Raw genomic sequence first — 72,089 nt, 5'->3', positions numbered from 1 at the left:
AGACGTTTAGACTCACTATAGCAGGGGTCAGCAACCTTTTTAGTACCATATGTTTATATTTTCCAGATAGCAAGTGTGCCGTGTCAACATACATTTTAATGACACGCCATCCAACATTCTGACATATTTTAATTGTCAGGACATTATTATAACGATCATTAGACTCAGAGCCATAACCCACCTATCGCCTCAGCTTAATCTAATTGACCACGTTTAAAACAATATTTGGTTTTGAAAATAAAAATCCTCTCTCTCACACTTCTGCCAGTGTGCCAGTGATCACCCTCCCCTGTGCCAATGTGGGCACCCGTGCCTAAGGTTGCCTAGCCCTGCACTATAGACACAGGGTCTGACACGAATTTGGACCCGATATTCAATTCATACCTCGAGCAAGCAAGCAGGCAGGCTCTATTACAGGGCTGCCCACACTTTTTTGACTCAAGGGCTACTTTTAAAATGACCAGCTCGACATGATCTACCCACCCCAATAAAGATGTAGTACCTGAGGTGGCTTTGAATAGCGGCACTTGCGTTACATATAAGACAATCACACTTGAAATGTGAAATAGTGGGGAAAAAGGTCTTCTGTATGGAAGTGGTATGTTTTTGGGGTTCTTTGTAATGCTACTGACTCTTGAAAACAAAGCATTGCATTGGGTGGTTTGCTTACTTTAGAAGCCATGAAGGGAGCTGACAGGCCCCTTTTTATGTCAATCAATCAGTCACTTTAATTCAAGTGACAGATGTGACAGAACTGTTCATAAATAGTTTTCTTTATATTTTAATTATATATTTTTAGGGCATGTCATGTGATCTACCTGCACAGCCTTTGTGATCTACTGGTAGATCACAATCTACCTTTTGGGCACCCCTGCTCTATTAGATCAATGGTGAACAACATTTCAGCACTTAAACTTAGTTTTTTTTACAACAGGGTTCATATTTTAGATTGTCATTAGAGAAAAGAAATGATGAGCATTAACGTGTTTTCATTTAGGCTACTGCTTTCTATTATTTTAGCGATTTTAGTATTTTAATTTCAGTGGGTGGGGACAAAACTGTAGAAGTGGCAAAATATGTTTTGCCATAAATATCTTTAGACATAATAAGCTGACAATTGTTTTGTTACTATTTATTTCCACCAGCCCCCATAAGTAAAATCTACCAATGAAAGATTGCGGTGCATCTTGAGAATGGACTTATTGTGTCTAAAAATACATATTTAGCCACTTGCATGCCCCCAACCGAGGGATTGCATGCAAATCAAAAACGTTAAAATCACTAAAATGATAGAAAGAAGTAAATGAAAACATTTTAACACTCATCTTTTCTTTTCTCTAATGACTATCTAAAATATGAACCCTTGTTGTAAAAAAAAAAAAAAAATTGTCCTTTAAGCAGGACGGCAGGTTCAAATCCGGGGTAGAAGTGGAAGGTTACATGGCGCTGCATGCATACTGTATTTACAGCCCAGCTACACAAGAGAAACAGTCTAATTATGACTCTCGAAAGTGAACTCACCGCTTATGAGGCCATGAGATCATGCGGTTATGAGGTCATAAGGTCGTCCTCTCTGTGGACAACTTGACCTGGCTGTTTGGTCCAGGTGTTTAGACCGGGTGTTTGGTCCAGGTGTTTAGAACGGGTGTTTGGTCCAGGTGTTGGTGCAGGTGTTGGTCCAGGTGTTGGTCCAGGTGTTGGTGCAGGTGTTTAGACCGGGTGTTTGGTCCAGGTGTTTAGACCGGGTGTTTGGTCCAGGTGTTTGGTCCAGGTGTTTAGACCGGGTGTTTGGTCCAGGTGTTTAGACCGGGTGTTTGGTCCAGGTGTTTGGTCCAGGTGTTTAGACCGGGTGTTTGGTCCAGGTGTTTAGAACGGGTGTTTGGTCCAGGTGTTGGTGCAGGTGTTGGTCCAGGTGTTGGTGCAGGTGTTGGTCCAGGTGTTTAGACCGGGTGTTTGGTCCAGGTGTTTAGACCGGGTGTTTGGTCCAGGTGTTTGGTCCAGGTGTTTAGTCCAGGTGTTCAGACCAGGTGTTTTAGACCAGGTGTTTGGTCCAGGTGTTTAGACCAGGTGTTTGGTCCAGGTGTTTGGTCCAGGTGTTTGGTCCAGGTGTTTAGTCCAGGTGTTCAGACCAGGTGTTTTAGACCAGGTGTTTGGTCCAGGTGTTTAGTCCAGGTGTTTTAGACCAGGTGTTTGGTCCAGGTGTTTAGACCAGGTGTTTTAGACCAGGTGTTTGGTGCCAGGTGTTTGGTCCAGGTGTTTGGTCCAGTGATGGATGAGGCGTGTGTCGCAGGTTAGAATGTAGGGTTAGAGCATTTTTCCAGGTGTTTGGTCCAGGGTTATGAGTCATATAAACTGGAAGAAGAAGAGCGGACGCTCTTTAGCCGGAGAGACTTACAGGTAGAGCCAGGTTACCTTCTGCCAGCGTTGCTGCTTGTTGGGAATCAAGTTTGGAGCTTTTCAAAAGGTGAGTTGGCAGCCCTTCTTCAGCCTTCAGGGGTTATGAGTCATCCATGTTGGCTCCGGGCCAGGAAGGACAGACGACAACGTGAAGAAACTCTCAAAACATGCACTTCATAAACTATCAAGCATCGTCCCTGTCCAATATGCTTCTCTTCTCTTCTCTTCTCTTCTCTTCTCTTCTCTTCTCTTCTCTTCCTCTCTCTCTCTCTTCGTGTGTGTGTGTGTGTGTGTGTGTGTGTGTGTGTGTGTGTGTGTGTGTGTGTGTGTGTGTGTGTGTGTGTGTTATCTAGATGAATGGACGTCTGCTTGTTAAATCATTCAGTGTCCTTCGACCTGCAAGATCACATGACACACACACACACACACACACCCATGCACATGCACACGGACGGACGCGCACGCACACACACACACACACACACACACACACACACACACGCACACGCACACACACCTGCTGCTCGGTCACAACTTGACCTACTGAAGAAAGCAGAGGCACAACACAACAACACAGTGCTACACTAATGCACAACAACACCGTGCAACAACATAACAACACCACGATGCTACCAGACACAATACACAACAACACTATAACATAATACTACACAACAACATAAAACAACAACATAATACGACACGACAATGTTCAAGGTTAATTTAACACATCCTCTGCCTAACCCGGCCACAGATGTGTTTTCTCTGGTTGTTTAGCGGTAGCCTGGTTAATAAACCAGACTGCACAACACCACCCCCTGTTGGTAGTACGAAGTGTGTAATAGAGTCTGACGCTTGCAGTCAGGCTAGTTTAGCGGTGCTCTGCCACGGCTGAGTTACCTGCCGTAAGAGCTGGTTACCATTGTAACCAGGTGCTCCCACAGCCACTGATGAGCTAAGAAACTCCATATGAAACAGCTGTTTTCTCTCCTTTTTTTCAGCTCTCTCTCGGTGGAGCATGGAAATTACCGTATGGATTATGTTTTCCCCGCACGAAAGAACAGACGTAGCGCGGCCACAAAATGGGATGGCCGTGCACTCCGTGTGCACACGCTGCACGCACGGAGGCACTCCAGAACGGGTAATTATTATATTAAAAAAGCCTTGGCAGTGAATAGTGTATTGTTTTGGCGACGCAATGGCAAGCATTGTGTTAATTGACCTTCAAACTACACACAGGAGGACAAAATAATGCACAGTCAGTGCAGAACATGCAAGGCACCAACCTGCTCGTCGTGAGCAGTTTGGGGTTCAGTGTCTTGCTCAAGGACACCTCGACCCTGACCCGGGCGGAGCCGGGATCGAACCGAGAACATTTTGTTTTCCCAAGCGGCTGCTCTTGACCTCCTGAGCCACTGCGCCGCCCCGGCTCAGAATCCTCCTGGTCAAAGAAGAATGGTGAAACAGATAAATATCCATGAATTAATTTAAATACAATAGTTTATTACATAAGATAAAACACACCAGTGTGACCACACTGGCCTTCAACACAAGGAAAATAAAACAGCACCATCATTCCATGACTCCAGTGCTATGTAATGACTTTTAGCCTTGTAGATCAGGGGTGGGCAACTTTGATGATGGAGAGGGCCACTTTATTTTCACACTCACTCCAGAGGGCCACACTACATCAGCTAAAAATAAGCAAAAATATCAAATTATTTGTATCTATTTTTATCTATTTTTGATTTGGAATCCTGAAAAGTATTATCATTTCTGCATTTCAAATGCATTTATATGTTCTTATGTTGACTTTATGAACTTAAATACAAATACATGGACATAAAAAAGACTAGTACTAGTCATTAAGCTACTAATATAGACAGAAGTAATTAAAGCGTGTCATGTTTGCATGTTTGGAATTGTAACAGCCGACATCAGTAGTATATCAGTATTTCAATATTAAACAGCGGGCCGCATTAAGTGAAGGTGGGGGCCGCATGTGGCCCCCGGGCCGCCAGTTGCCCATGTATGTTGTAGATTATAAAAGCCTGGGTTCCCGAGGCTAGTTGTAGATAGACATAGATAGACTCATTGACCATGAATACATACTTTTGGCCTGACCACAAATATACAGTAAATATTTCGGGGTAGCAGTCTGTCATTGGAGGGCGGCTAGGGCAAGTCTTGCAAGGACCGGCCAGTAGGAGGACACACAGGGGTGGGCTTCAGACATAGCCTGGCTCCAGCCCATGTGCCCTGCCCGCTCTCTGAGCTTCAGGAAGCTTGGTCTGAAATCAGGCTACTTCAGACAGGTAGTTATTGAAGACTTTATTAGAAGAAGTTTGCATAGGAAAAAGTACAGTTTCATGACGGTACAGTTCACTGGTACATGGTCTACTAAAAGGAGATCCTAGAAAAAGACTAAGCTTATTTCCATAGGAAACCATTGAAGTATCTCATATAACATTGAATGACAGACGGATAGAACACAGTACTATGCAGTAGATATAGTCAGGGAAAAAAAGGGGAAAACAATTAAAAAAATTAAAAATTAAAACATACAGTAGGTAAATACAAAGAGGGGTCAGGGGAGGGAAGTCCTGGGCTATGTTTGTTTTTACCAGTTGCGAACGGCTGCTGCCTGTAAGTTATTTTTTCAGGTAAGGCGTTCCACATTTTTGTGGTTTAGTAGAAGAACGAGTTTGACCCTTTCTTTGAGGTGACTCTGGGTTGAACGTGATCTGTGGCACTGCCTCTGGTGTTGTAATTATGGACATCCTTAACCTTTATAAAGTATTTTGTTAGGTACATGGGTATCTTTGAGGTGTAGTGTATCTTGTACACCAGACCCATTGCAAGTTGCTGTACTCTGTCATCTATTCTGAGCCACCCCACTCTTAACTGGTGAGTAGCGGTGAGGTGAGACTGAGCATGTTACTGAGCATGCTACGCTACAGGAGAAGAGGTATCTTCTTTTGAGCGGTGGTTACACCGTCTCCTATACGTGGCCGTGTGTGTGGGTATGTATGCGTGCGTGTCTGTATGTAGCCTGTGTCTGTAGCCTGTGTCACGCAGCCTCCACCGCTCAGTTCACACAAGTGTGATTTTTTTCTTCTGCTTGAGTCTGAAGAGGTGAGTGCTAGGGGGAGGGGCTAAGGGCCGACGCATACTCCACTTTTAGAGCCGAATTTATTTCGGTTTGGTTTCGGAGAGTCACATTGTCATATTGTAGTGTAGACAGAGCCGAACCTAAATAAATTTGTCTCTAAAGGCCTGCCCATATTCTCTCCTAAACCGAACTTTTCGTCGGTTCAACCCCCGAACCCCTCGGTTTTGGAGAGAGTATGGAGAGCCCTTAAAGGTGGAGTATGGAATTGTGCATCGGCCCTGAGGCGGAGCGAGAAGAGGTGAGTGCTAGGAGGGTGAGGTGGAGTCTGAATAGGTGTAGATAATAATAGTCCATACAATAAGTAAGACATATAATAGAATAAAGATTAAAAGTTAATACAAAATAAATAAAATAAGAAAGGAAATCCTGGAACTAGTATTCAGTAACTTGTAACCATACACAGCTGATTTATAATAATATGTTATTTAAAGTGCTGAAGGTGCTCAGAGAGAGCTAGCCTTAAAGTGATCCCTGACTAATACGACAAATATGCCTTAATACATTATAATTGTCCTCTATAACTACAATGTAAAATTAAAAACACCTCAATTATTGTATTTATTCTAGAAATAGCTAATCTTTCACTCAATAGGGGAAATGCCCGTCGCAAGTTGATGATGTCATAAATGTCAAGTGTGATCTATCCCTATGGAATTTATGGCATGCATGTGAAAATAAAAACAAACTTAATACTTCCTATGGTTTATATGAGCATCAAATCAATATTTCAAATGTTTTTGTGTTTTGTTTTTTTGCACATGCATGCCATAAAAATTACACATGACATTTATGACATCATCAACTTGCGACAGGCATTTCCCCTACTGAGTGAAAGATTAGCTATTTCTAGAAGAAATACAATATTTAAGGTGTTTTTAATTTTACATTGTAGTTATAATGACTAATGACAATTATAATGTATTAAGACATATTTGTCGTATTAGTCAGGGATCACTTTAAAGATGCTGGGAGAAGGCTAATTAACCTATAAAGAGGTGTGTCTTCTCTTTAGTTGATGTTTAAAGCTTTCTGTGGAGTTTGCCTCTCTGATTTCCAGAGAAAAGCGTATTCCATAATTTAGTTGCACAGAGGAAAAAAGCTGCTTCTCTCTTTTCTTTTATGGGCTTTTTCTTCTAGTGGTGTCAAGTAGGCCTGTGCTGACTGTGGAGGTTCTCATTGTGCTGGATGGGGTGTATGGTGGTGGGAGAGTGTTTTCTGCTGGCGATTCAGTCCGAGTGTATCAAAGGGTGCGTTCGGAAATGCGCACCGGGTGTGGTTAGGGGTTAGGGTTAGGTTTAGGCATAGTTTTACTGAGGTTAAGGTTAGGGTTAGGGTTGAGTTTAGGCATAGTTTTACTGAGGTTAAGGTTAGGGTTAGGGTTAGGGTTAGGCATAGTTTTACTGAGGTTAGGATTAGGGTTGGGTTTAGGCACTCACTGCACTGAGCACACACCCGGTGCCAATTTCCGAACGCACCCTTTGATACACTCGTACTGAAACACCAGCAGAAAACACTCTCCCGTATGGTGGTGGATGGAGAGAGAGAGAGAGCCAGCTGTCCAAGACCAGCAGCTCCACAGTGACACCTACAGGTGACTGTAGCTACTACTCTACAGCATACATGGGCAACTGGAGGCCGGGGCCACATGCGGCCCCCACCTTCACTTAATGTGGCCCGCAAGTTCATATTGGAATACTGATATATTACTGATTTCAGCTGTTACAATTCCAACCATGACCTGCTTTAATTCCGTCAGTCAATATTAGTATAGCTTAATGACTAGTATAGTAGTATTAAAATGTATTTTTTATGTCCCATGTACTTGTATTTAGCTTCATAAAGTTAACATGATTATATAACGAAATGCATTTGAAATTAGATGAAAATGTTACGTTTCAGGATTCCGACTCAAAAACAACAAAAAATTATTCAGGATTCCAATTCAAAAGAAGCAAAAATAGCCGATCTACAAGCTCAAAACGCATCGCAGCGCGTTTTGAGCTTGTAGATCTGCTATTTTTGCTTCTTTTGTATGAGATACTAGAATGACAAAGTAGGACGTAGCAATATGCAATGTGGCCCTCTTAGTCGAGTCATTTTAGGCCAAAATTAGGCCAAACCTGGAACAAATTGCAATAGTAGCAAACTCAACTGATTTTGTATCCTCAATATGTCCTTAGTGAGGGAAAAAAAGTCCCAAGGAATCCCATCGGGGCAAAGTTTTGAAAACGACCTATCTACCTTCACTTACTATACACTACAATATAAAGGAAAAAATGACTGAAAAAAAATCTGCTTTAAGTGGGATGTGAGGGGTCAAACTAGGGGTTTTTAATTATTCTGAATCCATTGCAATCATTTGTTTTGCACGAAAAACATTCCTTGGGCCAGAAATGGCCACTCAAAACGTCAATTTTCATCAATTTTCATCAATTTTCAGTCTTTTGGGGTCCGTTTTTAGCCCAAGGAATGTTTTTCATGCAAAAACAAATGCTTGCAATGGATTCAGAATAATTAAAAACACCTAGTTTGACCCCTCATATCCCACTTAACTCATACCTCGCGATCCCCGTAGAGACCGTAGATTTCCCGCTGTACCGCGCTGCCATGCCCGTAGAGCCCGCAAAGTTTAATTAGCTTTAATCATTATGAAAGGATTAAAAGTATTAGCGCAGATTTTCGCTGATTCTGGCTCTTTAGGCCCGCCCCCCTAACTGTATCCGGTCATTTCCGGTCTGGACCGGATCCAGCTTTCCGTATCCAGTCTGAGCCTGGGCCATAGTCCCGCCTCCATTGGTTTACTGTGTAACAGAAGTGGAAGCTACTGGGCGATGGAACGCTCGTTTTTCAATCTGATTTTTGCGTTTGGAAACTTTGATCCAGTCTCTACACGCCTGGATTATGATCCCCACACATATCGTGCGTTTTGTGCGCGAACGTGTCCACGTGTTACCATAGCGCACAGTTGGCTTTTTTCAATGCTTTTTCATGTAAACACTGGCTGATAAGCAGAGATACAGCGTGGCAACGGATATGTCTTTTTCAATGGGGTTTTTTGTATTCGAAAGCTTGTCACCGAGTCTACACGTCTACTAGATGAGTCGCGCACAGATTGTGCACGATGCGTGCGCGTGCCCACGTTAAAAGGTAAGGACAATTTGGCAGCTGCTTACTACAGCTATGTTTAAAATGGCAGAGAAAAAGTTAAAGCAGATTTTTTTTCAGTCATTTTTTCCGTTATATTGTAGTGTATAGTAATTGAAGGTAGGTAGGTCGTTTTCAAAACTTTGCCCCGGTGGGATTCCTTGGGACTTTTTTTCCCTCACTAAGGACATAATGAGGATACAAAATCAGTAGAGTTTGCTACTATTGCAATTTGTCTGAGGTCTAACCCTAAAATGACTGGACTATCTGGAGTGAAGGTGGAAATATAGTGGCCCTCATCATAAAAGTTGCCCACCCCTGCTCTACAGTGATGGAAGAAGTAATCAAATTCTTTACTTAATGTAAAAGTATCAGTTTAGGGGCTATTGTACAAGAAGTCTGTTAAGTTCAATTCGGAATCAACATTTACTCGAGTAAAAGTATTGACATCAAAATGTACATAAAGTACCACAAGTAAAAGTACTCATTATGCAGAAGATCCCTTTTCACAATGTATACAAATCCTTTGAAAATATCCAATCTACAAGCTACAAAATAGCTAATCTAGAATTGCCAATATAGGTCTGAAGTGGTTTTGTTATAATCAGTGGTGTGTTCTCGACTTTTTTTTTGTGCATACTATAATCTATGAACCGTGGCTATTCGTGTGGCCAGGGCAGACGCCAGTGCAAAATACCTATCAAATACATTACTTTGAAAGGTTCACAAGGGCAGACGCTATTCATATTTTTATTTCCGACGGCAGACGCCGTATACATGCGTTACAGGTAGAACACAGCACTGGTTATAACCAGTAAGACTCCCTAATCGGGAGATAAGCGACCGTTGGTCGCTTATCTCCACAAATAGGCCAAAAGTTTGTTTTACCAATTATCAAGACATACGGGCAGTTGACAGTTTGCCATGGTTACTCATTGAAGTTGAATCTCCATATATGGAGATAACCTACGCATCACACTAAGTCTGACCTCACCAGCCCATATTTGGGCATGAGCAACTTATGTCTCCATATATGGAGATATGTTGACATCACACAGTCCTCAGCCGATGATGTGGCGTGATGTCATACAATACACAAACGAGCCCTACAGTATAAAGGGGCAATTCTTGCCAGGAAAGAAGCATTTCTTCGACTCAGACCTTATCGCCAGGGTTGGCTTATAGCAGCTGTCGGTAGGACCATATATGGATTCTGTTAGTGTGGATCTCCTAACAGGGCATCATCTGGGATACAATCCCTTTTATGCCCATATATGGAGATCCCTAACAGAATCCCTTTCATGCCCATATATGGAGATCCCTAACAGAATCCCTTTTATGCCCATATATGGAGATCCCTATAACAGCATCCCTTTTATGCCCATATATGGAGATCACTAACAGCTAACAGAATCCCTTTTATGCCAATATATGGAGATCCCTAACAGAATCCCTTTTATGCCCATATATGGAGATCCCTAACAGAATCCCTTTTATGCCCATATATGGAGATCCCTAACAGAATCCCTTTTATGCCCATATATGGAGATCCCTAACAGAATCCCTTTTATGCCCATATATGGAGATCCCTAACAGAATCCCTTGTATGCCCATATATGGAGATCCCTAACAGAATCCCTTTTATGCCCATATATATGGAGATCCCTAACAGAATCCCTTTTATGCCCATATATTATGGAGAAATCCCTGCTCTGAGTATCTGACATCAGTGTGATGTCACCTGTTTATGCCCATATATGGAGATCCCTGCTCTGCGTATCTGGTTGCTATGGTAAACAGTTGGTTGCTAGGGTAAAAAAACATGGTTGCTATGGTAAACAGTTGGTTGCTAGGGTAAACAGTTGGTTGCTAGGGTAAAACCATGGTTGCTAAGGTGGTTGCTAACGTACACTAACAGACCAGCAACAACAGACTGTTGCCACAGCAACGTACACAAAGGTTTGTGTACACATGTGGTGTGATGTCATACTGATGCGGAGATATGAGCAGGGCAAAGGTGTGACGTGTGACGTGTGACGGACGGACCTTACGGTCGCAATAATCATACTCTACAAAGTGACTTTGTAAGTTTCAAATAATCTTAATTATAGTGGACTAAACGTACAATAATTGCCTTGGAGATGTAGTGGAGTAGAAGTAAAAGTATTGAAAATCATAAGTAGTCATTTACTCTACTGTGTACTAGGGCATTCACGAATAGTGATTTTTAGTATTCGAATTATTCTACCTCAAATATTCGAATAGTCGAATATTCGACAGGACTGGATAAACTGTCAAATACCAGTAAGACTCCCTAATCGGGAGATAAGCGACCGTAGGTCACTTATCTCCACAAATAGAGCAAAAATGTGTTTTTCCAAAATCTTCCTGATCCATGTTGATGACATGAGTGTAGACATACTGTGTAGTGATTTTCGTGATTTTAGGGCAAAATCTGAATCGGCCTCATGGTGGCGCTAGAGGGCCATGTGAGAAATGAGGGGTGGGGTCTCCTCGCCGCCAAGGCGGACGAATAGGTACCGGCCCCGGCTCTCCCGGTCGCTCCTAGCCCGAGTTAAGGCATTTTATGTGAGCTGCAGTGGCAGGGGGTCCTCCACTGGGGGCGCCACCACTTTTGCATCCGTTCTGGAGCACCAGGAGTGGGTGGTCCCCGGGAATGCCCCGTGAGCAGCCCCGTTGGGGTGGTCATTTGGTAATTTTTGCACATGTGCTCATTTTTTACACTTGGGGGTCCCCGAGGGAGCTGGGGGTCCCTGGAGCTCCGGGGGTCCTTGGAGGTTGTAGTTTGGCAGGTAAGGAGTGTGTGTGCAAAATCTGGCATGGATCGGGGCAACGGTTGCGGAGATATGAGCAGGGCAAAAGTGTGACGTGTGACGTGTGTGACGGACGGACGGACGGACGGACGGACACCTCGAGCAGCTTTCTGTAGTAAGTGCGACCTACGGTCGCAATTAAGTAAGCAAGAGGCGGACATTGTGAAAATAGACGATCTACATGCTTGTTGTGAGCATGTAGATCTGCTATTTTCACAATATTTATCTGCGGAATAGAGTCACATTAAATGCAATACCTACAATTCCAAGTGCTTGTCAGGGTGGGGTCCCCAGTTCAAATGTGTTTATTTTGGGGGTCACAACCTAAAAAGTTCTGAGAACCCCTGGTATAGAGCATTAACAAATTCATCCACCTGGGGCATTGACAACTCATTCTTATTCTTATGACTTCCTATCTAGCCAAGCTTTATAAACTATATTATTTTTTAAAGAGAAAACAATAAAAATAAGCGAATATTCGAATATTTGGTGAATGCCCTACTGTGTAGAATAGGCCTACTTGAGTAAATGTACTTAATTTACTTTCCACCATTGCTATTGTAGTTTACAACCCAATGTCCTTCCAAAGTTAAACATCACTTTAAGTTTCATTTTAAAGGCTGGCATGTGAAAAAAGGACACATTCCCACTTTGTAGAATAAAGTGGTTGTGTACAGCATGGGTCTTCAACAGGGGGTCCGGGACCCCTAGGGGGTCCTCAGAGTTACTACAGGGGGTCCTCCAAATCTTTGAGTGATAGAAAGTTTTTTTTCTCCTTTTTTATATTAACCACTTGAACCCTATAGTGTCCATATTCTGAGAACTTTAGCCAAAAATAGCAGATCTACAAGCTCACAACGCCTCGCAGCGCGGGCTCAGCCTCACTGTAATGTTTGGAATGAGAGATGATTCATGTGAGAGATGTTGTCGGTTCATGATGTTCCTGAGGGGAAATGAATAGAGTCAATAATACAGAGAAGTGTACTCACAGTATTTGCTATCATGCATTCACTTGACATGAACACACACCTGAGGTGATGTGGAGACTAAAGTGGAGAGATGGTATCAGACAGTGTGTATCCAAGTCTTGTGGTCACACTGTGAATGAATTAATGTATTTGATGATTAAAATAATACATAATAATAACAATCCACTTCATACAATAACTGAAAGGGCAGATCTCCGCCAGGCTGGGTAGCCCACCAGGGCAGTGTTGATTGATTGATTGATTGAAGAATGTATTAGGAAAAGTTTCATGACAGTACAGTTCACAGGTACGGTAGCAGCCAAGCAGGACATGAGGACAAGTGTGTGTGTGTGTGTGTGTGTGTGTGTGTGTGTGTGTGTGTGTGTGTGTGTGTGTGTGTGTGTGTGTGCGGGTGGGTGTTTGCACAATCCAATAGTTAAAACGGTGTGTAGTTGGCAATCGATAATCTACTAATGCCGTAAGTTGGAACTTTACATTGTTGTTTTGAAGCACGCCCTGAGGCGTTTTACTAGTATATGTGTGTGTGTGTGTGTGTGTGTGTGTGTGTGTGTGTGTGTGTGCGTGCGTGTGTGCGTGCGTGTGGCGTGCGTGCGTGCGTGTGTGTAATTAGTGCAGTCACTCAAAGTGGGGTCCTTGGAGGGGTTCCCAGAAGAAAAGTGTAACCGTCGCCATTTAAAAATAGCAGATATACAAGCTTTCACATTGTGCTGCACCCTATATCATTACCTAACTGTAACTGTCCTGTTGAATCAAGATTGTAACGCCATGATCACTATTATTAGTTGTAAAGAGTGGGTGAAGGTTTTGTGTGTGTGTGTGCATGCGTGTGCGTGTGTGTGTGTGTGTGTGTGTGTGTGTGTGTGTGTGTGTGTGTGTGTGTGTGTGTATGTGTGCGTGTGTGTGTGTGCGTGTGCGTGTGCGTGCATGCGCCCCCAACATCAGTTGCAGGAAGAGATTGAATAGAGAGGAGAGGAAAAGAACACAAAACGTAACACAACAGGAAGGCACGGTCAAGTCAAATGGTCACGGTTGGAAACCTTACACTGTTAATAATGTATGTCCAAAACCAACATCTGAGGTGATATGGAGCCTAGTTTAATAGGACAAGTACTCTTGAATACTGGAGTATTTTTTTACAAAGCAAGTACTTTTGAATACTGGATCGGGATACAGTACATCGCCAATCGCCATGCTGGAATATTTTTTCGGACATAAAAAATGAGTAGACAACCACGTAAAGACATACTGTACTGTAGCTTAATGACCATTACAGGTTTGTAACTCTAAGGGTGTACTAATGGAACCAAATGGACATGTGCGTTGTAGAACCGCTGACCTAGTGGACTCCTGGTCTGAGATCACTTCACTTTTCGGGGTTGTATCCGGTCGGGAGCGGAAACCACAACACGTCATGTTGTAGTACTCAAAGACTACAATTTGGCCGGGTTCAGTTTTAAGCCAAAATAATTCCCCTGCGCTCAAGGACATACTTTTAGGGCCTACCTAATAAACACCTTGTTTTGCTTTTAAAAAAATCGTTTGTTATATGCATCTTTTAGTCCAACTCGTAGCGACTGGCAAGACTACACTAGGCTACTCGAGCATTTTAATAGGGATTGGGGAAACAAACGGGGGGAACCAAATCAAAGCGACGCCGCTTCTCCTAGTGGTTTCCGCTTTAGGCGGAAACCAAACGGCCTGTTGTGAACGAACACCAGTCTTCCCCCAGAAAGCCTGGTGAGGCGAGGTTAGTGGACTCCTAATGAACCATAGTGTCACGGTAAATCAGTGTCATACATAAAGAAAACCTGGATACTTGACATTCAGTAATTGGGTCCGATGATGAAAATGACAAAATGAGAATGTTATAATGGTGTGTAAAACAGATGAGGCTAAGTCTTTGCCAGGGACACATTTGCCTGTGTATGGACGTATTGATGTCATGACCCCTGCCCTATAGTCAAGGGTGTTTGTTCACAAAAGCCAGAGTAGACAATAAAATGACCCAACCTTTTTTGAAAGTGGCTTTAAAGGGGAGAACCACTCATTTTCAACTTTGAACTATGTCATTAACCCATTCAGACCTAGAATTATTGAATGCTTTAACCAGTGAATAATAGCAAATATACAAGCTCGCAAGCTTGTAGATCTGCTATTTTTGAAAAAGTCGCGAGAATTTGTGCAAATCTTTGAATATGTATTTTCAAAGCGAACGTTTCTAACTCAAATTTTGCTTCTGGGTGGTCCCTGGAACTAAATATTTTGAGATGGGGGTCCGTGGCCAAATACATATAAGTTTGAGGGTCCTTCACATGAAAAGGTTTGAGAACCACTGACATAGTAGTCTCTCAAGAACAGACTAACTGAGCTCCAGTTAAGTGAAAAGGACCTTTTCTTTGACGATGGCCGGCCAGATTGCTGACATAGAAACATAGGTTTTTTCAAAAAACCTTAGAAGGATTCAAAAGACACATAGAATCGGGTCAAAATTCTAATTTTCAATATTTTTCAAAAATAGCAGATCTACAAGCTTGCAGCGCGGCACTCGGTGCCGCGCTGTGAGCTTGTATATCTGCTATTTTTCAATATTTAAAGCATAAAATAATGATACACAATAATGTGTACCCGTTCTATTAATATACCTTAGAGTTGTTGATCACATGACCCCACAGTCAATCCTCCAGTTCTAGGCAACACAGAAGCGGGGCTTTTTTCTCTTATTTCCCCACAACAACTCTAAGGTGTATTAATGACATAGTTCAATGTTGGAAATGGGTGGCACTCCCCTTTAAGACCGTCACTCAACATTGTCACTGGACAATGGGGCGCCACACACAGGCCCCCCACAGGTGGCACACGCACAGGCTCAAGCATTGACCTTAGGGTGCTGACAGTTTGAGCTCAAACTGTGTTAGATAAGCAAAGGTAAACTGTGGTCAAGCGGGAACTACTGTATATACCAGCTTGGTTTGAAGCAGGAAAGTATATCAGTTGTTCCGAAGCTTTGATCCGTCCAACATGGCCAAGCTCCGCCTCCTGTGTGTCCTCGTAGGTAAGTATAGACACTCTCTCAAAGCCTATTTACCATAATCATAGGACTAGAGCATTTCGTTTTTATTTGTTTTTTGATATGTATGATATGTATTTTACTGCGGACCTCTATCTCAAAATATTTTGTTCCAGGGACCCCCCAGAAGCAAAGATTTTAGTTAAAAATGTCCACCTATGTATCATGGGTTGCATTTGTAGTCCTACTCCAGCCATGTTGAGGACAAACACAGGTGTACTGATTGGCGTAGAACATTAGTTATATGCCAATCAGACAAATAGAAAAACCTGTGTTGGTCCTCAACATGGCTGTTTAGGACTACAAATGCAACCCATGAATATTCAAAGATTTGCACAAATGTTCTTTTTTTTCTTTCTTTTTTTTTTTAGCAGATCTACAAGCTCAAAACGCGACAATTCTGTCCACAAATCAAACTTAGGCTAAAATGTTAGGGAGGGACAAGTGTAGAAGAGATCCAGTAGAAATAAAAGACAAGTCATTTTATTCTTGGTTGTGTGCGAGTGTTGCTGATCCACAAGCTCGTAGATTGCCTGTTTTCTGTCTACAAATTGGCGACACAATCAATGTTTGCCAAAATACAGTTTAGTCGATTAAAACAACTGGAGATTCAGTCGACTATAATCCTATGATATTTAGTCTACTAAAAATACTAGACCAAAACTAAAACAGTTCAGATGACTAGGCTATAGTGGTGCGCGGGCCGACCCGGTGCCCCCACCCGCCCGCCAACCCGCCCGCATGCGGGTGGGTGGGTCAAGGTTTTCAGACTCAATTGGCGGGCGGCGGGCGGGCGGGTTATCACCACTCTCATGTGCAAAAAATAAATAAGAATAATCACCTGTTCTTATTTGCCTTTTATTCTTAATAAGAGTAGGCCTATATAAGAATAAGAATACAACGTTTGAATAGCACGAGGGAGCGAGTTTTAAAATGCGCCAGAGAGGAGCGAGGTTTCTCCTCTGCTCCTTAGTGCGAGGACCGTCCCGCTCCTGTTGGGGCCGCGAACCACATTTCGCCAACATTTGACACAATGTGAGGCCGTGAGCACAGCAGAGAGAAGAAAGCGCAAACAATTCAACGCGTGTCGTTGATCAGGATTTCACGTATATGTCTCACATCCACACAAGTCCGTTTATAAATACTTTGTGTCGGTTAAGTTATATAACCAGCCAGTCAACAGATACGATTTGAAACACAACTTTAGCAAGTGAGAAGGATTTTTTGACTGAATGAACCAACCACGCTCACCTCGAGTCGAGTCGTTCCCCTCTCTCCAATCTGGTGATTAATCAATAACCAACAGGATTTAATATTGTCCGTCTTTTGCTGTCTGTTTAAAGTGCGAGCAGTGTTGCAGCGCTGATTCAATGTTTGGGGGGTCGCTCTTCTAGAGACGTCCCGCGAAGGTCGTTCAACACCTACTATACAGGTCTATTGATATGGATATACCGGTAGGCTCGTTTCTTTGTTAAAACACCCTGTTGCGAGACCTCAGCTCAGAAAAGGTATGGGTCGCCGCACGGCAACTCTGATGTGCGAGGCGCTGTATAAATATGATTGACATAAAACCTGAAACACCATTCTCACCCCGACGATGCCCCAGAGAGAATGAACGTCTTATTTGAACACCACGTTTGTTTATTTAGCCCATGACAATATTGTGCTACTGTAAACCTTTCTGTAAAGCGACTTTGGGTACTTAGAAGAGCCATATATAAAGATGAGCTATTGTGGAGATGATATACCATCTTTTTTTTAAATGCGGGTTGCGGGGCGGGCGGATTCGTTGATTTGTATATTGTTCTGCGGCGCGGGTGCGGGCGGGTTACGTTCCGTGCGGGCTGTGGGTCGTGCGGGTTATGAAAAAAACATGACCCGCGCAACACTACTAGGCTAAAATATGATGGAAACTAAATAGAAATGTATTCAAAAGACTATGACTTTGCAGTCAAAATTAACACTGGACTATATCTTTCTTTCAGCCCTTCTTTCAACACTCATCTTTTCTTTTCTCTAGACAAACTAAAATATGAACCCTTGTTGTAAAAAACAAAGTTATCCTTTAAAAAATATATAATAACATTGTCACATTCCTGAGCTAATCATTTGATTACTGGGTCATCTGTCTTTGAGTCCGCCAGTCATCAAACTATACGCTCAGGAATGCGATAAAAACTAAACAAAACATCTCCATGAATTCAAGGCTTCATGGGTGTGTGATTGATAGAAAATAAGTAATTTTTTGGGGTGAACTACTCCTTTAACCACTTGAACTCTGTTCTGGGGTGAGGCATATCAGAATAGGGCCGATATGGGCTTCATGTGGTTAATTTTATGTTTGTGTATTTCTTTTATTATTTTTTATTCAGTGCTGGCTGTTGTGTGCTGGGAGGCCAACGCGAGCGGTGAGTAGCAACAAACATGTCTTTAACAGTGTACACATTGATTTATGAATTACATTTAATCTATTTAATTTCACCTTAATTAAAAAGAAAAAAAAGAACAAGTGGACATTGAATGCCATGAAGTCACTTTCAACGGGAAAGGTCAATATGTGAATAGGCTATTCAGTTACAAATGTGTCCATCGTGGTAAAGGATTTCTGAATTCTGTGTGTGTGTGTGTGTGTGTGTGTGTGTGTGTGTGTGTGTGTGTGTGTGTGTGTGTGTGTGTGTGTGTGTGTGTGTGTGTGTGTGTTTGCGTGCGTGCGTGCGTGTTTCCACAATCCAATAGTTAAAACGGTGTGTCGCAAGAAAGCCTTTATCTACCAATGTCGTAAGTTGGAACTTTACATTGTTGTTTTGAAGCTAATTAAAGTGACTACAATAATTGTATATTTATTATTAATATATTATTATTATCTATTTGTAATAGGCTATATATATATATATATATATATATATATATATATATATATATATATATATATATATATATATATAATATATATATATATATATATGTGTGGCAGAGAGAGTCGCAGCCCCAGCCTGAAGCCTCAAAAGCCTAGTATCTGCTCTTGGAAACCTCGTATCTCCACGTTTCAAATGTGTACGTTTTTCCGCAAAGTAAAGCCCTGCTTCATCATACAAGGCCGTCGCACAAAAGTAGTGAAAACAGCAGATCTACAAGCACACAACGCCTCGCGGTGCGAGGCGTTGTGTGCTTGCAGATCGGCTATTTTCACTAGTTTAAATCATTTTTAAAATGATGAATACAAAACGAACGGTTTTGGACATACAAGGTTTTCACCCGACAACGACGATATATATATATATATATATATATATATATATATATATATATAGTATCCATGGTAGTGTGGACAGGACCTCTCAAGTATTTAACATGCTCTGATGTTTGTTTTACTAACTGGTTCTTTTTCTATGCAGCGTCAGGAGCCGTCTTCAAGGTGAAAAAAGTGTTGTATCAAAGGAAACAGGGCCTCAAATACTATGGCATTAAGAGTAGCTGTGTGCGATCCATATCCAAACAACTACACAAGAAGTAAGACTCACTCCCTCACTGACACTGACAGAATGTCACCAGATTCTGTTTTGTAAGCTACTCTCTCTCCTTTTCCTGTCAGGTGTGATGGGAAACAGAAGTGTCTCATCTCCGCGGACACGCTGGCTCGCAAGGGCAGATGCAAAGTGAACAGGAACTACTGCCTGCAGGTCACCACGCAATGCCACAGATAGTCTGATGCAGCCCATGCATGATGTAGGTACACATTCACCTGTGTTTGCAGAGAGAGAGAGAGAGAGAGAGAGAGAGAGAGAGATTCTTCAAATGCAATAGGGCTTTTAAGCCGTGACATCATTTTGTAGTCAGACCTCCAAGCAGATTTATTGTCAATATCTGTCCCTCGCTATTTCAACAGATCCGAGACAAAAATAACGACTAAAGTATAATTCTACCACTTTCCTTTCAACAACAAAGAGAAGAAAAATGTGTAAATAGTAAAAATTGTAAAAAGATTCGCTTTTTTGGGGGGAAAAAGTTCTCCTCTGCCTACAAAATGATGTCAGACTTAAAGGAGTAGTTCACCCCCAAAATGACTTTTTTTCTATTGATTAGTCATGCCATGGAGAGTAGAGTTCAATACTATTTTTAGGTTTTTGTCACATTCCTAAGACAAAAATTTGATAACAATAAATTTACCCCCATTCTTTCCGGATGGTGACCCGTTTCGAAACGGGTCACCATCCGGAATCAATGGGGGTAAATTTACTCAAATCAAATTTTTGTCTTAGGAATGTGACAAAAACCTAAAAATATTATTGAACTCTACTCTCCATGGCATGAGTAATCAATAGAAAAAAAGTCATTTTGGGGGTGAACTACTCCTTTAACAGCATTTGGCTCCCAGTTACTGCCCTAACGGAGTACTAAACAATGATGTTGTCCTACAAACTAAAGCAACCAAAGGCATGTCCCCCGCACATATCTTCCAAAGCCTGACGCAACCCTACACCCACTCCCACACCAGCTGACTCAGATCAGCTGACACAAGGGAAGCTGTTTTCAAATACATTCTTGAAAGGAACATTTAGTTGTAAATGACAAAGTGTTTGTTTACACGGCTGTCATTTTGGATACGGCATAAAATTAAAGCAGCGGCAGTGCAGCCAGGTGCTCTGAGCCTTTGATTATATTAGTCTAATGAGAGGCTCGAATTAGTCTGCTATTTCATCCGTCATTATCCAGAATGATACAACAGGTATAGGGTTGCCAACTCCCAGAGTTTCAAATACGGGACACTTTCTAAGGAAACATGCGCCGCCAAAGGCGGCGCCGAAAAATCGCATATTTTCGGTTATAAAGTTGGCTAAAACGGGCATTTTCCTATATTAAATCATATTTTTCCTTTCACAATATTAATTCGGGTGTCTTTGGGCCGAAAAATCTGATATTTTCGGTTATAAAGTTGGCTAAAATGGGTATTTTCCTCTATTAAATCATATGTTTCCTTTCACAATATTAATTCGGGTGTCTCTCAATTTTCCAAAACATATCGCCTAGGTCTACCTGGTCCTTATGTGCCCACTCTCTGGTACCCAACACTAGTTTAATCATATTGGCATACAGCAATAACCATTAGGTTTTAAAAACAAAATCAACGCATGCTTATGTTATTTCACATACCAGCCTGTCTGGGGTCGCTTTAGTTGGCAGACAAGATTACTGTAGTGTTCCCAGGAATACCAATATCCATGGCTTATTTTCTGTTGCTTGCCTGCTTTTTCACCTTTTTGTTTAGCCTATCACCTATCATGGATTCATGTCTAATATGTTTGTACACAATCTTCTGTCACACGTTTTTTTAAGACATTAAACAATGTTCTGAGCCGAGCACTGTCGTATGGTCGCTCGCACGCACTCGTTTCGTCTCTCGCAGGCAACTTGTGGAGTGAACCTACAGCCCATGCTTGGGAAGGGAGTGTGTAGGGGGCGGAGACTGTGTCTTAGCAACACTCAGAGCCGTATGTTAATAAGCCAATCAGCTGCTTACAAACAGCGCAGCGCCTCTCACAGCAATGGGATGCAGCACTTATCGTCTCAGAGGAGAGCAGAGTGGAAGTGGAAGCTCTCTGACAGGCAGAATCGCTGTCATTTCTCAATTAAATCATCCCGTCATTCATATTTATCCCCCAACCTTAAAATACGGGACAAAGAGCGTCCCGTTTCAGTTCAATACGGGACACGTCTTTTAGTTTCCAAAAAAGGGACGATCCCGTATTTTACGGGACGGTTGGTAACCCTAAACAGGTAGTTCCGACGAAGCGATCTGATTGGTTGAAATAGCTATCTACCCGTGATGATAATGAGCATTATGGAACAGGTCTCATCATCAGACAAAGAAATCAGCTGTGCCGGTAGCAAAATAGCTGCCGGCTAACTATTATTGTTCACATAGCCGATGCCTTGTAAGCGGCTAGACTAGCAGTTGTCATGTGAAGTTCAGGGACATAGTAGCGAGATATGGCATTAAAAATTACACTTTTCTATTTTCCATGCTTTTTAAAAAATATATATATTTTAAGCGAGAAATAGACGACGTAGTATTAGAAAATGGATTCTATTTGATCAGCACTTCCTTGTTTTCCAAGGCGACCGTGTTGCGCTGGGGAGGACACCCTGCGCAACACTTGTGGAATACTTTCAGCCGTCTGTAAACAAGGAAATACTTTGTTTTGTTTTTAGTTTTGAGTCAAATTATGAATTTGATTTAGTAGCCGGGTAATAAGCGGGATAATGAATGGCTCCTTGGTGATTGACGATACATAACATCCCTTCAGCCTGATAACTCATGAGTTATCAGGCTGTCGGTCTGTTATGTATCGCCTATCACCGCGGAGCCATTCATTATCCCTTACTTATGTGCTTCTTCCACAGCTCATGTTTGATGAAGACCCTGGCAGGAACAGCCTCCAACCCTCCTATCATTGTTGTCATTAATAATACAACACCTGTCTTCATCATTTGCTTGATTGAGGCCCAGCTGTGAGCCTCAAATAAAAGTCATGCAACCTGTAGTTTCTCTTTTTGTGTGTGTGGTTTTTCATGGGAAGAAAAGTCTAATTTAAAAGTGACACGGCTTATGCAGAAAAGTACAGAAATAAGTTATTGTCAGCTTTCACAGAAATGTGTCTTGTGACACATCAGCCTTGTATGCAACACGTAAATGTATACAAATTGCACATAACACAAAAACAAATGAATGAAAGGTAAGAGCAATAATGTCCACTGTCCTGCTTATCTCTGGCCAGGTTCTAAACTTAGCTTCAAAATGGGCTGATGAACAAAAGCTTTCTTTAGTCTGACGTTATTGAATTTTAACCTGACTTTCGTCAGATGGTGGCAGTAGTGCGTCAGATGGTGGCAGTAGTGCGTCAGATGGTGGCAGTAGTGCGCTACCGCTCTACTTTACCATCTGAGCTCTCTCGGTGGGAGTTGATAACACTCGTAAAGCCCCGGGCCGGACCAATCAGCGGCAGCTACGGGCGGGCTCTGAGCGGCTCTGAGCCAATAGAGTCTGATTGCAGACCACGTGGATGCAGACAGGCCAATATGAGTGGTTGGAGTTGGCACTCCCAGACTTTGATAGAGAGATGGCCACATCCAATCACCTGCTAAAGAAATTCAAAAAATGGCCCACCCCTTACATCGAGTCTGCCCGAGAGAGCCCAGATGTAAGGCAGAGCGTTACGCACTGCTGCAACTATCTGGCGCAGTCAGGTTAATTGAATTTCGTATTTGTCTTTTTTTAAAGGACAACTTTGTTTTTTTACAACAAGGGTTCATTGTTCATTGCCCCCAACCTGGGGGCATGCATGCAAATCAAAGTCATTAAAATCACTAAAGCGATTGAAAGAAGTAAATGAAAACATTTTAACACTCATCTTTTCTTTTCCCTTGTAAAAAAACAAAGTTGTCCTTTAAGGCACTTTACTACTGGTTAAACTGATGTGATATTGATAAATTACAAAATATTATCAAAGTATTCTGTGGCACCCCATGCACTTGCAGCACGGCAACCCTTGAAAACAAAATTCAACAAGAAATGAATAAAATAAAAGATAGTCAAAGAAAATCCCCCAAAATTAGAAAACAAATGTTTAAAACCCATTTAGGCCTAACCTATAGAATAGGGCTAAATCAGAAATTAGCCTACAAAACAAATATGTTGCTACATACTGTACATGTACTGTAAGCCCCTCCCAAACAGCAAAATGTGTTCCCGGCCTGAATGGGTTAAGAAGTAGTGAGAATCTGAAGGCTCACAACACGGCACAAAGCAATACATTGTGTGAGCTTGTTGATCTGCTGTTTTCACTAGTTTGGCTCACGAGCAAACATCTGATATTTTGGGTCTTGAGCTACAAAGTTTGGGAACCACTGCTTTAAACGCATTTCTATATAATGTTTCAATGCTTAACCCATGCATTAAGACCTAAAAAATGTATGTTTGTTTATCTGTGGTGCTCAAAGTTTTAAATGTCAAGGACCCCTAGAATTATACTGTATGTATTTGACCACGGACCCCCATCTCAAAATATTTTGTTCCAAAAAAGACTTGGCCATTAGTTTAAGAAGAAGTGCCTATATGGGGGTTCTATCTGTCCTGTTTGGATAAAATTAGTATCCTGAAAATATACAGTAGTTACTGAGCCCTGAAAAACTAAACTCCAAACAGCCCAAAATAAACTAATTAGGGTCCTGCTTATCCTTCCCTATCAGACTCACCTCACCGCTACTCACCAATTAAGAGTGGGGTGGCTCAGAGTAGATGACAGAGTACAGCAACTTGCAATGGGCCTGGTGTACAAGATACACTACACCACTATGATACCCAAGTACCTTTCAAAATACTTTATAAACATTAAGGATGTCCATAATTACAACACCAGAGGCAGCGCCACAGATCACTTTCAACCCAGAGTCAAAACCAACAAAGGGTCAAACTCTTTTTTCTGCTATACCACCAAAATGTGGAAAGCTTTACCGAAGGCCATAAAGGAGTGTGGATCACTAGCATCCTTTAAAATTGCCCTGAAAAACCACTTACAGGCAGCAGCCGTTCGCAACTGGTAAAAAATGAACCTAGCCCAACCCTACCCTCCCCTGCCCCTTCTTTGTATATACTGCTTGTTTTAGACTTACTGTTTTTTTTTTTTTTTTTTTTCTTTACATATCTACTGCATGCATAGTACTGTGTTCTATTTGTCTGTCATTCAATGTTATATGAGATACTTCAATGGTTTCCAGTGGAAATAAGCTTAGTCTTTTCATGGATCTCCTTTTAGTAGACCTTGTACCAGTGAACTGTACCGTCATGAAACTGTACCTTTTCCTATGCAAACTTCTAATAAAGTCTTCAATCAATCAATCAGAGAGCTGGAGAGACCGGTAGCTTGTCATTGAACAAACACTAAAGCAATGATGACTATTTTCTTGTTAAATAAAAAGCTTGCCTGATGGATATGTGTGCTCCGAAGAGCACCCCTTTCTAGTTAATTAATGCAATGAGTACAGTGTTAGTATGTACTGTATGATTATCATCAAATACATTCATTCATTCATTCAGTGTGACCACCACACTTGAATATACTGTCTGAGAGCATCTCTCCACTTTAGTCTCCACATCACCTCGGTGTGTTTATGTCAAGGAGCTGCACCTTGTGATAGCAAATAATGTAAGTACACTTCTCTGTATTACGATTAATGACTCATTTCCCTCAGGAATATCATGAACCCAACAACATCTCTCACATGAATCTCTCATCTCTCATTCCAACACCAAACCTTACAGTGAGGCTGCTTCATTTCATACTGTTTGATCCCAGACTCTGGAACAGCCTCCAAGTAGATTTGGAACCATATCCATATCACTTTATTCTACACAGAGTCGACTTCAAAATACTGATCACCACCTACAAGGCCCTCAACGTGGCTCCCTTTTATCTCTCTGACCTCGTCAAACCCCATGTTCCCTCCCGTCCCCTCAGGTCTGGCAATGCCAACCTCCTGGAATTCACCCATTAAAAAGAAAAAAACAAAAAAGAAAAAAAAACGCACCTGGGGTGACAGGAATTTTTCAGTTGCAGCCTCCACCCTCTGGAACCCACTCCCACCTCACATAAAAGCCGCCCCCACGCTTGCCGTGTTCAAAGCCTCCCTCAAAACCCACCTCTTTAGACTTGCTTTCCCTTCCTAACTCTACTCTCCCTCTCAGCTATTTAAAATTTGTTCTGTGTCCTTTTTATAATTTTTTTTACTTTTATTATTTTGTTTAATCGACTTTGAGTACCTAGAAAAGCGCTATATAAGTTTGATGTATTATTATTATTATTAAAGTGGGAATTTGTGCTTTTCTCGCCAACGTTTAAACGTTTACTTAAAGTGACGCTTCACCCCCAAAATGACTTTTCCTATGGATTATTCACCCCATGGAGACTTGAATTCATGGATATTTGTTTTGTTTTTGTCACATTCCTAAACCAATAATCTGAGGAGACTCTTTGTCTCTATAGGGAACAAAGCTGGCTCTTTGTGTCTCCATAGGGAACCACTGTTGGTCATGAAATTATTATTGGCTTAGGAATGTGACAAAAACAAAACAAAACAAAAAAAATCCACACATTCAAGTCTCCATGTATAGAGGGAACAGGGTGAATTATCCCTTTAACACTGGAAGTACCTGGAGTTGTATAGCTGCAGTAGTAGCTACAGTCACTGTCCTGTAGGTGTCACTGTGGAGCTGCTGGTCAGGTGAGTAAGTAGGATAGAACAGGGGAGGGAGGCATCATGGCATTAAGACTAAATTGGGAAGTAAACAAACAAAAAAAGGTTTTCACTTAGTAATTCTGCGCAGCCATTTACAAATATTCACACACACGCGTAAGAAGTGCGCACACACACGCGCAAATACTTCACTTACAAACTAGAGCAAGGATCCACATAATTCAGTTCATGTGTTTATTTGAAAAGCCAGTTTGTGGGCCTACCGGTCCATGTGCATACCACATAGCCATAGGCTCTGATGCTTCACAGCATGCCGTGGGTTCGAGTCCTGATCCCGACGACCTTTGCTGCGTGTCACTCTCCATCTCCCTCCCCATTTCCTGTCAGTCTACTGTCCTATCAATAAAGACATAAAAGCTCCAAAACAAATCTAAAAAAAAAAAAAAAAAAAAAGAAAAGCCAGTTTGTTCCAAAATATGAGGTCAAGTAAACCAGTGGTTCCCAAACACTGGGTCAGACCTGGGACTGAGGGGCACAGTCCCTTGCAGTCCCTTCATTTTTTTTTTAATTTTTTTTTTATACATTTTGATTTGAATAATTATTAATTTCAAAACATTTTCCAAAAAACATCCCCCCCAAAAAAGCTAACATTTTTATTAATTAAAAAAAATATTCAAGTAATTTCATGAATACATAAAAGAAAAGGCTAAAAAGAATGAGTGAATGAGTAGTGAAAATAGACAATCTACAAGCTTACAACACAGCGCTTTGTGCCGCATTGTCAGCTTATAGATCTGCTATTTTCACTAGTTTGGGTCCCGGGCAAACTTCTAATTTCTCTTTTGGGTCAGGAGCTAAAAGGTTTTGGAACCACTGGTCTATAGCAGTGGTTCTCAACCTTTTCAGGCTGTGACCCCCCAAATAATCATATTGTAACTGGGACCCCCCCACCCTGACGAGCACTAAGAGTTGAGGCATTACGTTTTGTATAACACGTTCTAGTGTGAAAATAGCCGATCTACATGCTCACAACGCCTCGCGACGCAAGGCGTTGTGAGCATGTCGATCTGCTATTTTCACAATTTATGCCTCTAATATTTGACAATTTGGCCAATGTTTAATCAGGTATTAAGAGGTAGTAAAAAGTCCTACAATTGTCACAAATGTGCATATACCCTCTATACACTTAAAACTCTATGTTAGTTTGTTTACTGTTGAGTGAGAAAACAATGTTGCGAATTAAGTTAATCATCTGGGCACCCGAGTTAGGGTTAGGGTTAGGCCCCCCAAATGATCTTGGGGGGTCCCGACCCACAGGTTGAGAACCACTGGTCTAAAGCATGGGGTCAGGTAAACCCTCCAACCGCAGACCACTGCTGTCAGGCAGGAAAAAAAAGTTTTATGTTTTGTCATGAATTAATATTCTACTTCATCATACAAGAAAAGTAGTGAAAATGGCAGATCTACAAGCTTGTAGATCGGCTATTTTCACTACTTTGAAATGTTTTTATAATAATAATAAAACAAGAAACGGTTCTGGACATCCAAGGTGACATACTGTACTTGGACAATAGTTACTGACGATCTACTGACGCGGTGATGATGTTGCAACACACAAGGACGTAAACACACATCATTTTAGCCATTTCAATGATTTTGATTTCAGTGGTTGGGAGCACACGTAGAAGTGTCTAAATATGTATTTTTAGACACAATAAGCCCTTTCCCAAGTTGCACCGCAACTTTCCATGAGCAGATGTGACTTATGGGTGCTAGCAGTGTTACTGTAAATTGTAATAATGAAATCACAGGCTTATTGCGTCTAAAATGACATAGTTAGACACTTGTACGCAAGCAGTAAATTAAAACATTTTAACACTCATCTTTTAAATAAAACAAGAAATGACCCAGTCCTTTTATACCAGCTAGTGTCTTGTAGACCAACTTTGTGGAGCAGTTTAGTGGCCTTTGTGGAATCCACTGGGAACTGAATTCTGTCTTACTATTTATATTATTAATAATATAAAAGGTAAGATATAATAATAATCTAATAATATATACATTCCCACTTGTTCTCCTGCTTTTTAGCCAGAACATGCAAAAACATTCAGGAGATTGTGGCATACTGGATGACGTCATCGGCTGTCTATATCTGTAGGCCATCTTTGCAAGCTGGTGAAAAAAGGTGAAGCACCTCGACGGCCGACGATGCGAAGGCGCCATCGTCCACGTTGTCGTTACTATAGCAACGATGAGAGGCCACGCCCACAGTCAGTCACCCGTGACAACGGCCTGGCATGTCGCCTTGGCGACAGACATCTATGTCTGTCCGTCCGTCTGTCCGTTCTCTTCTCCTCTCCTCTCCTTCTCCCTCCTCATCTCCTCCTCCTCTCTCTTCATCTCCTCCTCCTCGCGGCTGTCCGCCTCCTTCAGTTTCTCCTCCACTTCGTCAGGAATATTCACCTCCATCAGGTTCTCCATCCCCGCCTCGGGTTCGTCTCCTATCAACACCTGGGGGAGGGAAGAGGAGAAGGAGGAGATTGATTTTGTCTACTAAGAACATGACGAAAAATGTCAGTCGACTAGCTTTTTTTCCATTGACGAAGACGGAATAAAAACTAGAAACATGCAATTCTGGGAAATTGCACAAGGAATCCACTGGGAAATAACATTTTCATCAATAACATTTAGGCCTAAGTGCCTTATTCAGCCTCTGTAGCAGCTAGAAACAACATTCCAAAACTATTTGATAGCTTACACTTTTGGCTTTCATAGAAAAATGACTACATACTGTACATGTAATGTAATACAAAAAAGTGTGTTCCCGGCCTGAGGGGTAAATACAATTTAATGTGTACCCATCCATAATGGGATAAAGCTAGACTAAAAAGTTAGGGAGGTACTAATGGAGAAGAGATCCAGTAGAACTAAGACAGGTCATTTTACACTTGTTTCACAAGTGGGTGTCACGCTTCAAAAATAGCCGATCCACAAGCTCACAACTTGTTGCTGTTTTCAGGCATTACGCCGCCATCACAGCCTGCCAAAATAAATGATGGTCGACTAAACCGACTGTCGATTTATTTAGACACCTATCTCACACGCACGCACACACACACACAGTGTCTGTACCCCGATGAGCTTCTCACAGACGGCAGCGTTGCGAGGTTCCTTCTCCCAGCGGTGGAACTCCCTCATGATGGGATAAACCTTCTTGTTCTGCAGCGTCTGTCGGCCCGCCTTGGTCGCTGTCAGCTGGAGACGCAATTTATTCATTCATTATTTAGACCCAGTGAGGGGGGAGTAGAGGCTGACCAAGGCCAGAATTTTTAGTCCGATCTCCATATTTTGTCAAGAAGTGCAACATTTGACAAAAATAAATTAAAAATAAAACGTAGATTTGGTTTCTTTTTGAGAACACCCAACTTGAATTTATTTATTGAAAACAACACATTGTCTAAACAACACACAAAATAACATTCTGTACACTTCTGATCAAGAATACAACCTTTATAAGCATAAAAGTAGGACACATTACTAGGTAGTGTTACGTAAAGCAGGGGTGTGTGTGAGTGTGTGTGTGTGTGTGTGTGTGTGTGTGTGTGTGTGTGTGTGTGTGTGTGTGCGTGTGTGTGTGTGTGTGTGTAGTACCAGTAGTAATGTTTCCAGTAACATCTTCCTGATATCAGGGTCTGGTTCTCTCTTCTTGTCTTCAGGCAAATACTGTAGATCTACTGGTAGGCCTGCAAACACACAGACACACAGAATATAAGTCTACAGTATATTATAATATAGAGGGCATGATAGTCTGCTCAGTGCTCACCTAACAGCCAAGCTCTGAGATGGCATATAGGAGTGGTTGATGAACGCATTTAGACCTGATGCTACCTAGACATTCTCTTACCTTTAAGGCCGGGACGCTCTCTGTGTCACATTAGTATTTGCTATACATTTAATACAAATTGAAGGTTTTCGGAAACCTTAGGTTAGGTTTTAGGAGACGTTTTTAGAATCGGCCTTAGGTCTAAATGGGTTAACACATTGGAAGCCCACGACACGCCAAACTCGTTGATGTCTCCCAGTGCCCACAACGCATTTAACGCATTTGATGTGTTTTACAGTAAGCTACGTTAGAGGCTAAAGAGAAACAATCCAATTCCCAAAATGCAACGGGAGATCACGTGACCAGGAAGTTGCGTTCCCTCATAGAGAGCCAGTGTTATGAGATTCACAAAAGTGGATTTTTCTCCTAATCTAACTTTTAAATCACGCTCATGTTTAAAACGAGGCCTTCTCTACCAGCCGTAACAAAAGCACTGATGGCTGTGATTGTTATCTTTCTGTTCTGAGCAGGGACGTGCTGGGCCCCTGATTCAGCCCGGGAAAAAGAGTTGGAGAGGCCCTCATTGCGCGCTATAGAGAGAGATCTCTCTCTATAGCGCTGCTGCTACTCAAAGATTTGCCATTTCAGATCATGACAAGTGACAAGCCAGTGGGCCAATTACATGAGTTAGGCCTTTATTTCGCTGTTGTCGGGTGGAAACCTTGTATGTCCAAAACTGTTTGTTTTGTATTTATCATTTAAAAAATGATTTAAACTAGTGAAAACAGCCGATCTACAAGCACACAACGCCTCGCGGTGCGAGGCGTTGTGTGCTTGTAGATCTGCTGTTTTCACTACTTTTGTGCAAACAGTTGAATTTTTACTTTTCTGCAAACAGTTGAATTTTTTCCTAATGGCCCGGCCTGGACCGGCCCGAGAATGAACCGGCCGTTCGGGAGTTGTCCCGCTTTTCCCAATGGCCAGCACGTCCCTGGTTCTGAGTGAAAGAATATTAGCCTAGTTCCCGACCCTGAATCGCTAGCCACACCCCTTTAAATTTTTGTTTTGGCGATTCAGGGGTCTAGAATTGCTCTCATTGAAGAGACTTTCCTCGTTCGAAAATCCGTACGGCGAATCAGCGTCGTGAATCAGCGTCTTGTGATCAGCGTGGGTGGGGATTTCCCAGAACTCATGTGCAATTCGCCGCCTCCAGACGGGACCGCACACATCGCGTTGCGGTAAAATGCGGTAATTTGCGGTAAAATGCGATCGTATCGATCTCGCTATGAAACATCAGTAGCAGACATGTTATGTTGTGTTTGATTACTAATTCGTTGTGCTCCTATTCCTGCTGTTTCTTTGGTTAACAAGTAGCACTAGCAAGCAGGCTAGCCACTAGCCAGCCACACATAACAACAACACTACGTCATCTGCTTTGCTACTGTTGTGTTGGTCAGACGGTGAACCAATCGCAGAAGACTGCCTCTTTGGCAACGCCCATCCCAGCAATCGCCCTGGGTGGAACCAACTTCAGACTGAATAATGGAATGAAACGAAATGTCAATTCAGGCTGAGTGTCAGGCTAAAAGAATATACTATCGCAAAAAAAAGAGGAATTACTCCATTACATTTACTCAGATTACACACACACACACACACACACACACACACACACACACAGTACCTTCATTCTCTTCGTCTGTAAGTTCTTCTGGGCCGGCCAACGGGAGCACCAGGAACGGCAGGATGTCCAATGCATCGCTCAGCAGCCACTCATGATGAGCTGGACACACGCACACGCACGCACACGCGCACGCGCACACGCACACGCACACACGCACACGCACACACACACACACACGACATGTTCATATGAAATACATAAATATATGTTCAAATGTAGTGCATACAGTATATTGTCGCTGTCCGGCAGAAACCAACTAACTCCATTTTTCTTTTATTTTTTACTTTTTCTTTACAGTATGTCTGTGTGTTGGTTAAAAAAATAATAATAATGAATATTGAACCAATGTAAAGTATTAAAAAGCTTTTAATACAACTTAGTTTTTTTCAACAAGGGTTTATATTTGAATATTATAAATATACGGAGGAATGACTGACATATTTGACAACTTTACACTCAAAAAAGGACATTGATAGTGGAAATAGACGATTTACAAGCTCACAACATTTTTCAACGTGGAAATTATGACGATTATGACAAAATATTTGCGATTATGTCAAATAATTGTGATTAGATGATTATGTAATAAGTGTGACAGGCCTATTTGCATGTCCTCGACAAAGGTGTGTGTGTGTGTGTGTGTGTGGGTGTGTGTGTGTGTGTGTGTGTGCGTGCGTGCGTGTGTGTCTCACTGTGGTCAAAGCAGCAGTTACGCAGAGATCCAATGACTCCTCCTCTTCTTACCGTTGACGCCTCATACTGGGTATAAGGCAGCAACCTCTGAATCACACACCTAACACACACACACACACACACACACACACACACACACACACACACACACACACACACACACACACACACACACACACACACACACACACACACACACACACACACACACAAGTCAATATGAATGCATGTTCGAAACTGATATTATCCTAGATAAAGTACTATGTTCTATCCGTCTGTCTTTCAATGTTATATGAGATACTTAAAGTGTGGTTCCTGTGGAAATAAGCCTCGGCTTTCTAGGATCTCCTTTTAGTTGACCTTGTACCAGTGATTTGTACTGTCATGAAACTGTACTTTTTTTCTATTGCAAACTTCTAATAAATTCTTCAATCAATCAATCAATGTATGACACTTGGGTTCATGTGGTTCCATTTGAACACTCTCAGAGTTACAGACCTGTTATGGTCTTCAGGGCTAGCTCTTTATGGTAACATTTCTATGTCCATGGCAAGTGAGGAATTTAGACAAAAATGTCCCCCACAAGCCAACAAACAAATACAACATCACGCACACACGCACGCGTCGCACGCACGCACGCACAGTCGCACACACGCACGCACGCACACACACACACACACACACACACACACACACACAGAGGGATGGGACGATAATAGCTATTATTGTGATAAAAATCATCATAATAATTGTATCGTGGAGATTTAAACATATTGTGAAATTATCTTCCATCATGCACTGGGATCAATTCAACCTATGATTTGCCTAGCTGTCTTTTTTTTCACTCTACCAAATATCTTTGCCAAAAATTGCAGATCTACAAGCTCAGTGTAGCTTGTAGATCGGCTATTCTTTGGCTAATGTTCCGCCCCAGGATAATGGATGTTGGGAGATATTTTGATTATCGTGATAATATCGTAAATCACAATTTCTTTGGTCACAATAATCCTGACATGGAATTTTCATATCGCCCCATCCCTACACACACACACACACACACACACACACACACACACACACACACACACACACACACACACACAGGTGCATGGTGGCCCCGCCCCCTTACCTGTCTCTGTCCAATAGGAAGCGTCTGGCTTCAGGGAGTTGTGTGAGGTTGGACAGCAGAGGAGCCAGGTAATGAAGAGACGCCATCTTGTTGAACCTTTCAGTGCAGAAGATCTCCACCAGCTTAGCCAATCCCATCAATTCTCCTTCTTCTAACACCTGTAAACAAAACCACCAGCTTAGCCAATCCCTTCGTGTGTTCATACTAGAGGATGACATTTGACAGGAATTCCTGTGGGTCCCGTGGGATTCCCGCAGGACAGGAGTCAAATTTGTATTAATGCCAGGATCGGGACGGGACAGGAATGAAAATCAACAGGAGTGGGCAGGAGCGGGAATCATCTCAGACCAGTTCATCAAATCGCAGAAATAAATTGCACAGGAAAGTGAGGTCTTTGAACTGCGAACATTATAAAATTATACATTATATAATAATAAACATGATATCAAATATAATATGGATCAAAATAGAAAAACATCTGCGCGATTTTATTTTTTTATTTTTTTCCGGGAGCGGGATGTGAACGGGAGTGATTTTGACCAGGAGCGGGATGGGACCAGGAGTCATTGTACAGGAGTGGGACAGGACGGGATTATTATTTTTACTCTGGCCCAGGATTGGGATGGGACAGGATTTTTTCTGCGGGAGTGGGACGGGACAGGAGTGAAAATCCACTCCCGTGTCATCCTCTAGTTCATACAACACCTGTAAACAACGCTGTCAACCACTCCATATTGACTGAACTAAAAAGAAAACGTAGGCCTGAGGCCTTCACTGTTCCTAAAACATGTAAAAGAGTCATTTTAGAAGCAAAACTTTCCAGAGATAAAATACTAGAGTAAACACAAAAGTCAACCAAAGAATAGGGCTGTCACGATTATGACATTTTACATGACGATTAATTGTCATAATTGCGATTAACGATTTAATTGTGTTTTTGTCGTTGACAATTACATTTCTGTTTGGCTTGTAAGCTTTGAAGTTGCTCATGGTAGATATGACACGTAACCTAAATATACAAAGAAATGAAGGACATATTTGACAACATTACACTTTAAAAAGAACATTGATAGCCGATCTACAAGCTCACAACGCGTCGCGATGCGACGAGCTTGTAGATCTGCTATTTCCGCTATTTTTTAAATGTTTGAACATATACAAACATTTTTCAGCATGTAAACGATTATGACGATTATCACAAAATAATTGCGATTATGTCAAATAATTGCGATTAGACGATTATGTAATAATTGTGACAGTCCTACCCAAAGGCCTTAAAAACAAGACTCCAGAGATCCCAAAACAAACTGGTCAGGCTACTGCTTGGCCTTCTGGTCACCTTGTTCATTCATTTTGACAAGGTAACCAGCTCAGTGGCCTTGTGGTTAGAGTGTCCGCTCCATAAGACCCCCAACCGGGGTCTTATGGAACTTCAATACAGCAGATCTCACAGACCTTGAGGACAGATCTACAGGTGTTCTTGTGGCGACTCAGGTTGGACAGGATGGTGCAGATGTGGTCTGACAGCTGGAACTCTGGATCCACTAGATTCCTGAACAGCAACGACAGGAGATCACCGTGTTTCACCAAGACCTGAGGAGAGGAGAGGAGAGGAGAGGAGAGGAGAGGAGAGGAGAGGAGAGGAGAGGAGAGGAGAGGAGAGGAGAAAAGAAAAGAGACCTACATTAGCTATTATGTGGTTATATTTCATTCATATTTCATAGTTGAAAATTCATAGTTGCTTACATTACTTTCATTTAGCTAAACTGCGTGCGTGCGTGTGTGTGTGTGTGTGTGTGTGTGTGTGTGTGTGTGTGTGTGTGTGTGTGTGTGTGTGTGTGTGTGTGTTTGTGCTAACCTCATGCAGTGTCTCGTCAGCAGACAGGTTGATCACAGCGTGGTAACAGTCCTTGGCTATGGCCAAGGAAGGGTCAGACATCAGGCTCACCACGGCTACCACCAGGTCAGGTTTAGATTGGAGGAAACGGCATCCGTCCCTGCACACACACACACACACACACACACACACACACACACACACACACACACACACACACACTGTTCATTATTTTGTTGACTCAAACTATGGCGAAAGATGTTTGTTGACTACCTTTTTTCACTGATAAGAACGATGCTATGATGACTTAAACTGATACTAAATACTAGAAGCAGTGCTCTTCCGAGCACAGGTCTCCACCAGGCCACACAAATCAGCCTGTTATAGCGCCACCATGAGGCTGATTTAAAAAATGTGGGGCAGAGGTTCTGAATTAGCATCCAGGGAGTGTGTGTGCTCAGTTTGGCAGCGATCGGGCCAACGGCGCCGGAGATTAGCTGGTAACAACCAGGCCACACAAATCGGCCTGTTATAGCGCCACCATGAGGCTGATTTGAAAAATGTGGGGCAGAGGTTCTAGATTGGCATCCAGGGAGTGTGTGTGCTCAGTTTGGCAGCGATCGGGCCAACGGTGACTGAGATTAGCTGCTCACAAACTGCGAGGACGCACGGACGGACGGACGGACGGACGCACGGACGGACGGACGGACGCACGGACGGGAAAACATACTCTCCCTCAGCCTTCGGCTGGTGGAGACAATAATGACAATTTCAATATCATCAAATTAAAAACTAGATTAAAATGTTAAGGAGGGACTAGTGGAGAAGAGATCCAGTAGAACTAAAACACAAGTAATCTTGCCTGCGCTCCAGCGCTTCGCTCTGAAAATAGCCGATCTACAATTTCAGATCGGCTATTTTAAGCATGAAAGTGCCATTACGGCGTCATCAAGGCCTGCCAAAATACAAAACTCAACTGTAATTCAGGCATTGACACTAAGGGTTGCCCACCTGCCCCCGGCATGTAAAAGAAGCTTTTGGGCAGGTGGAGTTTGCTTTCCCGACAGGGCAAGTGCTCGTTTGAGAGGGGACGCAACCGCCTATAAGCAAGATACCGTATCTGTCTAGAAAACTGAACGTGGCCAGAGCGCTCGGTCTTCTGGTCTGTGGAATGTAAAATAAGAGCCACTGTTTACCAATAATGTGCTGTTTCCACTGTTAAAAATCCACTTAAAAATATAGAATAACAAGTGTGAACCCATAGCCATATTCATAGTTATGTAGGCACTTGGCATACAAAATTAGGCATGACATGTTTTATAGCACAGCCCCAGAAAAGTGTTACATTGAACGGTAATTCAAATTTTACCTATCATTTTATAATGGACGATTTACTTTACGGGGAAGTGGGCATGAGACCTCTGAGACCTTAGTGTCAACCCCTGATTTAATTGACTAAAACTAGACTGAAACTAAAACATTTCAGACGACTAAAATATTGCATTTTATTGATTAGCTGACAGACCCAGTATGTATTCAGTAGTATCAGTAGTATTAGTAACAGTATTAATACAGTATTAATACAGTAACAGTACCTGTTCGCTGACAGTCCCAGTATGTATTCGGTGGCGTGGCCTTTGACATCCGGCCGGGTGTCGGGTTTCAGGAAGGAGAGAAGCTCCGCCGACTCTGAATCGCTCAGCATGCTGTCAATTAAACTGCAAGATAAAACAACATCCTGTCAATCAACCTACAAGATAAACAAACATCAGAATGTAAAGAAAACTTTATTTACAGTAAGGTGGGTAAAACAACCTCATTGAGATTTCAATCTCTGTTTTAAGTGTGCCCTGCTGCCCTGGTCAAGGAGGAATAAATAATACATGCTATTATCTGACACAATGTCACACATCAAACATGTCTAAGAAGCCATCTATGAAGTCTATGAAAACGTTTAATCTGCAACACAACTGTATACAGGGTTCCTACACATCTTTACCAATTAAATTTCCAAAACTTTTCCAAAGCTTTTCGCACGCACGCACGCACGCACGCACGCACGCACGCACACACACACACACACTTTTCCTCAAAGAATGACATAGATAGGCCGTTATTTTGTAAGGTGACGATCATATAAGCTGAGTGTACGAATAACACAAATAACAGTCCACAAATACACAATCCACATGAATTATCAACTAAATACAAAATAAAACACCATACGCTAGCTACACTGTATTTTAATATCATAATAAACTCCATGCTACACTGTGTATATTCCATCCATCTTCAACCGCTTATCTGGAATCGGGTCGCGGAGGAAATGACTTCCAGATATCCTTATCCCGAGCAACTTCCTCCACTCCCTCAGGGAGAATACAGAGACGTTCCCAGGCCAGTTTGGAGATATAATCCATCCATCTGGTCTTAGGTCTGCCACGGGGTCTCCTCCCAGTGAGACGTGCATCGAGGACCTTCCTAGGAAGGCGCTCGGGGGGCATCCATACTAGATGCCCGAACCACCTAAGCAGACTCCTTTCCAAGTGTAGGAGCAGCGATTCTACTCCAAGTTTCTCTCGGGTGACTGAACTTCTCACCCTACTCTAAGGGAGATACCAGCCACCCGTCTGAGGAAACTCATTTTGGCCGCTTGCACCCGTGACCTTATACTTTCGGTCATGACCCACACTTCATGACCATAGGTGAGAGTAGGAACGAAGATTGCTCGGTAGACAGAGAGCTTTGCCTTCCGGCTCAACTCTTTTTTCTTCACAACAGTGCAATTTAGCGACTGCAAAACCGCTCCTGCTGCTCCAATTCTCCGGCTTATCTCCTTCTCCGTCTTCCCCTTTCTCTCATTCGTGAACAAGACCCCGAGAAAGATACTTAAACTCCTTCACCTGGAGTAAAGCCTCATCATAATAAAATGTCATGCTACTGTGTAACATACATTGACTTACTCAGTATCAACCATGATGATCATCCCAACATACAAACACATGCATGTTGACCATCACACAGTACAGTAGGTGCAAACAGGCCTGATTTGTGATCATTTAAACTTAAACTTGTTCTTTTAGGACTCTACTGTATGTAATAACTAGACTCTATTTAAAAACAACACCAGGGACAACAATATTCCGCACAACAAAACGACAAGCTTAACGAGCCCAATGTATCTCGTTAAATCATACTTGACATCAATGCAAACATAACATATCATGCTTGCATTGATTATTAGGAATAATGGGAAGATTAACCCCCCCTTTGAGATTAACCATCTCACTTTCATACAATAATGAGACAAAATATCTTAACAAAACAACGTCAACCAGACAAAACCAAACAAAACAACAGTGGTGTAAAGTAACTAAGTACATTTACTCAAGTACTGGACTTTACTGGAGTATTTCCACTACAATTATTTGAAAACTTTAGGTACTAGTTAGGCTACTTTATGGATTTTGATTATTATTGCAAAACATACAGTAACCACTTCAACAGTATATACATTATGGTCATTTGGAAATAGCCAATCTACAAGCTCACATGATGCATTGTGAGCTTGTAGATCTGCTATTTTCAAAAGTATTTTTAATTCATTTGTATTCGTTTGAAAACTTGTGGAACAGGACATTCTGCATGATGAGTACTTTCTACTTTTGGTACATTATGTACATTTTGATACCAATATTGTGTACGTTTAGCCAAGTAAATTTTGTTTTGTAATTCTACTTTGCAGCATTGATACTTTTACTTGTGAGTACTTAGTTTTTCCACCACTGCACAGAACAGTTATATACATGAAACATTGCGTCATAGATGTTTTATAAAGATGATCACTCAGTCTCAAGAGGACAGCACAGTTCTGTTACTGAAACGATGTTATTGGCCGAATATGAGGTAAGGAGCTTTAAACCTATAGTATTTTTGGGCAAAATAAATGTAAAGAATAGGCTAGAGGCTATATACTGTAAATATATAAACACAAACCATACGAAACGATTTGATTACACGAGAGTCTCGAGCTGTGCCTCCATTCATATTAGCGCCATAGTGAATTTAAGGATTCAAGCTTTAATCAAGTACAATCTTTTAAATAGTCTGTATTTACCAGAATGTCTTCTCTTCACATCAACCACATGTGCTGTCACACAGCCTCTGTCTGCTTCCGTGTTGTTATGCCACAGGCTCCTCCTCCTTTGGTACGTCACTTCCCTGACGGTGTTACATCGACATTGGTGTCCTGTAGAACACTGTTTCCCGACCCAAACACTGGGTCATTCAGGACAGCTCAGGAGTCAGGACCCATTTGTGGGTAGAGGACCGATTTTTATGGGTCACGACTCAAGTAAAAATCGAATTTTCTTTTTCCTACGAAAAATAAAATCTATTTTTCAAAAGATTTCAAAGGAAAACCTTATGAAATATATCATTTTATTTTCAGAAAAAAATAAAATAATAAGAATTCTATAAATGTTATTTTTTCAAGGTTTGTTTTGGGGCTTTTATGCCTTAATAATGTTGGACAGTAGATCGACTGACAGGAAACGGGGAGAGAGATGGGGAGTGACACGCAGCAAAAGGTCATCAGGATCGGGACTCGAACCTGCGACACGCTGTCAGCCATCAGAGCCTATGTGGTATATGGACCGGTAGGTCAGGGGGCGCCCCAATTCTATACATTGTCGAACAAACAAGCGAATAACACATCTAATGCATTCCATAAAATAGCAGATCTGCAAGCACACAATGTGTCGCGTTGTGAGCTTGTAGATCTGCTGTTTTCACCAGTTTTGGTCCCGGGCAAATGTCTAATTTCTCTTTTTATGAATGGAGCATTGTAAAACTCCCATGCCACTTTGTGTCACCCAAACACATCAGGGTGAGGTGGGTAAAACATCTGTGATCTGATCTAGAACTGCTGTTGCATTAATTGACAAACCCTTTTCATTTCAAGGACTCCCATAACTCTGAGAGTGTACAAATAGAACCAATGTATTTGGTTCCATTTGTACACTCTCAGAGTTACCATTTGCTCAGTGCTGAGTCATTGGTGTTGGATCCTGATTCGATCCCCGGCTGGCTGGCTTCTTGCCAAAGTGCCGTTGAGCAAGACAACTGAACCCCTAACTGGCTGCTCCCGATGGTGATGGCTTTCATGGTTTCCTCTGCTGTCGTTGTGTTGTGTGGGAGAGACAACACACACACACACACACACACACACACACACACACACACACACATTCACTTAAAGCCCTTATTTTTCTTCCGATCGCCAAAATAAGCCTGGGTTTCCGAGGCTACTTAAAGCCAGTCTACAAGTCCTTCCCACCAGACTCAATCTTTCCATTTGGTGACTGGAACACTGTCTGTCTCACATGCTAGAGCACCTGCCCTTTTGCCCTCTGTTCAAAGTCATGTGACTTAAGACTTATTGAAGTTCTTAGGTTGCAGAATTTCATGAAAAATATATTTTGAAGGAAATCTTTCAAAATAAAGGGTGTGCAATGTGCATCTTGTAGATGTTGCATACAAAGAGATGTACTGTATAGGCCTAGATAGAACACTGTGATAGAATAGTGGAACTCATCCCAAAGTGATATCAAAATATCATGCTCCCTCAGTGAGAATGTGCAAACATTCCTGTCATTCCATCCATGTTTCATCTCTGTGATAACCCAGACATCTTTACATCTTTGACAACTAATACATTAGATATTGTTGTGGTTGATGAAGAGTCCAGAGAAGTGTCTGTATAATTAGAGATAGCCTGCACCTTTGACCATATAGCTTAGAGGAAGTTTTCATGACCAACATTTGTCATTAATACCAACCAATCCTATTACCATCTCAGAGCTGCATTATAGGTGCAGACTATTTTTCTTTAATATTTGGCAGCCTAGGACATACCCACATACTGGTTGTTGGAGGGTTTCAACAACTTGGGAAGCCGAGAAAGAAGGCAAAAAGGCTGGTAAAGTATTGTGCTGTTTCTGCTATAATTTGCAGTCACCACATATGGCGGAGACGCTGCTACTTTTAGAGTACTGAAGACATGCTTATTGTAAAGGCTTATTGTATGATGAAGACGTATGCCATGATTTTGTGAATGTACTGCACCTAATATGTGTCCTTGTATGCTCTCTTTTTTTGTGTGAAAGAAATGTTAATGTGTGTGTGTGTGTGTGTGTGTGTGTGTGTGTGTGTGTGTGTGTGTGTGTGTGTGTGCGTGCGTGCGTGCGTGCGTGCGTGCGTGCGTGCGTGCGTGCGTGCGTGTGTGTGAGAGAGAGAGGAAGGACCACACCAAGTCATTCCTCTTCCTGCCATTGTTGTGTATGTGAACTCCAGGAGGTTCAGTCAAGGACAGCTCATGAATGGATAAAACATGTGTTATGTTGAGGAGAGATTAACCTGGTGTGATAAGAACCATGCCTGTTTGAAGCTCAGAGGTTTTAGACAGCGAAAGGTGACAGGGACGGAGAACGCATGCAGATCATCATTTATCTACCTGGCCTACGACTGAAAAGCTTCACCTGATACAGCTAGAAGGTGGAATCAACTTCAGGTGAGGCAAAAGAGTTGCATAAATTGCTCTAAGTAGTTCTACTTGTTGCATTGATGTTGTAATCCTGGGCGCTACTCTCCCTCTGCCAACCTGGGAGAACTGAGCTTATATTTATTGTTGTTTATTTGGATCCCCTTTAGCTACTACCAGCTAGCAGCAGTAACTTTTCCTGGGGTCCACACCAGGCCTGGGATTTCGTCATTTTAGGGGCAAGGCCACTTGGCCTTTCGTGTTGTTCATTTCTTGGGGGCACAAAGGCCAAATGCCAGGGCAGGGGGGAAAAAAGGCCTTATTGGGATGTTCCTGTTGGGCAGGATGACAAAATGTACCGGTGCAGTGCTGCATTTTAAATGTGACTACTGTACTTGTGTTGTTACTCATTGTGACACACACAAATATTCAAAAAAAAGGAAGGCCATCAAATCTTAGTCCATCTGCAGTGAAATAAATCCAATGTGGTATTTACAGATCCATGCTCAGCCATGCACCAATCAAAGTCACTGGATTGGTTTAAAGATTGGACACTGGTGTCTACCTGACAAGGTAGAGACATTGGTGTATCCATATTGACAAGAAAGAGACAGTGGTTACAGTCAGCTGCATGGATGGGGCATTAATAAGGGCACTGTGGCCTCAGGGAAATTGCCATTTCTTTGAGGGGCACAAGGTCAAACTTATAGGGGCAACGACGGCCATGGCCTTCTAGGCCTCCCTGAAATTCCTGCCCTGGTCCACACAGAAATAAATTACATTACAAAACATTCATAAGTTTTACAGTACAATACCAGTAAGACTCCCTAATCGGGAGATAAGCGACCGTCAGGTCACATACATAAACTTTAGAAGGCAATGGTAGGCAATCAGGAGGGAATATGGGAGGTTGTGGTTTGGTAGCCAATGAGTGTGTGTGCAAAGTCTGGCATGGATCGGGCCAACGGTGGCAGAGATATGAGTAGGGGAAAAGTGTGACGTGACGGACAGACTGACACACTGACTAACTGACAGACTGACTGACTGACGTGTCCCAGTGGATGGATGAAGTTTGGAGACAGCTGTTATTACAGATCTGCTGCAGACAAAACTTGGTGGAGGTTTTGATAGTAACTGTGACCTGACGGCCGCAATAAGAAAACAGTTAAAACAACCAAATGTAAAAATAAAAGAAAAAAGGAAAAATAAATACAAAATAATATGGTAGGCCTATAGTAAATCATTGCATACGTAAATCTTAATGATATCTCAACAACCAACAAATACAAACAAATTCAAATACAAATACAGATATACTATACAGTAGAAACATTAAACATTAAATAGTGTGCAGTGTCGTGTTAGCCGTAATCAAAGGCAGATTCCATTAGATATTTCTTTAATTTCTTTTTAAAATCAAATTTACCTTTTGCCTGTATGATTTGTGATGGAAGACTATATGCAGCTTGTTCATTGCTCTATACATGACTGTGTGTTGCATTGAATGAGATTTTGAGATGGGAAGCGTGAAGAGACCTTGTGATGCATGTCTGGTGTTGTAGGTGTGTACATCAGAGCTAAACTCCTGCTGGCTACAATAATGTTTCTGACAAATGACAGCAGGGAGATATGAAGTCTGTCCTCCACAAAAGGCCATCCCAAAGTGCCATGCATTCTTTTGATGTTTGTTCTTTTAGGACAGCTCAGAGCAATACGAGCAGCTCTATTTTGGACCAGTTGTAATTTCACTAAATTCTTTTTGGCAGCACTAGACCAGACCATTGGACACTAATTAAAATGAGTGCACCTTCGGTCACAATTATTACTAGCTCCGTTACCTAAGACAGAATTCATTTGCAAGTGTGACTCGCGTCACGGCAACCACACTTGCAATTACCAATTGCAAAGTTATTATTATTCTCTCTCTCTCTCTCTCTCTCTCTCTCTCTCTCTCTCTCTCTCTCTCTCTCTCTCAGCAGTACATATAAGTTGTCAAAGTTGCTCATCTCAGGACAGAATGGAACATGCTCTGCCCTGCATTGTCCTCTGTGAGTATAATATTATTACTAGCTCTGTTACCTCACTATTAATAAGAGCTCTGTTATATCACGATTATTACTAGTAGTAGATATATTAAAGTAGTGTTTTAGTATTTGAAATTCAATTTAGAAATATGTGGCTGTGTATACAGTAGACAACAATATTTGTTAATGTTAAGCTGCTGAGTTTGAATACAGTCAGGGGGGGGGGGGGATTTATGAAGGACAATGCAACGTTGTGTGTTTGTGGCCTCCCCTATGGACAGAAGTGAAAGTGCATTTGGAGGTGAACTGAAACTGATTACAAGCATAAACCTTGTTTGACAGTGATTGTCACCCACACCAGACTAGAGCATGGTTCTCAAACATTTTCAAGGACCCCCACATTGCAATATTTGTCTGCGGACCGGGCCCCCATTTGAATTGATCTTGGATCTTGAATTGATCTTTTACAGTAAATAGTGTACTGTAGAAGATCAACAGGCTCGCCTTGCATCACATTTTGAAACGTTGCAAGCTTGTAGATCTGCCCCGACTTCTTACTTTTGGCTTTATTTCACTGTCAAGGCACCAGGATGTCAGAATGTCATTTAATGCAAATCTTGTTCAAAGTTTTTGTTTGCACTTTGCTTTGACTTTCCAATCAACAGACCCACTCGGGTAGGCCTATTATTGGAACCGTCATTTCACTGTCGGAGCCCAGAGACCCGAGGCAAACGTTACCGATTCAGGACCAGACTCTGTTAATTAGCAATAATAAAAATGCAGATATTCATGTAATGTTGATGTTGTCTCATCAAATGTCTTTCAGTGCTGAGCATGTTCATCTGCTGTGGACACGGTCAAGGTGAAGATTTAATTAACATTTATTCAATGTATTCACTCAGTAGAGATCATAATTACACCTGTTTCACTTCATCATTTCCATTATTACATATAGTTATGTTTGTTTATTAAGTATCAAAGGAACAAACTTTTCCAAACTTTCTGTATCTTCAAATAACTGGTCACCAACATTTCAGCCACTAAGCTGCCAGGGTACAGTATGCTGGAACATATAGTCATATCTTACATCTTTCCAGCATGAATGTACTTACATAGCGTACAGTTAATATAAAAGTAAATTATTCAGGCACATTTTAGACAGCTTTTTTGGCTGCTACTAGGCCCCCAGACCTACTGTGCAAGGGGCTCCTTCAGGTCAACACAAGCCCAAAAGAGCACACACACACACACACACACACACACACACACACACACACACACACACACACACACACACACACACACACACACACACACACACACACAATTTCTACCAAGGAGTGGTTTTGTTGCAAAATTAAGAATCACAAAAAAAACCTAGTTTGACCCGCAAGTTTAAGGGTACCCCAACTTTCAGCACCTGTCACATATTTCCTATAGGGATATTGAATTTCAGTCTATGTGAGATGTGTTACTAGACACCTTTACAAACACAATGATTTTTAATGCTACTTTGACTCAAGTAGCCTAATGAGGTTGAGTACTTCGCCCACCACTGATCTAGACAGACAGACAGACAGACAGACAGACAGACAGACAGACAGACTGTATCTACCGGTATATGCAGTTATTGTGCATTCATTTTGATTTCTTCATGTAAACAGTGGGCAGGTCTGTTGTGATCCTGCAGCCCAGTTGGTCTCCGTTATACAAAGGAGAAAGAGTCACTCTGAAGTGTGAGATCGAGGGGAGAGGAAACACTGACTGGATGTATGAATGGAAGACAACCAGCTGGTCTGCAGACAAACCAGTAAACCAATCTGAATACACCATCAATGAAGTCACTTGGTCTCAAGGTGGAGACTACAGGTGTCAGGGTCGTCCCAAAAATGACACGCAGTCGTCAACAGGATGGAGCGATGCTGTTAAATTGACTGTGCTGTATTGTAAGTCAGAACATAACACATTTATATAGAACATGTCCAGGATGTGTTGTGAATTGGAGAACTTATCTTCAACAGACATTTTTCATGATAAATAACAGACAATGTGTTTTACGCGAGAGAAATGTGCTTTCCAACAGACACACCCAGCCCTGTTCTGAGTGTGTCTGCTAGATGGTTGAGTCCTGGAGCTTCAGTGACTCTGAGCTGCAGTGAAGATAAACAATCACCTGCAGGATGGAGGTTCTACTGGTGGAGGAGTGTTGCCTACTCCACCACCTCTGAACTCTTACCCGGAAGCCTCCATGGAGGGACTGCAGAAGGTTCCTACATCATTCATCCTACAGGAACAGGATCATATCAGTGTAAAGCTGCGAGAGGAGGCCCAAATCACACTCATTACAGTGATTTCAGTGAACCTCGGCAGGTGTTTTCTGGTGGTGAGTGTGACTAATAATTCATCATTCATAATTAACAATACAGTGACAATACAAAATGTAAAATAAAAATCTATTTTTGTGCTTTGTGCATGGGTCATGCACCATGCGTGTGCACTGTGCACACCGCTCACAGCTTTCAAACTTCTATTGAAGGAAAGGATTTCAAATAAGCATGCCGGCTTCTTTCTTTCCTTGCACAAACTTGTTAACATGACATGGATTTTTCATAACAATGTGCTAATAAACGAAACTGAACTGAACTTGACTGAAACCTGCTGGGGCATCCCTATTCTGAGGAGAACATTCGCCCCAAAATTGCCAATCTACATGAAGCTCACATGCAAGCTTGTGCTGTGCTGTCAAACATTACATGAAGCAAAAATGTTTAATCTAACACAGTTTTATACAATGTGTGTGGGGGGGGGGGGGGTCCCTGCTTCATCTCTATCTCAGCTAAGGGGTCCTTGGCCTCTGAAAACATTGAAGACCTCTGGAATAGAGCACTTATACTTGTTACAGACAGAATATATCACTACTTTTACATCAGTGAAAAGTCAGGGTACTTCTTCCACCACTGTGCATTTGTGGGAAACAATTATTATTATTATTATTGAAGATGTCTATAGGCCTACTTCAGAACAGCAATGCAATGATATTAAAACACAAATCGACTTTTTAAGTATTTTCAACATCATTCTTATTTCTTTTTTAAATCAAGTAGGCTATCCAGTACTTAACTCAAATACAACAATGACAGATATTTCAAATGATGTTGAGTAACATTTGAGTACTTTGTCCACCAACAGTGCTCTTTGTTTGACCTCTGAGCCTGTGTTGTGTTTTAGATGGTCATTCTTCAGCTTCTCTCACAGTGAGTCCAGACACAACTCAACACTTCATCAATGAGTCTGTTTCACTGACCTGTGAGGGAAAGAACGCTAGCTGGATCGTGCAGCGCTTCACTGAGGGTGAATATAGGCAGAAGACACAGTGTTATTCTGAGCACTCAGTGCCAACGACCAGATTTACATGTGATGTCACCAGCAATACACCCCTTGTTAAAGTGTTCTGGTGTGAGTATGAACAGGGAGAGTACAGCAATGCTGTCAACATCACAGTACATGGTGAGTCCAGTTCCTTCATTCACTAACACTGCTGCATTCCATCAACTCGTTAAAAACATGCTGTTTAAATGAGTTCAGTGTGAATGCTAAAACAGTGTTTTTAACGTGTCTTACAGACGGTTCTGTCATCCTGGTGAGTCCTGCTCGCCCTGTGACTGTGGGACATTCCGTCACACTTCAGTGCAAACACAGAACAGACTCGTCACTGTCCAACGTGGACTTTTATAGAAATGATCAACTGGTCCAAACTGGAACCAATGGACAGATGATCATACCTGCTGTGTCTGCGTCTGATGAGGGATTCTACAAGTGTACATATTCTGGAGAAGAATCACCACAGAGCTGGATGGCAGTGACAGGTTAGTCTACTGACTTTTCCATGTATTTTAAATATAGGCTAAGCAAATTGTACACAAAACACATCTTTCCATCCATCCATCTTCAACCGCTTATCCAGAGTCGCGGGGGCAAGAGTTGCAGCAGAGATCTCCAGACTTCCCTTTCCTGAGCAACATTAGCAACTTCCTCCTGGGGGATCCCGACAGGGACGTGCTGGCCATTGGGAAAAGCGGGACAACTCCCGAACGGCCGGTTCATTCCCGGCAGGCTGCCCATTAGGACAAAATATAAAATAAAATGTGGGCCTTCGTTCCATTTTGGGGGCTGGGCGGCCAACAAAGTAAATTGTCACTGTCGGGCAGAAACCTCGTATCTCCAAGTTTTAAATTTATACATTTTGTAAAGCCCTGCTTCATCATACAAGGCCGTCGCACAGAAGTAGTGAAAACAGCCGATCTACAAGCACACAACGCCTCGCGGTGCGAGGCGTTGTGTGCTTGTAGATCGGCTGTTTTCACTACTAGTTTAAATCATTTTTTAAATGATAAATACAAAACAAACGGTTTTGGACATACAAGGTTTCCATCCGACAATGACGAAATATGACTCATGTACAGTAATTAGCCCACTGGCTTGCCACTTATGATCTGAAATGGCAAATCTTTGAGTAGCAGCACTATAGAGAGAGATCTTTCTCTATAGCGCGCAATGAGGGCCTCTCCTACTCTTTTTCCCGGGCTGAATCAGGGGCCCAGCATGTCCCTGGTACAGTTAATCCCCCCATTGGCCCTTGGTCTGGCCGTGTCAGGCTAGTCTGCCAAGGGGTCTCCTCCCAGTGGGACATGCAGCGAGGAGACCCTCGGGAGGCAAACGTACTACAGTAGATGCCCGAACCACCTAAACTGGCTCCATTACTTGGAAAGGAGCCAGCATAGGTGCAGTGATGTCATTACGTGCGCATCCCGCATCAAAAACTCATTCAAGTCGCCCAGGGACTCATTCATGTCATGGTCCTGGGGTCCCGGGGATGAGCCTCCATTGGAGTCCATGTTAAAATAATTTACCGCGTCGCTGTAAAAGAAAAACATTTTAAAATTCCACAGACACCACCATTGTTCATGGGTGAAAGCATCCTACTTTACCCTACGTTAATACAAATATTAATTTAATTTATTAAAATCCACTTAGAAAGTCTTAAACCGGCGATAGAAACGTCAATGTTTTGATTCCACTGACGTCCGACGCCATTTTGCGCGCCCGAATTCATTAGGGGCACATGTTTTAGTAGTTTTAGTAGTTCTAAGTTCAAACATTAGCCAAATTGTAAAATAAATATAAGAAATAGGCAAACATTTTGAAAATAGCCGATCTACAAGCTCACAGCGCTCGAAAACATTGTATTGAGGACTCATAAAACTTTTCTGGGACCCATTTGAATGACCACCTGTGGGTCCCGGGACCCATTACATTGAAAACCTAGTAACATCACTGTAGGTGGTTCTACTCCGAGGGAGAGTGACATTTGTCTCTACATGTCTTCTTTCGTGCTGGGCGGCACGTGTCAGCATGGGGAGTGTTTAGCGGGAGGAGTAGGACGAAGGCTCTATACATCCTCCCGGTAGGGGCTCCTCACTGGCAGGTGAGTCAGAAGAATACAACAGCACAGAAATGTGTTTGGGGAGGAATGAATTGGCATAACGACTAAATTGAGAAAAAGGGGGCAAAAGAAATACTCATTAATGTTCTCTGAAGTACTTAAACAGCAGACATGCCAGTGGTTTGCTTATAACAGTAGCACTTTGATATTCACAAGAATGTAAAGTGTGTTATAAATACAATTATTATTATTGTGACCGTAGGTTGCATTTGCTATGAAAACCTGCAACTCCTGTGAGTGCGTGAGTCACGCCTCATGTCACACTCATGTCACGCTCCATATTTGGCCAAGACAGAATTAATTTGCACTGACCCGTTCTGACATCACAATAATGACTTTTGACCGGCTGGAAAATTAATTCCGCCCTTGTCCTTGTAAAAATGAGTTTCTGTTCTAATTAATACTAAAATCTATTTATTTTAAATGCTATTTTCATTGCTGTCATAGTGTCTCAACCTGGAACTACGGTATCTCCTGGGTCTAGTGGATCTCCTCCTCCTTCAGTGACTCTACCTGTGGAACCCAGTTCTCTAAATATAGTGGGTCAGATTGTAGGACTTCTGGTTGTGATTCTACTGGCCATCATGGCGTTCCTGTTGTGTAGATACACATCTTGTAAAGGTGAGAATAATTACATGGATTACATAATGTCTGTCTGTCTGCACATGCGTGTGTGTGTGTGTGTGTGTGTGTGTGTGTGTGTGTGTGTGTGTGTGTGTGTGTGTGTGTGTGTGTGTGTGTGTGTGTTAAAATTAACATCAAATCATAATCATGAAGTAAATCTAATCTACTTTTTAAGAATGTTACTGTTTTAACCAAACAGTAACACAGAAGGTCTGTAAGGGAGTGTTTATTTTGTGTGATTCACATTCACATATTAAACTACATTACTGCTTGACATCCACACAGTATGCAAAGATTACACAGTGATAAAGTGACATCATTATTTAATTTTATGATTTCATTGATGCCTGAAGAAGGTCTATGACCGAAAACTTGCACTTTATTTAACTGGAACAAAAAAATAACTTGATTTTGCACAGTTTTGAGTGTGCAGAGGCTCCATTTAATTTTCCATCTTGCTCCATTTTGGCTCCAGCACCTCACCTAAATCTATGGGCAGATGAGAGATGGTCCTTTCACTATTTTACGATGGTGATTTAAAATCATCTACATGTATGAATGAGGCATCACCAAATGAATAGTTTGATGTGTAATATACATTTTCATATCGTTTATTTGCGTCGCTAGTGTATAAGCACATTTATACTACCTTTAAAATCACTGAGCAACTCTCCTTTTTTTCATTTAAATTTTTTTAACAGATCTACTTTGTGCCATGTAAGTACTACTAAGTATTATCCTGTCTATTATTCTCCATGACAGCACTAGATCACACCTGGTTTTGTACTTCATTAATGATCCAAATTCATCTTCTTAATTACAGACTTTTTGCTGCAGACCAGAGGACCAATGAGGGCTCAGATGACCCAGATGGTCAGTGTTTAATCCAATCATGTTGAAGTTCTTCTGAAAACTGATTCTTATTTGAATCTAACAAAATGTAGAACTTCAAATTAAACAAATAATCTCCCCCGCTGATCGGGGAGATTGTATACTTAAAGGCTGTCAGTTTGTTCTGTGCCTGTTGTTCTTTATTAGCAAAATAATTACCTACATTTAGTTTAGTTTAGTTTTTAGTTTAGTTAGTTTATCACTTTTGCTCTCGTTGAATGGAGAAGTCACTCAAAATCAGTGTCAACACAACAAGTGACACCATGAGAATGAATTGCCTTTTCTTTCCAAAAGGAAATAGTTTATCTGATACAGTCGAATTATGTTTACAACTATAGGGGGATCGTTTCTCAAGGGGAATTCGTCATGTTTTGAAATGGATATCAGTAAATATAGATTGGACAACCACATTTTCAGTTGACTGTATCACTCCATACTGTTAGTACAAACATTACAACATGCATTAGTAGCATCAGAGTCCACAATCATAAGTGTTTGTTGAGTGAATTACAACTGAACAGAGATATGTGTGATGTGTTGAGATAGCATGACAAAGATACGACTGAATAAGATGTGAATACACATTTTATTATTTTTATACTGCATGTTTAATGCAACAGTGTTGTAAATATTAACTGTAACTCTATTTCATTTCCTTAGATACCGTGTAGGAAAACCCCAAATCACTCAATGTGGACGAAGACAAATGGATCTTCAACAACAAATATGGTCACATTTATGTACAAAACAGACAGGTGGTCTAACGCCATTCCTTGTGGTTGACAACCTGCAGTGTGAGCATAAACGCATTCATTAAATATGCAAGAATGTTGCAACTTCACTATTGTTATTTTTGCGTTTGTGAGGGCCTAAGCGTAGCCTACTCACAAAGTGCTGCAACTTTGTACACACATCACAAGAGTTAGAACATTGTCTCAAAAAGCTACCACATTAACCCCACATTCACCTTCTTTTGTATTATTTCTTAATAGCCGATCTACAAGCTCACATGTCGCACACATTGTTTGACAATCTTGTTTTTCAGAAAAAAGAAAAAAAAATATATAGGCCTATATATTTTTTTAATTATAGTATTTTCTTTTAGATATTAAACTCAGAATGTTTATTCACATTTTGACCTGCTTTAATCTCAAAGAAGAGATTTTTTTATCTTTTACATTTTCCTTTTAGTATTTTTCTTAAAATGTTCTTTTTTTATTGAATTACAATATTTTTCAATACAGTGTTTGTGCTTGCATTTCTTTAAATGATTGAAAATGTATTGCGATAAATACATGAATACATCTTTAATAGTTGTTTTAAAAAAAACTGCTTCAGTGTGTTCATAACAGTGCAGTGGTTCTCAAAGTGGGGTCCGGGGACCCCCAGGTGTCCCTGAGAGGGTTCTATGGGTCCTCAACAAATGTAACCCTATATATACATATACTGTATATCACTAGAGCACTAGTAGTAAACATTTAGGGCTAGCTGTGTTTCTGGTAACTTTTATCCATGTAAAAAATACGGCAGGATTTTGACAAAAGTCCAAAAGGCCGGCATGGCGATGAACTGGAGGTTTCTGTATTCAAACGATAAGACGACATTCATATCCTAGCTGGAGATGCACGTCAGAATGTTGAGCCACTTTCAATGTTACACACCTTATCTCAGTGGTTCTCAAAGTGGGTCCTTGAGGGGTTTCCAGGGGGTCCCCAGCCAAAGAAAAAAAGATATGATAATATGGTATCAGAATGAGTTTTACCACTTAACTATACATAGGCTATGTGAAAATAGCAGATATTGTGATCTTGTATATAGTCAATATTTTTGAAACGTTATGAAATAAATGAACATAAATCTTGTAAGGGGGTCCCTGGAACAAAGTATTTTCAGATGGGGGTCTGCGGACAAATGCATATTCATTTTGGGGTCCTTGACATGAAAACTTTGAGAACCCTGGCATCATCTGACCCAAAGTACCATTGATGTCCATCCATTCATCCATCTTCAACCGCTTATCTGGAATCGGGTCGTGGGGGTAACAGTTCCAACTGAGACTTCCAGATTTCCTTATCCCGAGCAACTTCCTCCACTCCCTCAGGGAGTATACCGAGACGTTCCCAGGCCAGTTTGGAGATATAATCCTTCCATCTGGTCTTAGGTCTGCCACGGGGTCTCCTCCCAGTGGGACGTGCATCGAGGACTTTCCTAGGAAGGCGCTCGGGGGCATCCGTACTAGATGCCCGAACCACCTAAGCTGACTCCTTTCTACTCCAAGTCTCTCTCGGGTGACTGAACTTCTCCCCCTATCTCTAAGGGAGATACCAGCCACCCGTCTTATACTTTCGGTCATGACCATAGGTGAGAGTAGGAACGAAGATTGCTCGGTAGAGAGAGAGCTTATGTCACGTGTCCTAATGACCTTATAGTAATTTAACATTTTATTACTATGTTAACCCTAATCTTATGTTTTTATACTAGAACATTTGATATAAAACAACACTAAATATACGTATTTTGGGGCTAACTGAATTCTAATCACATCTGCCCACCCACCCACGCACGCACATACAAACAAACACATACAGTTCAAAAAAACTGTTTATTTGAAAGGAGACAGTCAGTCATACATGAGTACATTTTCATGTCAAACGATGAATTATGAAAATAACAAACCAAAAGTATATCAAACGTGATATTTTTCGATCAAAATAAACTGTTGCTAGGATACATGTTGTGTTGCTAAGCATCGCCAGGGGAAACAAGGCTTCCGAGGTAAAAAAAGGGGTTATGGTGCTGGTGGCTAGGCGGTTGCTAGGTGAACAGTCTGATGGTTGGGTTATGGTGGTTGGGGTCTAGGCGGTCGCTAGGTGAACAGTCTGATGGTTGCGTCGGCTCCGGAGGAGAAGAGCCAGGGCTGGGTGGGGTGAAAGGTCACGTCGAGGACGCCCAGGTCAGAGGTCACCACGTGACCTTTCAACACCTTGACCGGAACTATGAGAGGATTCTGTAGGAGGTCACTGGGAGAGAGAGACAGGTGGTTAGAGCAGTGGTTCTCAACCTTTTCAGGCCGCGACCCCCAAAATAATCATATTTTAACACTTTGACCGCCACGGCGTCCCCTGACGCCCGCTATTTGTACCCCCCGCGCTGCCACCAGCGTCAGAAGACACTGGAATGTCTTTTTTTTTTATTAACTGGGGACCCTCCACCCTGACGAGCACTAAGAGTTGAGGCATTACATTTGGTATAACACGGTTCTATTGAGAAAATAGCAGATCTACATGCTCACAATGCCTCGCAACGCCTGTGAGAAACGCCTCGCAACGCGAGGCGTTGTGATCATGTAGATCTGCTATTTTCACAATTTCTGCCTCTAATTTTAGAGGTATTAAAAGTGTCACTTTAGAAATGTTACACCACTATATCTATACATGCTTTGTATTATGATTATACTAGGAGGCATTTCTTTCTCCAAAAAGGTATGCCCGGTTGTCATGGTGGGTGGTGACCCAGCTGAAGTTAGTCAGTCACACCCACAGTGTTGGGTGTATGGTAAAAGGAGAGGGGATGATTTTATGATGTCATTAAATCTGTGTTTTTCGATCAGGCCTTTTGACTCAGTGGCTTTCAGCTTTCAGGAAGAAAAACAAAGAAAAAATACACAAGGAAGACAAATTTGCACATTATAACCACACCTGTGGTCTATTAGAGTAATGTTAACTCCATAGACACATACAAAACAGAAAAGGTACAAAACTATGGCACCACCTCTTTAATCTTTTTCTGACCTCTGATTGGACATTATTATTATTATTAAAAAGTAACATTGGAAAAAGTATAATCGGATTTTTACATGATTCAAGACGCATAAATGTGTGTCCGTGACACACTAATGGGTCCCGAACCACTGTTTGGGAAACAGTGGATTAGCGAGACAAACATGTCACTGACACACTGACAGCTGGATAAGTTCACAGACAGATGAAAACATTGGAATTACCGTAACTCACTTAGTGCCAAACGACTTTCAGATCAACTATCTCACTATTGACTTCCCTGCCAAGCGACTTTAATCAACTTTTATATAAAAAAATAATAAATAAAATAAAAATAAAAAAGTTTTTTTTTTTTTTTGATTATTTTTGGACCCCATTAAATCTAGTAAACATGATTTCAATCGCGATTTTGCATGTTCCACCCCCCATACAACCCCATTTTTCATACAGGGCAGCCATCTTTGCTTACATAACATGTAAAACATAATGGCTATTTTCTCAAGAATGCCTGAACGGATTTCCAATCTCATTTTTTTGTTTGAAAGCTGTGAACACAAACATGGTGCATGATCTGTGCATGGGCGTGCATGATCTGTGCACTATAAATTACATGGAAGTCTATGGAGACTTATGGCGGGGAGATCCCAAAGAAGGCATATTTAAATGGCAGTTTAACAGGCCAACAGGCTGTACTGTACAGGCTGTACTGTACCGTAGATTGTATTTAAAGAAAGGCCTGAATCAAGCTTCCTAGAGTCACCATAATGACCTTTCTCGTGTGACGTGTGTGTGTGTGTGTGTGTGTGTGTGTGTGTGTGTGTGTGTGTGAGGTGTGTGTGTGTGTGTGTGTGTTCTTACTTATAAACCATGCCATGACAGACAATGACAGAGCCGTCATCCGATCCCGAGGCGAACAGCGGGTGGTGCTTATGGTAGGCCACGCCCCTCACAGCCTTCTTGTGGTGCCTAGCAACAAGACATAAACAAGACAACACCATGACACAAATGACCTCTACATCCTATTGGTCCAGATCATGTTTACTTCTTCATCTGTCACGTTATTCATTGTTTTGACAGTCGTCGTCTAAAGCTATGACGAAAAATATTAGTCGACTGACAGAAAAATGAGTTCCAAAGACAAAAACAAAATACATTTTAAGCTAAGATGACTAAACCTATGCCTAAACACACTGACACTACTAAAATGTTAGGGAGAGACTAGTGGAGAAGAGATCCAGCAGAACTGAGGCAAGTCATTTAATGCTTGGTTTCAAGTGGGTGTCACTCTTCAAAAATAGCCCATCTACTTATAGCTTGAAGATTGTAGATCTGCTATTTTCGGCACACACACAGCTAAGTATAAAAAATCAGGCATTATGACACCATCACAAAATAAAGGATAGCCAAAATAAAGGATAGTCGACAATTTCAACTAGATTAGATTTAGTAGACTAAACTCTCTCTCTCTCTCTCTCTCCCCTATGAATCAGAGGACTACATGACACCTACCTCAACACCTTATACGGTTTAGTTGACAGATCCAGGTCGAACCAGCCCAGTTTGCTGTCATAACTTCCACATATGAGGTTATCACCTGGAAAAACAAACAAACAAAAAAAAGAAAAGCTTGTCACCTCGAAAATATATGGCTGACAGTTGTCAGATTATGACTTGTATCTAATTTGATTTAAAACAATGGAAATAATAAAACTCTAGTAAGTAATTTTCAATGAGAGGCGGGCGATTATTTGGGACGCGTCTGTCCGTCCGTCCATTATAGCCTGGCAGTCCCAGTGTAACTTCCGTCACCAGGTGCAGGCTAGGTAGGTTGTTTGGTTGCTGATTTTTGGAGAGGCTCAGGCTCACTCGCAAGCTGCTCGATGCACACTCACCCAGCTGATGTTTGTTTACGTGGGTGCAGCATGGCAACATCACATTGCTGTGGTCCGTCTGAAAAATCGCTCCGGGCCCCACCACACCCGAGATTGATACGACCCCCCAAAACTATTTTCGACGAAAACCTACAAGTTTGCATGTCTCAGAGTTAACCCATTCAGAACGGGTACACATTATTGTGTATCATTATTTTATGCTTTAACTATTGAAAAATAGCAGATATACAAGCTCACAGCGCAGCACCGAGTGCCGCGCTGCGAGCTTGTAGCTATTTTAGAAAAATCGTGAAAATTAGAATTTTGACCCCGATTTTATAAGTGTCTTTTGAATCCATCTAAGATTTTTTTTGAAAAAGCTATGTTTCTATGTCAGCAATCTGGCCAGCCATCGTCAAAGAAAAGGTCCTTTTCACTTAACTGGAGCTCAGTTAGTATGTTCTTGAGAGACTACTATGTCAGTGGTTCTCAAACCTTTTCATGTGAATTAAGGACCCCCAAAATGATATTTATTTGGCCACGGACCCCCCATCTCAAAATATTTCGTTCCAGGGACCACCCAGAAGCAAAATTTGAGTTACAAACGTTCGCTTTGAAAATACATATATTCAAACATTTGCACACATTTTCACGACTTTTTCAAAAATAGCAGATCTACAAGCTCGCAGCGCGGCACTCGGTGCCGCGCTGTGAGCTTGTATATCTGCTATTTTACACTGGTTAAAGCATTCAATAATTCTAGGCCTAAATGGGGTATTAATTACCGGCAGGGTGGATGGCCATGGAGCTGATCCACTTGGAGTTGCTGATGAGCTTCTTGCTCAGCTCCTGTTTGATGAGGTTGTAGATGCGTACAGAGCGCTGCGTGGCCACAAAGAAGTAGGGCCTGACGGGGTGGAAGGCCACGCACTGCACCGAGCCCTTGCTGCGCCGGAACGGGTTCTGACTCCGCCTCTTGCTCACCTGGTGGATCAACACCTGCGGGGGAGGGATACGTGTTCTGTGAGACACTCATACGGGTGTTTCAGAGCTTGGCCGAATCCGCCACTCCTTCACCTCGGTGAAAACAACACATTGGAATTGCATTACGGAATGCACAGATTGTTACATTTCATGGGTTTATTTCATCATAGTGCAACAGAAACATACCTTGTGAGCTTGTAGATCTGCTATTCAAAACATTTTATTGTCGACTAAATCAACTGTAGAGTTACTCGACTAAAATCTTTAACACCTGCCCAAAACCGTTACTTTTGGTAAGCTGGTAGATTGTCTCTTTTCACTACTTTTGCACAACACTTGTGTGATGGGCATTCATTTATGAAAATATATGAATGATATGTGACAACAGCAATGATTTATAAATGATACATAAATATTTTCAGGTGATGGAATAAATGCAACAGAATGTAAATGTAATGAATAGAAGTAATGTCATCAAAGTAAATGTGTATTATTATTACCTGCAGGTTACTGGACGAGTCTGGCATGACCGATGCCAGGTAATCTCCTTTACCGTGCCATGTGACCTGACGCACTGCCTGGACACACACACACACACGCACGCGCACACACACACGCACGCACACACACACACACACACACACACACACACACACACACACACACACAAACACACACACACACACAGTCTTCAATTACACTGGAATGTTTTTGTTTTTTTTGTGAAGTGGCTTCCAAGTTATACTTCTTGGCAAAATCCTATCACGTAGGTTTCTACATCTGTAAGGGTTACCTTGGGGTGCTCTATTTTAAGGCGGAGCCCCAGGTTTAGCTCCTCCCCTTCCACCACGCTCCACGTGACGGGCTGCTGCGGCTCCTCGTCCGGAGCCTCGTACGATTGGATGAGCTGGTCCGTTGTCGTGGAGAGCAGCTTGTCGCCCAGCCCGGGGTTTATCAACAGCACTGTGGAATTACTGTGGGACACACAGGCAGACAGACGGCAAGACCATCAGAGAGAAAGAAAGGCAGAGAGAGACAGATTCATCAAGTGTCTGGCGATGTCAGCAGGAATTTACAGCCGAGCGGAGGGGCAACCCTGGCTATAATAACCAAATGTTTAACAACTACGTGATCTATTATTTATCGGACACAATTAATAGTTTGTTTAGATACAGGCTGCTTCCTTTTCTTTTTTAAAGATTTGTTTGGGGCTTTTTTATGCCTTTATTGATAGGACAGTACACTGACGGAAAATGGGGAGATTGACGGGGAGTGACACGCAGCAAAGGTCGTCGAACCCCTAACACGCTGTGAGGCATCAGTGCCTAAGTGGTATGCGCCTGGAACGGTAGGCCAAACACGTTTTCAGACCGTTTCTAGGAAAACCACGTCACAATGTTAATTTGACATCTCAGCTTTAAGTAAAACATTTGAGTACTTTTTTCCACCACTGAGACAAAAACAGACAGACAGACAGACAGACAGACAGACAGACAGACAGACAGACAGACAGACAGACAGACAGACAGACAGACAGTGCTTACAGAGACACAGCCAGCAGGCAGACAGACGGGTTGGGGTTCCAGGCAACACTCTTCACGGCCCCGCCCACTGGGATGGTCTTGAGACAACGAGACGAGCACACCTCCCATAGCTTCACCGTAGAGTCATCACAACCTACACACACACACACACACCCACATATACACAGTTTCACTGTAAATTCATCACAACCTACACACACACACACACACACACACAACAGTGGATAGTGATGCCATACTGACCCGAGGCCAGCCATTGGCCGGTGGGAGAAACACTGATGGAACGGATGAGACTGGTGTGTCCTTTATAAACCTAGTGCACGCACGCACACGCACACACAGCACACACGCGCACGCACACACGCGCACACACACACACACACACACACACACACACACACACACACACACACACACACACACACACACACACACACACACACACAAACAAAAATGTTAAGTTGACATGTGGAATCAATTAAAGTGACATTGTGGTGTGATTAAACATGCAAAAATTCAGTACAACACTGCCTTTCTACCGTAATGAGCGAGATTGTGTGATTCCTTAATGTTTGCGTGTGTACCTACGAGTGTACTGGACTACGTACCATAGACTGTGTTGTAGGGAATGGTTGCAGGTCTCTGGGTTTTGGAAGACTTGGAATCAAATCTTCAGGATTCACGTTGACCTGAAGGAAAAACACGCACATCACATGATCATCGTTATATTGTTGCTTATATCGTGTGTGTGTGTGTGTGTGTGTGTGTATTAGAGCATTCACGAATAGTGACTTTTAGTATTCGAATTATTCAACCTCAAAGTATTCTAATAGTCGAATATTCGACAGGAATGGCCAAACTGTCAAATATTAAGTAAGCAAGAGGCGAACAACAACGCCTCGCAACACGAGGCATTGTGAGCATGTAGATCTGCTATTTTCACAATATTTATCTGCGGAACCGAGTGACATTAAATGTAATACCTACAATTCCAAGTGCTTGTCAGGGTGGGGGTCCCCAGTTCAAATAATGTTTATTTTGGGGGTCACGGCCTAAAGGTTTGAGAACCCCTGGTATAGAGCATTAACAAAATTGACAACCCATTCTTAATTGACAACCCATTCTTATGACTTCCCATCTAGCCAAGCTTTATAAACTATATATTTTTAAAGAGAAAACAATAAAAAAGAAAAAGCGAATATTCGACTTCGGTGAACAACGTCGAATAGTGACTGTGATATTCGAATATTTGATGAATGTCCTAGAGTGTGTTACCCTCATCTTGCGTTGTCGAGGACACAGGTAGAGGTCCAGGCAGCGTTCGAATCGTTCGTGGATGAAGCGGCTGAAGGCGGGGACGGAGCGCAGGTTGGGGAACTTCTTGGGGAGGAAGGGCAACTTCCTCTCCTCTGGGTCCTGCTGCTCCCAGGCCAGACGCTGAGACACGCACACACGCACACGCACGCACACACACACACACACACACACACACACACACACACACACACACACACACACACACACACACACACACACACACACTGTTTTTTTTAGTCATAATCTTGATTAAAATTCCATTTAGTTTTTGTCACATTTTAGTCATCTGAAATGTTTTACTTTTAGTCTAGTCTTAGTTGACTAGGTCCTTTCCCCACTGGGCGTGATAACGATATGTCGGCGTTCACATCAATTATGATTTTATCGTTGTGGTGTGGACGCTGCCATCCACTTTTGAAAACGATATTTTGTATCGCGCCCAGTGGGAAAGGGCCTTAAGACTAGACTAAAAACTGCCTGAAGATACACGTTAAAGGAATAATATGGAGAAACACGCTAAAGGTGATACACCATGCATTTAAAAAGTATTTATGTCGTATTGTTTATGTCCCAAAAACGTTTTTCAAAAGGTTTGAGGCTAAATTACCACTCCTGAATAGAGAGCCTCTCTCATTTTTGAATGGCTCTCAGAGCATTTTCAGCTGCAGTACCACCTTTGGCCTGAACTGCGCCACCCCGACCCCCCAAAAGTTTTTTGAAAAAAAAAAGTTTTTTTCTCTTCAAAAACGGCCGTCGATGACGTCATCGACGGCAGCAAATCTGGACAGCCTGTTTTGAGAACCCGTGGGATGCTTTTAACCTCCGCCTTCCCAAAACCAGAGAAAGTCAGAAATGGGACTTTGTGAGGATAGAAGGTGCCAGTGGGACCCCAAAAAAAGGTTTTAAAATAGGAAAAGTGAAATGTCATGGTGTATCACCTTTAAAGGACAAACATGAAGTCAGGGCTTCACAGGGTTTAATTGATTGAAGAAAATAATAGGAAATACCTTTAACTACTCCTTTAACATGAATCCAACACATTAACAGTACTGTAAAACAAGTCTATGAAGCCATCTATGAAACAGCTTCATGTCTCTCTTTCTCAGCTAGCTCTGGCCCAAAGATGTACTGTATGTTGTAACAGTGTCTGACCTCCTCTTCGTTCAGCAGGTATTCGGGTGGGGGGTTGTAGCTCTCGGCGTGTCCAGGCAGGGTCATCTTGGGGGCGGGGACGTGCATCTTGTGTCGTCCCAGGATGGACGTGGTGTCCTCCGTGGCCCAGAGGTCGTAGTAGCGGCCCAAGTCGCTCTGCCGGGGCTGCCGGGGTTTGATCCAACCCATCTTTATGGCATGGACCATTTTAGATACCTGGTGATACAGACAGACACACAGACAGACAGACACAGTGAGAGACAGACAAGATAGATGTATGAATTGATTGTCTGATTGAATGCTAGCCAATCATATCTTAAGATCGGTTATTTTTGGCATGCAGCCTAGTGTAAAAAATCAGGCATTACGAGTTACAATGGCATCGCAGCCCACCAAAATACATTTGTGTCAAATAAGTCAACTGTAGATTTAGTTGACTAAAACTAAAACACAACTTCAGTAGAATAATAATAACATGACTTGTACCTTTTCCTTCTCTATGAGAGAGGGGATGAAGCTTCGCTTGTCTTCAGGTCTGTTCGTGACGGGATGGATCATCACGTCACAACTGAAGAAATCTACTGATGGCTGGAGATGGGAGGAGAGGAGTAGTTGATGGAAGAAAAAAAAAACTTAAAAAAGTACAATATAATATACAATAATAATACAATATAGGTAAAAGCCTTGACAGTAATCTACATTAGTATGATTAAAACGATGGCATTCAAAGTGTTTTAATAACATGTGGATGTGAACCTCGTATTCGTTGAAGTTGACGTCTCCAAACTGTCCTCTCTGGAGCCTCTTCACCAAAGCAACCTGCTCGTCTGACAGGACGATGTCACCTCCTGTCTGCTTGTCATGGACCGTACGCCTGGAGAGAGAGACAGACAGAGAAAGGGTACGTTCAGATATCTGGCTCGCAAGGCGGCGTAACACCACTGCCTATAGCAGCATTACTCCCTTACCTTTGAACCTTCACACTTGAGCAGCTCATTTGAGTGTCAACAAAGTGGCGTTCTTCCTGCGTTTAGGTCTGTCCCATTGGTTAGTGAGAGTCTCTATCGGGTGAGAGTACAGCAGTGCTGAACCATGAACCTGTATTCAACCCTTGAGCTTGTGATCCCACAAAGGCATAATGCGTCTTCGGTCACAGACCTAACGCGTCTTCCGGGTTATTCTCTTAACATGGGAGTGGATGGGGGTCAATGTATCTGTCTCTGACTGTCTGGACGTACCCAAACAGACAATATGTAACCCACTGCCTTTGACCCCATCATTCTACTGTACATCAGTGGAATCAGGGGTTTTCAAGCTCCATTATTTATTGGGCATTTGACCCACGGACCACCATTTGATGAGATTTAGCCTCTCAGACTCAAAACTTTTTGTTATCGTTTGATAAGATTTCGTTCACAATTCCATGCCGTGTTGATGTGGTAACAGATAACAGGCAAACGTTGACCAAAATAAAACTAATTGTGTAGACTTCTTTAACTCTTGTTGTAAGTGTAAAAGAGAATCAATTTGGTTACCAATTCTCCATCATTTAGCTGGGGACCACCTGGAACCCCCTGAAGGACCACTGGTTGAAAACCACTGTTCTACATTGAAACCAATGGTCAAGTCAGAATCACACTAAGCCCTCGCGTTTCCATTCCACATTGAAAACCAACAGCCCTGTTAGCATCACACTAATCAAACCCTCACCAGTACTCCGGGTTGTCCATCTTGTTGAGGAACTCGTCCAGCTCGTCCTTGTTCCTGATGGGCTTGTAGATCTTCTTTCCGTCCAGGTCGTAGCCCACGTGGGGGTAGTCCTTGTACCACTCCATGGGGATGTTCCCCACCGTGTTCCTGATGTCCTGTACACAGCAGCACGCAGGTTAGAATCCCAAAAAACATGTCTAGCATTAATGCTAATGTTTTGCAAATATTTTCATACTCGTCAAGCGTCCATATGTTTTGAAACATTTAACAAAATAGTAGTAATAGCCGTTCTACAAGCTCACAATGAGTCACCATGTGACACGTTGTGAGCTTGCAGATCGGCTGTTTTCACTATTAACACATTTGTGTATAACATTAAATCTGGAGTACTTTGGCCATAATAGATTATTTCGATTATTGTAACGGTCAAAGCCTAAAAGTCACACAAACAAAATGTGAGACGCCAGAGGATTAAATCGTTAGTCACAATTATTTGCATGAATAATTAATATGCAGTAATATAAAAATGTCATAATCGTAAACCTAATGCTAACTGGATCAGATGTATGTCCTCCACACGATAGCGAGACTGACACGCAGTTTGATCAGGATATAAGCTACTTGTGCATTTATTATTACATTCTGTACATGGACAAAGACGACGGTGAACACATCAAGACATGTCACCTAATGTCACAGGGCCGAGCTTGGCGTTCACAAAAAGCCACAGAAGGTATAGTCCTATCAACTGTGAATAGAATGGAAATGTATCTCCTCAACAAATAAAAAGTAGACTAAGGCCATGGCTACACGGAGGTGGATATTTCTGAAGCTAGACATTTTTTGGTGCTGTTGGGGCTTGCAGCCACACGAAGCTGGATATTTCGGCCGCGAAGCTGGATATCTTTTAAACCGGATAAATAAGTGGAGAGATTGAAAAATATCCGATTCACTGGATCCGTGTAGACAGGGAACCCGGATATCTCTGAAGACTTTACTGCGTGTGTGTGCTTGTTAGACCTAGATATCTTTGTTGTGTGGACCTAGATATTTGTGGATATCTGAAAAACCGGGATATATGAAATATCCAGCTCCGTGTGGACTTAGATATTTTTCTATGTGGATATCTGAAAAACCTGGATATATGAAATATCCAGCTCTGTGTAGCCATGGCTGTTAGGGACTAGTGGAGAAGAGATCCAGTAGAACTAAAAGACAAGTCATTTTATGCTTGCTTGCAATTGGGTGCATCGCTCTGTCTGGATATAGCAGATAACACCGCGTCGTAGATCGTCTCAGAGCTTGTAGATAGGCTATTTTGAGCATTCGTCAGAGTGTAAAATCAGGCATTACGATGACATCACGGCCTGCCAAAATACATTTTTGTCAACAAAATCACTAAGATAAACTAAACAAAATCTAAAACATTATTTCAGGTGAATAAAATACGTCCAAAACTAAATGAATGTTCATTCAAAAGACTATGACTAAAACGAAATCAAACTTTCCTGTCAATATTAACACTGGTGTGTGCGCGCACGTGTGTGTGTTACCTCTTCATCCGAGGTGTCGTGCTCGTACTCATCTACAGCTGGTGGTCCCGTCTCTTTGCTCTGGCCTGGGTTCTCATCAAGTGATATTTTCTCCACCGTGATGTCATCATCCTCTTCAGGTGGAACCTTCTTCCCTCGACTCTTCTTGACCTTCGGGACAGACGCAAAGCAACATTTTCACTGTTGGTCACCTTGATCAGTGGCTCTCAACCTTTTCAGGCCGCGACGCCGCAAAATCATCATATTTTAACTGGGCCCCCCCCACCCTGACAAGCACTTGGGAGGCAGTGGCTCAGGGGTAGAGTTGCCGTCTTAGAACACAGAGTGTTCCCGAAGGGTTCCCAGTTCGATCCCGGGATCCCCAGAGTATGTGTCAAAGAGTCCTTGAGCAAGACTCTGAACCCCTAGTTGCTCCTGGTGAGCAGGTTGGTGCCTTGCATGGTTTCCTCCGCTATCGGTGTAGGCATTTTGTGTGAATGTGATGCACAATCTCTGTAAAGCGCCTTGGATAAAAGCGCTATATAAATGCACCATTTACCATTTACATCTACAAGCTCATGATGTTTTTCAGAATTGTTTCCCCTTTCTTACATTATTTGACAATTTGTCCAATGTTTGATCAATGTTTTGGCAAATGTTTGATTAAATCACAGGATAAAGGTGGTCATTCACTTTGAATCGATTTGCTGAGACCCTTCCTTCTAAGGCGGTGGGTGTCTTTTTGCAGCTTAGGAAACTCAGGCTGTTGATTGTAAAGTACTCTACTGCCATCTAGGGTCACTTCTTTTAACTGCAAGTGTGCACTCCTCATCAATTTCGGTGACACCACACCACTAGTTATAACATGTTCTATGAATGATGTACTGAATTACTTTTCAGGAAATTAGCTAAATTCTGAGAGTGGGGGAAAAAAGATAGTTCTCATGGAACCAATGTAGTTATTATTGAGTCACACGCTCTCGTTAATACTTTTCATCCCACACACACACTTAACAGATTGGCCCTCATTTATCAACGTGGTGCAGATCAAACTTTTGGCGTACGCCAACATGTAGACAAGTGTCTGCATTTATCATTGCAATGTGACTTTGACGTTTGACGTTGGTGTAGGGTAGGATCAGATCTCATGTCAACTTCTGAGGTGGTGTAGGATTTGTCTACACCACTTTGTGCCATCTTAGACAACAAAGCAGCATTGTCTGGGCATCAGACAGGCACCTGAACATATGTATTAACTCAAAAATGTACACTAATAAAATAATGAAAATAAATAAATTCAGGCTGAATCTCATCAAATGATGGTCTGTGGCTCAAATGCTGAATAAATGGTCCTTGATATGAGAACGTTTGAAAACGTCGATTTAAAATCGATATAGTATCTATTTAGCAAAGCAATTAAATCTGTGTGAAACGTGTCAATACTGCAGTTTTTTTAAGGGAAAGATTGATTATTAAGGGTATAAATAACTAAATACTGTAATTCTTCTGTAAAAAACACAAACGAGCACCTTGACATGAACCCAGAAATTACACATTTATCGACAGACCAAGAGTAGCTATATGGAATGGAAAAGTAATTAGACCCCTCTTTTTACATTTTCTTAAAATTAGCCATTAGCTATGCCCCTCCCAAAAAGCTGTTGTCCAGTGCTAGCTTAGAATAACTTCCTGCTTGCCAAGGTTTGCCTTGGCAACAGCCTTGGCAAGCTGCCGGTTGCTAAGCTAGCATTGGACAAAAGCTTTTTCGGGAGGGGCATAGCTACTGGCTAATTGCTAAATACAAGGCACAAGTACTTAGTATCCATACAATCGATTATTTGCATTGCCAAACGATTCGATACCGATTATTTGCACAGTAAAATGATACGATACAAAGCCAAACGGTACGATATTTTGCTGTACATATCGATATAGTAAATCATTGCAAATTAAAATTAAAATTAAAATTAAAATTTCAGTTACTATATTGTAACAATGTTACACCCCTAGTAGTTAACCGTAACCATTGTTTACCTGAGCTGTGATTGGCTTCTCTGCTGCGTCACCTTCATCCTCATCATCATCCTCCTCCTCATCGTCACTGTCGCTCCCAGAATCCTCCAGTCCAGAGAAGATGCTTTCCTCGCTGTCCGTCAAATCTTCATCACCGTCCTCCTCCTCCTCGCCGTCGGCTGCCGCCTTTTCGTCATTAAACGGAACCAACTGAAAATAACGGACAGAAGCGAAACATGAATTTACTAAAAACTATTTTACATTTATAAAATGCTAAAAACGGAACATTTATCCATGCCGTGACGGTGACACACACTGTATGTATGTTCATGTTTTTTTAACGGGTTTGTTAATTCTTAGTAATTAAGGGCCGACTCAATGTTGAGCCTCAGAATTGCAGACCTCCAAGCTCACAACGGTCGCATCCAGGAAGCGAAGCTGAGCTTGTATGTCAGTTATTCTCTGTGCACAATACCGTTGCACAATGAAGTATGTCTCGCTAGGGCACACCTCACTAACCAAAACTCAAAAGGAGTTTGAATGAACTGAAACCAGCGCTCCCCAAAACAACAGGTTTGGGGATCCGTTGGGAATTGATTACATGAAACAGTCACCTGTGCATTCAGTCTCAACATTTGTAAACAAATAATTGGTCTATTCAACTTGAAATCAACCTCGCCATGGCGAGAGGATTCAAGTTCAAAGGCGTTGCTCATCAAAAAGAGCAGATCTAACAAGCCAGCAAAACAACGCTTTGCAATGCAACGCCTGGACAGCTTGCAGATGTGGTTTGTTTGGCAAGCGATGGATCAGATGGAGCCGAATGTGAATAAAATACCTCTCTTAAGTAAATGAGAAGAAAGAACAGTTTAAGAACATTTTGTCACAGCAAGTATGCTCTTTAACTCCATGAGCAGCTGCTACAGGCTCAAGAACTGGACTACTAGGGTCAGGAGTTGACATTAACCGTTAGCGATTGCCCGACTGCCCGTGGCAAGTAAATAAAATCTTTGGACAAGTGGAGTTTGCTTTCAAGTTGCCCGACGGGCAAGTGCATTCCATATTCATTAAATAATATTGTCTATCCATGAAGAACAAAGCTACATTTTTACAACGAGCAGTTACACTCATTCTAGTTTTTTAAAGTGACTGTCGCCACTCGGCAGTTATCGATTGGATTTGTTCAACAACCACACATTTTACCAAATATTTTGTAATGGACGATTTACTTTTCGCCGGGCAAGTGGCCATCACCTTTGGGCAAATAGAACATTGCCTTTACTTGCCCGACAGGCAAGTGCCTCTGATTGCGACCGAAGGTCGCATATACTCTGAAGAACCGTGTCGCTTGAGTGTCGTGACCGTCCGTATCCTCTGTGATGTCAGTGTGATGTCAGCGAGTTGTGACATCACCTCCTGTACAGGGCGGCTACACGAAATGTGGATAACACTATATATGGAGATAGTCCAGTCCATCATGTCATATGCTACTACCGTCATAGAAAGTAGCCATTGTTAGGCCGGAGTCATTGGCTGTCTAAACATGGAGATGTGGATAACACTATATATGGAGATAGTCTAGTCCAATATGTCATATGGGACTACCGTCATAGACAGTAGCCATTGTTAATCCGGATTCAATGGCTGACTGTCTGTACAGGAAGTGATGTCACATGACATACTTTTTATGCCCATATATGAGTCCTAACATGGAGATGTGGATAACACTATATATGGAGATGGAGATAGTCCAGTCCATCATGTCATATGGGACTACCGTCATAGAAAGTAGCCATTGTTAGGCCGGAGTCAATGGCTGTCTGTCTGTCTGTCTGTCTGTCTGACTGTCTGTACAGGAAGTGATGTCACATGACATACTTTTTATATATATATATGTAAATATGGGGGCGTCTGTGTTAAAAACGTTTCGTTGTCAAGCTCAACGTTGGGCATTTGGACCTATACATGGAGAAATGGAGCGAATCTGTTTGGCCTAAACATGGAGATGTGGAGAACACTATATATGGAGAAAGTCTATTCCATCATGTCAGTGTGATGTCAGCGAGTTGTGACATCACTTCCTGATGTCACGAAAATGTAACAAGGAGGTGGCAACGGGGCGGCCAGATAAAGTTATTAGGCCTGGATCCAACTTTAAGTCGACGCACATGATTCCAGAAGTGTAGTGCTTATTCGCTCTTGTATCAAACCGGTACTCGAAACGTACTTAGAATTTAACATATTTTCTAAAGTAAATATGGGGGCTGCTGTGTCAAGAACGTTTCGTTGTCAAGCTCAACGTTGGGCATTTGGACCTATACATGGAGAAATGGAGCGAATCTGTTTGGCCTAAACATGGAGATGTGGATAACACTATATATGGAGATAGTCTAGTACATCATGTCATATGGGACTACCGTCATAGACAGTAGCCATTGTTAGGTCGGAGTCAATGGCTGTCTGTCTGACTGTCTGTACAGGAAGTGATGTCACATGACATACTTTTTATGCCCATATATGAGTCCTTCTGTACCACATCTCCATGTTTAGGCAAACTCCACACAGAAAGGCCCTATCGCCAACCGAACCTAGGGTGTGAGCGATAGGGCCTTTCTGTGTGGAGTTTGCGTGTTCTCCCCGTGTCTCCTAGGGTTGATACCCTCACAAAAACATGAACAAACTCCCCCCAGAATGACAACAACTAGAATCGTCAGAGAAACGCTGTGGTTGGCCAGATTGTCAAGAATTGGCGCGACCTCGCCCTTTAGGGCGAGGTTGCATGTCACCCTGAGGTCGCATTCCACCCTCGGGTGTCTTACTTGTACCTTAGTGTCAATCCCTGTCGTGTTTTTCTTTTTATGGGGTTATGTGCACCAACTTATTGCGACCGAAGGTCGCATATACTCTGAAGAACCGTGTCGCTTGAGTGTCCTTCCTTCCTTCCGTATCCTCGTGACCGTCCGTATCCTCTGTGATGTCAGTGTGATGTCAGCGAGTTGTGACATCACCTCCTGTACAGGGCGGCTACACGAAATGTGGATAACACTATATATGGAGATAGTCCAGTCCATCATGTCATATGGGACTACCGTCATAGAAAGTAGCCATTGTTAGGCCGGAGTCATTGGCTGTCTAAACATGGAGATGTGGATAACACTATATATGGAGATAGTCTAGTCCAATATGTCATATGGGACTACCGTCATAGACAGTAGCCATTGTTAATCCGGATTCAATGGCTGACTGTCTGTACAGGAAGTGATGTCACATGACATACTTTTTATGCCCATATATGAGTCCTAACATGGAGATGTGGATAACACTATATATGGAGATGGAGATAGTCCAGTCCATCATGTCATATGGGACTACCGTCATAGAAAGTAGCCATTGTTAGGCCGGAGTCAATGGCTGTCTGTCTGACTGTCTGTACAGGAAGTGATGTCACATGACATACTTTTTATGCCCATATATGAGTCCTTCTGTACCACATCTCCATGTTTAGGCAAACTCCACACAGAAAGGCCCTATCGCCAACCGAACCTAGGGTGTGAGCGATAGGGCCTTTCTGTGTGGAGTTTGCGTGTTCTCCCCGTGTCTCCTAGGGTTGATACCCTCACAAAAACATGAACAAACTCCCCCCAGAATGACAACAACTAGAATCGTCAGAGAAACGCTGTGGTTGGCCAGATTGTCACGAATTGGCGCGACCTCGCCCTTTAGGGCGAGGTTGCATGTCACCCTGAGGTCGCATTCCACCCTCGGGTGTCTTACTAGTACAGCTATGCTTATATAGCCTAAATAATTATCATTCCCAGTGACACCGTTTTAATGCTTTGTATGCTTATTCATAATATAATTATTTTTACATGTCGTCTCTCAGTTTTAATTCGTTTTAAACTGAGCCCCCTTTTTTTTATGCTGTGTTTTTAACTAACCTTACTGTATGCCTGTATTAGCTATGGGATACCTCCTGAATTTCCCCTTGGGGATTATTATCCATAATATACAACATATCCTATTCTGCTGAACAAAACAAAAATGCTAGATTCCAGGGCATACTAATGGAATGCTGCCATCTGATAAATTATGGATCACAGAGATGTAATGACGGATCACAGAGGGGAAATCCATCTTTTGGATTAACACATCCTACGGCTGTCCTACATCGGGACTGAGAATGGAGTAATGGATACATATAGCTAGATTTCATCCATACTTATTGAATTTGACGCATATGGCAATATTGTAATTGATTTTGCATGTAACAATAAGTAGGATGACTGGGCTATATAACCTCAAGTCAATATCACAATTATTGTAGACTTTTTACAGTAGGCCTATTTGTGTAAACAAAGAATGTAATTGTAATGAATGTAATTTCATACCTCTGCTGAACTACGTTCTACTCGACTAAATCTCGGATCCAAATATTGTACTTTTACTCCACTACATTTGACAACTTTAGCTAGTTACTTTGTAGATTTAGAGTATTATTACGAAACATACATTAACCAGTAATAACAACTTCAGCCCTGAAATGGGACATTCTGCATAATGAGTACTTTTTTACTTTTGGCATACATTTTTTAATACATTCAAACACCAATACGTTTGTGCTTTTACTCAAGTACATTTTGAATTCCGGACTTTTACTTGAAGAGAATTTCCACATTGCAGCATTGATACTTTTACAGAAGCACAGCATGTGAGTGCATTTTCCCACCAATGATATCATTCATTTCTGTGAACTATAGCAGTGGTTCTCAAAGTGGATTGACATTCCAGGGACTCTGTGGGTTCCTTTAGGGGGGGTCTAAATTGACCCATACAAGTCTTTAACGGGTCCATTTGGTTCCATTTGTACACTGTCAGAGTTAAGGGAAGACCTTAAACATTTTAAAGTTTGAGAAACCCTGAACTATATGGCACCAGATCCATTCTAACATGCTAGCTGGCAGCTCTGTTCATATGTGCTTACATGAATTGGATTCCAGGGACTCTGTGGGTTCCTTTAGAGGGGTCTAAATTGACCCACACAAGTCTGTAACTCTGACAGCGTAAACATTTGTACACTGTCAGAGCTAAGGGGAGACCTTGAAGTTTGGGAAACACTGAACTGTTGCACCAGCTGCATGCTAACATGCTAACTAGCAGCTCTGTTCCTATGTGTTTATCTCCCATTCATTCATGTTTTGCCAGACAGACCTGTTCTTCCTCCTCCTCGTCCACGCTCCTCTTCCTCGCAGGGCTGTCTGTGGACGTGGTGTTCATGATGTTAACTCTGTCCTGGTGTGAGGAGTGGAGATATTATCTTCATAAACACACACTGGAAAACACTCTCTAGTCTCCAACACACACACAACACATGTGGCAGCAGCAGCACTGTCTGGCACAGGCGGGGTCAGAGTGCATGGCTCAACCTCCTCGTTTTGGTTTGATGACAGCGACACCTGCTGCACCGGAGCGCGCACTGCAGGCAGCTGAGCTCATCGTTTCCGTACGATCATTAAACCACCAACAACAGTGTGGTGTAAACTGTACTGTACTGTACTGTACTTACTGTTACTTTAAGATAAGTAGC

At 42.1% G+C, this 72,089-nt stretch overlaps 3 protein-coding genes and 1 long non-coding RNA gene across 4 annotated transcripts; 2 read left to right on the top strand and 2 right to left on the bottom strand.

Annotated features, from left to right (window-relative positions):
- Positions 1 to 27,864: 27,864 nt before the first annotated feature.
- Positions 27,865 to 39,175, bottom strand: hgh1 (HGH1 homolog). The gene is made up of 10 exons (XM_080734792.1): positions 39,138 to 39,175; positions 36,616 to 36,738; positions 35,042 to 35,180; positions 34,639 to 34,776; positions 33,184 to 33,341; positions 32,054 to 32,154; positions 31,362 to 31,460; positions 29,506 to 29,597; positions 28,987 to 29,109; positions 27,865 to 28,365 (listed from the first exon to the last, which is right to left on the bottom strand). The coding sequence occupies exons 2-10, from the start codon at positions 36,723 to 36,725 to the stop codon at positions 28,174 to 28,176; spliced, it is 1,152 nt and encodes a 383-aa protein (XP_080590918.1). The 5' UTR covers positions 36,726 to 36,738; positions 39,138 to 39,175; the 3' UTR covers positions 27,865 to 28,173.
- A 4,362-nt stretch (positions 39,176 to 43,537) lies between these two features.
- LOC308292754 lies at positions 43,538 to 45,525 on the top strand. Its single transcript, XR_013962428.1, has 3 exons — positions 43,538 to 43,609; positions 44,412 to 44,447; positions 45,250 to 45,525. It is a non-coding gene; the product is annotated as an uncharacterized lncRNA (long non-coding RNA).
- Positions 45,526 to 47,329: 1,804 nt separating this feature from the next.
- LOC308292478 (uncharacterized protein) lies at positions 47,330 to 51,452 on the top strand. Its single transcript, XM_080734816.1, has 5 exons — positions 47,330 to 47,451; positions 49,536 to 49,709; positions 50,414 to 50,429; positions 50,536 to 50,585; positions 51,264 to 51,452. Exons 1-5 carry the CDS (start codon positions 47,358 to 47,360, stop codon positions 51,272 to 51,274), a joined length of 345 nt encoding a protein of 114 aa, XP_080590942.1. The 5' UTR covers positions 47,330 to 47,357; the 3' UTR covers positions 51,275 to 51,452.
- Positions 51,453 to 53,186: 1,734 nt separating this feature from the next.
- bop1 (BOP1 ribosomal biogenesis factor) lies at positions 53,187 to 71,865 on the bottom strand. Its single transcript, XM_080734933.1, has 17 exons — positions 71,714 to 71,865; positions 66,527 to 66,715; positions 64,514 to 64,663; positions 62,961 to 63,115; positions 62,007 to 62,124; positions 61,737 to 61,838; positions 61,251 to 61,466; positions 60,057 to 60,218; positions 59,390 to 59,470; positions 59,025 to 59,094; positions 58,782 to 58,914; positions 58,031 to 58,211; positions 57,738 to 57,815; positions 57,039 to 57,252; positions 55,892 to 55,976; positions 55,241 to 55,348; positions 53,187 to 53,623 (listed from the first exon to the last, which is right to left on the bottom strand). The coding sequence occupies exons 1-17, from the start codon at positions 71,777 to 71,779 to the stop codon at positions 53,470 to 53,472; spliced, it is 2,262 nt and encodes a 753-aa protein (XP_080591059.1). The 5' UTR covers positions 71,780 to 71,865; the 3' UTR covers positions 53,187 to 53,469.
- Positions 71,866 to 72,089: the final 224 nt, after the last annotated feature.

The sequence above is a fragment of the Nannobrachium achirus genome, assembly GCF_963921795.1.
Source record: "Nannobrachium achirus genome assembly, chromosome: 10".
NCBI lineage: Eukaryota > Metazoa > Chordata > Actinopteri > Myctophiformes > Myctophidae > Nannobrachium > Nannobrachium achirus.
The sequence above is the reverse complement of the archived record's forward strand: the minus strand, read 5'-3'. Positions and strand labels throughout refer to the sequence as shown.

What these genes read in the sequence shown, in the direction of transcription:
- bop1 (XM_080734933.1), bottom strand. Translation starts at nt 71,779, where the DNA reads ATGAACACCACGTCCACAGACAGCCCTGCGAGGAAGAGGAGCGTGGAC. An exon ending in TGCCTGCTGGCTGTGTCTCT is followed by an intron (nt 58,212 to 58,781) that starts GTAAGCACTGTC and finishes TGTGTCCCACAG; the next exon opens with TAATTCCACAGTGCTGTTGA. An exon ending in ACTCGTCCAGTAACCTGCAG is followed by an intron (nt 57,253 to 57,737) that starts GTAATAATAATA and finishes CCTCCCCCGCAG; the next exon opens with GTGTTGATCCACCAGGTGAG.
- LOC308292478 (XM_080734816.1), top strand. Translation starts at nt 47,358, where the DNA reads ATGATCATACCTGCTGTGTCTGCGTCTGATGAGGGATTCTACAAGTGT. An exon ending in GAGCTGGATGGCAGTGACAG is followed by an intron (nt 47,452 to 49,535) that starts GTTAGTCTACTG and finishes TTGCTGTCATAG; the next exon opens with TGTCTCAACCTGGAACTACG.
- hgh1 (XM_080734792.1), bottom strand. Translation starts at nt 36,725, where the DNA reads ATGCTGAGCGATTCAGAGTCGGCGGAGCTTCTCTCCTTCCTGAAACCC. An exon ending in CTGACGAGACACTGCATGAG is followed by an intron (nt 34,777 to 35,041) that starts GTTAGCACAAAC and finishes TCCTCTCCTCAG; the next exon opens with GTCTTGGTGAAACACGGTGA. An exon ending in CCTGTAGATCTGTCCTCAAG is followed by an intron (nt 33,342 to 34,638) that starts GTCTGTGAGATC and finishes TTTTGTTTACAG; the next exon opens with GTGTTAGAAGAAGGAGAATT.